Consider the following 72089-nt stretch of genomic DNA (forward strand, 5'->3'; position numbering starts at 1 on the left):
GAATTACTGTCGAAGCTAGCAATAAAACAAGCAGGTCTCATCACTGTTATTTTAGACACTGTTCTGAAGGTCCCAGCCAATACACGAAGAAAAGCAAGCCAAAGGTATGAGTGTGAAATGAAATAAATATATAGTGATTTACAGCTGAAAAGTCCATCCATGAGGAAAACAGAATCCACAAATGATTGCAACTAAGGAGAATGTTTATCAAAATTGATAGACAAAAGATGGGCATCTCATATGTCCTACACACTAGAAATAGTCAGAAAACATAAAGATACATCCATGTGACTCCTAAACCAGCAAAGCTGGAGGTAAACAGATTGAGGGTATTAACACAGATAAGCAAATATGTAAATACTTAGGGGATGCGGTGAGCCATGAATTCGTGGACAATGAGAACCAGAGGACAACATCAGTGAAGCCAAGCAAACACTGGCGTGTGCCATGAGTATGTCAATACTCTGAGAACAGCACCTCAAGCCATCACATTTTCAATATTAGCAAAATCAACTGAGATCACCCCACTCCTTAGGCTTTATTCAGTTTGCTTTGTGACCATTATTTAATAGTCCTTGGAAGTTCAAGCTCAACCAATGATGGTTCCTAGGCTGAACCAGAGCTGTGTCTCCCTTAGTGAGGAATCCCATCTTTCCAGGAGCACAGCCTTCATCTGTGTCCCTCCTTTCCTTGAAAGTCAAGAACAAGGTGCTTATGGTTTTTCTGTGTACTACCAGTCGCAAATCTCTTTGATCTCTTTGAGAGACTATGGTCCTCTGAGCCATATCCGCTTGCCTAGAAAATTATATTCATGAAAACACTGCACATATTTCAGAGGGTTCACTGACCTGAACATCAGACTGAGTCACCCCAGTCTAGGCATCCATGCTCTTCAGTGCATGGCACACCTGGTGCTAAATGCATCAGTGCTCACCACAGTGGATCCAAGTCAATCAGTGCTCACCACAGTGGATCCAAGTCAAGAAGCCCTTCCCATGGGATGCGCGGGCTTGTGTCAGCTTGTTCTTAATCAGTTAGGTGACCTTGGTTAAATTACTCACACAACTGAGGCCTGAGTTTTATCAGCTGCAGTGAGGCTCACAATAGTTGCTCTCTCGCAGGGGAAGTACAAGGATCCAATGAGACCAGAGAAGGAAAGCTGATGGCACAAGGCCTGCCATGTAACCAGTGACCAGTAAGCGTCGGCTATTATTTACTGTTAAGTGCCCTATGCCTGCTTTGTCTTTTGATTTTTACTTTTTTAAGATAAAGACTTTATTAGCCTATCAGAGTTTCTCAACTTCAGCACTGTTGACATCTGAGGCCCCATAGTTTTTGTCGGGCTGGGCTGGGGGTGGGGGTGGGGGTGGGGGTGGGGGTGAGGCTCTCCTGGCATTGTAGAGCACTCTCAGCATCCCTGAGCTCTGCTTCCCAGATGCCAGAAGCAGCCCCATGTTTGTGACAAAAAATACCTCCAGAAACTTGAAAATGTCATTTAGCAGGAAAAATTACCTCTCACTAAGGACCACTGCTCTCTACTGATGGCATGGATGTCTTGATTGTGTGTGTGTGTGTGTGTGTGTGTGTGTGAGAAAGGCAGTGGAAAAAATTATCATAATATTTAAAATGTTACCATTGATGATGAAATCGCACTGAGGCTAAGAAATCTGCACCCCAAGAGAAGAAAGGCCTCAGGATGAGGAAGAGGAAGCAGCGCAGTGGTTGAAGATGGGGAACTGCAAGGCTCAACATTTGTACGGGAGAAAAAGGTGATCACAAGGTCCATGCAAGACACAGAAGGGAGCAGAGGTGTTGGCAGTGGGAGGGATGAACTGGAAAATCTTCCAGGGAAAAAAATGGCATAGCCTAGAGAAGACACAACATGTACAACCCCTGGAAGGAGTCAGCAGCCCCAGGAACCGAGAGGAAATGAGGTACAGATTCCGCGGAGTCCATGAGAGGGCACCACCCTTGAGAGAAAAATTGATGTGACATGAAGGGGTCGAGCCAAGGATAAGAAAGAGATCCAGGAAACCCTTGGAATAAGACCAAGGCTGATGCTGGGCTCAGACCCCAACAATTAACCTTTCAGGAGATGAACACAGCACACCATTCCTACAAAAAATCCACCTGTGTGTGTGGAGCCCACGTCGTGTAGAAAAGTTTACATTCTGAGTAGAAATGTTCATGGGCTCACAGTCTCCCTAGGGGAAAAAAAAGGTGGTGGTGGCAGGAACTTTTCACTTAAGTGCCAAGGGTGGTGACAGGAGTGTACTGAGCACTCCTGAGCCCCACCTGTATGTTGAGCTAAATCATTCACCTGTGTTCTCTCCTTTTGTCTCACAATTATCTGCAGAGGGAAGAATAATTATGACCCCCACTTCACACATGTGGAAACCAAGGGTTTAAGAAGTTAAATGTTAGTCTCAAGGTTGCACAGCTACTAAGTAAGGACTTAAAGCCCAGAGGTGGGTCTCAAGACACTCCCTCGGCCTCTGTGCTGTCTGTTCTTTCTTTTTTTTTTTTTATTTATTTTATTATTTTATTTTTTTTGACAGGCAGAGTGGACAGTGAGAGAGAGAGACAGAGAGAAAGGTCTTCCTTTGCCGTTGGTTCACCCTCCAATGGCCGCCACAGCCGGCGCGCTGCGACCGGCGCACCGCGCTGATCCGATGGCAGGAGCCAGGAGCCAGATGCTTTTCCTGGTCTCCCATGGGGTGCAGGGCCCAAGCACCTGGGCCATCCTCCACTGCACTCCCTGGCCACAGCAGAGGGCTGGCCTGGAAGAGGGGCAACCGGGACAGAATCCGGCGCCCCGACCGGGACTAGAACCCGGTGTGCCGGCGCCGCTAGGCAGAGGATTAGCCTAGTGAGCCGCGGCGCCGGCCTGTCTGTTCTTGCTTGAGGTGTCCACCATAAGGGAGGACTGCGGTGCCAAATCCACCTTGCAACGATGCACTCAGGCAGTGCTAAGCAGATTTAACACTTTGGACTCACAGGGCTCTACTCAACTAGGATTTACTTTTATCACATCATTATGTCACTTTGTACTTGTATGGTGCCTTCAGCATGTTAGCTGTGTCACCAAAGATAAGAGGGAATGAAGAAATATAGGGAAAAATTCCAAGCAGGGGCAAAGCGCTATGGTGTTTGGCATCATCAGCCCACCCTATAGTGATTTAAACCGATCCATGGAAGACTACTTACTGAACAACTACTGCATGCTGCACTCCATAACACACACTCCCATGGAAGTTATTTTCCTTACACTTATTTTTTTTAATCTTCTGAGATCAGCATCATTATCTTCGTTGCTCAAATGCACACAAACTAAAAGTAACTCAGCCATCCAAAACAAAACTCGAGCTGACCCCCAAGTAAAAGGTTTTCTCCATCAGATCAAAACAGTTCAATACAAGAATCCTGTACTCTCACATCGTTTCCTATCGCTAAATCTTTTGCCATGTGTGACCAATTAGCACAGTTGGCTAGAACATGGTGCTAATGAGGCCAAGGTCGGGGACTCAATTCCCTGTGGGCTGAAACTTGATGCTTCCTCCCCAGAATCACAGGCTATGGCCTGGACTACAGCTGGTCCCCTCCCAAGAGCGTGATATTGGTCATAAGCACAGTTGAGAAATCTTGCTAAATCACATTTCTTCCAACCATTCTTGGAGCAACTCTGAACACAGGCCATACTGATGGTGTGACTGCAAGTATAAATAAAAACCAACCATTGTTATTATTTGAATAAATTAATAATTTTTGCTTACATTCTATAAATTTTGGATGCAATCTTTGTGGCTTAACAAAGCTGTGACCTTTAGTTTAAAAATTTATTGAGAGTTGCTAAAATTTCAAGATACTGAATGGCGTATACAGTAATACCTTAGTTACTTAAATTCATCAGGAAATGAGTTATTTTGTATATGTAAATTATGTTCACATAATGGAGGTGTCTCCTCAGCACTAGGATATTCTTATATTAAAAATTTTGATGGAAGTCTTTCTAAATCCAATTCACATTCTCCTGCCTTCTCAAATAGAAGAGATGCAGCATGATTTATCCTAGATATCTACTATTAAAGTTGGAAATAAAGCTATGGATAAGATATTTCAAGTGAGAAAGTCAATGCTAACAACATGCCAGATTTAAGGTCAAAAGAATCATATAATAAAGAGGTAATGATTAAAAACATTTTCTAAAACATGCAATAATCATAAATGTATATGCACCAAATTATATAGCTTTTTGGGACATTTTGGGATATGCCAAGTAATTTCCAACCGAGGGCCTTTGTGGCTACAGTTTCTTCTGCCAAAAGCTCACGTCCTATAAGTTTATATATGATATCTTTTTTTTTCTTTTTTTATTTATTTATTTTTTGACAGGCAGAGTGGACAGTGAGAGAGAGAGACAGAGAGACAGAGAGAAAGGTCTTCCTTTTGCCGTTGGTTCACCCTCCAATGGCAGCCGCGGCCGGCGCACCGTGCTGATCCAATGGCAGGAGCCAGGTGCTTCTCCTGGTCTCCCATGGGGTGCAGGGCCCAAGTACTTGGGCCATCCTCCACTGCACTCCCTGGCCACAGCAAAGAGCTGGCCTGGAAGAGGGGCAACCGGGACAGAATCCGGCACCCTATATATGATATCTTATTGCATCCTCTACCCAAATATCAACCCTTTAGTGAGACCTGAACACTTAATGTAATTTGTCACCTCTAATAGTAAGATTTGGAGTTGTTCACTAGCTCACTAACTCTAGATAAGAGATTTTATTATCATGGGAAGAACTGAAGCTTTGAACCCATCTCCCTAAGGTTTATTAGGTTCCAAGTAGTGTTTACCAACCTCCTAATCTTCTACGCAAATTTGCTCTTTATTACCAGCCAAGATTTTGGGCCCAAAATTCCACAGAGAAATAAGCCCACAGGCTCTCCCTTGCCTTCTCTCCTTAAAGGCCAACCCTGATGTAGACCAGTAAGTTCTTACCACCATAAAGGTGAAAAGTCACAGAGAAATGCATGCAATGAAAAACATTGTTTCTGTATCCATTTCCTCCAACTGCTGCAGCAACTTGCCACAAATGTGATGACTACGTATATTCATTTTCTCACAGTTCTAGGACCAAAAGCCTGGAACAAAAGACCAAATCCTTCCAGAGGCCCTAGGTGATCCTGTGGCTTCTGGTGGCTGCTGGCAATCTTAAGGTTCGTAACCGCATAACTGCAGTCTCGGCCTCTATCTTAGCATTGTGTGTGTGTGTGTGTGTGTGTGTGTGTGTGTAATTCCCTCCATCTCTCTTTTTTAAAAAAAAAAAAAGATTTATTTTATTTACTTGAAAGACAGAGTTACAGAGAGAGGTAGAGACAGAGAGAGAGGTCTTCCATCTGCTGGTTTACTCCCCAGATGGCTGCAATGGTTGGAGCTGCGCTGATCCAAAGCCAGGAGTCAGGAGCCCCTTCCAGGTCTCCCACATAGGTGCAGGGGCCCAAGGACTTGGGCCATCTTCTACTGCTTTCCCAGGCCATAGCAGAGAGCTGGATCAGAAGAGGAGCAGCTGGGACTAGAACCAGCGCCCATATAGGATGCCGGCGCTTCAGGCCAGGGCTTTAACCCGCTGCGGCACAGCGCCGGTCCCCGATTTGTCTCTTAAAAGGATACTTGTGATGGCATTTAGGGCCTACCTGAGTAATCCCAGACCACATCCTTATCTCAACATCCTTAACTTCATCACGTTTTCAAACTCCTCCCCCTCCCTCAAATAAGATAAGGTTTACAGATTCCAAGTGTTAGGATCCAGTATCTTTGGGGCAACCATCCCAGCCTGCTCAGGTTTCCATAAAATACCACAGATTGTGCTGCTTAAGCAATAGATATGCATTTTCTGGAGGCTGGAAAATCAAAGATTAAGGTCCCAGCAAGAGTCAGCCTCTGGGGTGGACTCTCTTCCTACTTTGCTGATGGCCATCTTCTTGCTCTGTCCTCACACAGTAGAAAAAAGAGAACTCTAGGGTCTCTTCTTATCAAGGCATAAACCCTACCCGTCCAGGGCCCACCCTCATGACCTCACTTGACCTTTATCATGTCTCACAGGCCCTAACTCCAAACAGCTACGGGAGAGGGAAGCACCTCAACATACTAACCTTCCAGAAGCACAGTTCAGACCACAGTAGCTGCCGTCCAGCCCTCCACACTTTCTGAGTCCAGAGGCTTTCATGTCGTGTCATTTTCCTTTCACCTTTGCTGTGGTCTTCTAGGTGCTTCAATGGCAAGGGTCTCTTTTTCAAACAGCAGGCATCCTCAAGTCTATCTGTCAATCTACAGATAAAGGCCGTGTGGCATTCTGGGCAAGAGAAACAATGGAGGGGAGTAAACAAAGGACAAAACGAGGATTCTAGAAAAGTATTGAAAGAACAAATAATATTTTTAAAAACATTTTTTTAAACCTCTTGCTCTTCCCAGAAAAAAAAAAAATCCAGCCTCTATGCCACGGCCATACTGCGGCCTGGTCTGATCTAAGAGCCTCCTCTTTGGGACTGACCTTCACAGGAGGAATCCCTTTGATCCAATCCATTAAAATTATGGGGTGCGATGTCTTCATGGTAACGTTCCTGGGAATTATCTCCTGTGACTGCCTACGTTCATCCTACAATTCATTTATTCATTCATTCAGCAGAGTGTATAGCCTACCCACTCTGTGCAAATGCAAAGGATGCAGTGATGAGAGAACTCACACATGGCTCCGCCCCCATAAACCTACCATCTAGTGGGGAAATGGCTTTTCCTTTAAAAAAGTGTCAAATCCAAATATACAATTGCAGCTACAGTTGCTCTGAATGCACCCTCTCTAATGAGATCCTGTGGATATGAACCAAGCAGGAAGCTAAGAAAAGATTCCCATAGAGAGTGACGTTTGTGTACGGATCTGAAGAATGAAGAGGGTACAACAGGTAGAAGTGACAAAGCTAGAACACATGCAAAGACCTTAGAGCAAGAAAACACCAGAGAGAAGGAGGAAGAATGCCAGGGGCAATGCAAGAGGAAGCTAGAGAGAAGAGGGGAAGCCAGATCATCCTATGCTATGTGGATCATTTTAAAGACCTTGGTTTGATTGCTTAATAATTTTTAAGAGTGCCGGGGAGACATGGAAGATTTTGCACAGGGGATCTGGCATGATCAGATTTGTGTTTTGCCAAGATGACTCCTTGGAGAGTGATTTGGAAGGGAGCCAACAGTGCAACTGGTGACCAGCTGGAGATTCTGAGTCTAAGAGGACAACAATGGTGGCTTGGACCCAAGAAGTGGTGGGGGTGAGAGACTGGAAGAATAAGTGAACGTAGGACACATCTAAAAGATCACAGTCCCAGGACACCATGAATTAGGTGCAGGGCGGGAAGAGGCAGGCATGAAGGAAGAGTCCTAGGTGTGTCAGTCATTGAGGGAGAACACTGAATGAACACCAGGTTGGGACATGGGCAGGGGAGCTGTATGTGAGGTTGACCTTGGCCATGCTGAGTGTGAAGACGTCTCCGGGTTTCCCAGAGCTGATGTCAAGGCGATTTAATGAGAGTTTATCACTCCAAGGAGCTCACAGGAAAGGTCTAGTCTAGGGACATAAAGATGTGAGCTGTTCGGGGTTAGGGGTTCGTGAAACTGTAAGTAGAGGAAGATTCTGGAGCTTACACAATTTGGAAACCCTAATTAGAAACAAACATAAGAATATAAAATAAGGTACAGAAGTGTATATTTATTTAGAAGGAATTTTTTTAAATCACAACAAATCATAAATTCTAAAAACTGAAAATACCACTGGCATCACAAGGTCCAGAAAACATAACAGCTCTTATCTTTTTTAAATGTTTTATTTTGGGGAGGCCAGGGCTGTGGCATAGTAGGGTAAGCCTCCACCTGCAGTGCCGATTCGATTCCTGGCTGCTCCTCTTCCAATCCAGCTCTATGCTATGGCCTGGGAAAGCAGTATAGGATGGTCCAAGTGCTTGAACCCCTACACCTCTTTAAAAGGAGATTATTTTTGTTTATTTGAAAGGCAGAGTTACAGAGACAAGAGGAAGAGACAGAGAGAAACATTCACTGGTTCAATCCCCAAATGGCCACAATAGCTAGGACTGTGTCAGGCCAAAGTCAGGAGCCCGAAGCTTCTGCCAGGTCTCCCATGTGGGTGTAGGGGTCCAAGCACTTGGACCATCTTAAGCTGCTTTCCCAGGCACATTAGCAGGGAGTCAGATCAGTAGTGGAGCAGCCAGGACTTGAATCAGTGCCCCTGTTTGTGATGCTAATGCTACAAGGATGTTTAACCTGCTATACTACAACGCTGGCCCCCATAACAGCTCTTATTAATCTTTTCAATTAACTGCCTGAAGTGTTTCTATAATATATGTCTTTTCCATATTTTAGGTTGTCTACAATTTGGTAACCTGATTTTTAAAGTATTTTCCATAAAAAATAGTAATATAATTTAAGCTTTCCTTTTACATGGTTAATTGCTCATTGAAATTGGCTTCATATTTTTATAAATAGGCTCCATGAAACTTGTAACTTCATATTAGATAGATGTATCTGGCTTCACAATGCAACTATAGGTTCATGCCTTACAATTCAGCAATTCTGATAAACTTTGTTTGACATCATTTTTTTAAAAAATGCCCAGTGCCTTTATTTGTATACACTGCACTATCAAGTGCATTTCAGGCAGGAAAGAAATCCTGTCTTGCCTTGGCTTCATGAGAAATTAATCCTCCACTTCAGTTCACACATTTGGTTATTAGAAAACTTCTACACAGACTACCTTGTATTTCCTTCACTGCCCACTCACATTGAACACCTGGAAAACACAAATATCCTCTGAGGACCCCCGGGCTTCACCTTTGTATTATTTTGCTGAGAAAGATGGGAAAGTGGGGCTTAGGAATATTCTGGGAGCCATTCCTCCACCAGTACAATGAGCAGTGTCTTATCTAACACAAAGAGAACTATAGCCACATGTGAATATTCCACTAAACACAAATGAAGTCTCAGGTCTTCCCCAGAATCAAATCCAAAAACTCCCAGTAGCCACCTACATCTGCAAATTGAACAAAAGTGCACGACCGTGTGACTACATTGCTAGGACACATCCCACGGTCTTAGAAGAGCTGGTGCGAGGGAGCCTTGTTAGCTTCCCAGAGAAGTCCTCTCCCATCCTGGGTTTGTCGGAGATGTCTCTAGAGCTTCCTCCCTCAGATGCTAGTGAAACCAGAGGCTGTGGGGCCGGCCTGCACACTGCAGGGTGTTGAGCAGCACCCGTGGCCTCTGCCCACCAAATAATACTCCCATACCCATCCTGGTGCTGATCATCAAATTATCTCCAGACTTTGCCAGATGTCCCCTCAGGGACAATATCACCACCGGCTGAAAACAACTGCTCTAGAAACAGAGTTCAGAGAGGGAAGAATTCATTTATTTAGTCAAGTTTTTTTTTTTTTTTTTTTTTGAATACCTGCTATTTTTAAACACCTGTGTAAGGTCACGTCCCGCAAGGCCACAGGACAGCCGCAAAGGCAGACGTCAATCACAGAATTCAGTAGAGTGCATTTAACATTATGACGAAGCTGGCACTTGGCTTCATACTGTGGAACCCCAAGTTAAACATCCTTCCTACTTCACGAGGCCACTGGGGGTGGGGATCAAAATAGTAAGAATTACACAAGATGGGACTACTCTGAATCTACTTCACCAAAGCACTTCCTTGTGTTGCCTCAGTACAAGCTGAACATGTATGGGGAAGTGCAGGAAATACTGCAATTAGCCATGCAGCCATTACTTACAAGTGTTGGCCAGGAAAGACCGAGAAAGTGTGTTAATCACGAGGAGGAAGAAGAATCCACCTCCTTCTCTTTCGACTCTGGTTCCGATGTTCCTGACCCCACGCCAGCCGCACTTCCACTCGAAGTCTGCAGATGGAAAGACTGACTCACTCCTAGGAGAGGCAGGCAATTTTATTCACAGAAGATTGGCCACAGGGGTCTATCCCAGCTAAATGCAGGGGGAAGAAAAAAGCTTGAATCAGTAACAATTTACCTTGTGAACGGCACGGTGTATGCTCTTAAAAAAAGAAAGAAATACCTAATTTGACACAAATCATTCCTCTAGAACACTTGAGATAACCTGGTATTGTTCTTACCCTATTGCGTTTTCCCCCACAATCAATTATTAAACCTATTGACAGCAAAATGGAAGAACTCGAGCGTTCATTGACGATCAGGGCCTATTTCTCCACGTGTCGTCGCAACTATCAAATGTATTTGTTCACCAAAAGCCTGGGAACAGACAATGAGTCCCTGTGCTGAGCTGTTTGCATTTCTGTGAAGTTAGTAATTGGAGAGGGAATGTTGCTAATTCCCATTTCCCCACTTGGAAGCTACTGCACGGTCCTCTGTCAAATTGAATACCGTGTACGAGCGCGCAGCAGAGAGGAGTTGACCTGCCCTCCGCGCTCCGGTGACTGTGTTCCATCGCAGGGGCCCTGGAAAGCATTCCCTTTCACCTTCTTCTTCATCCTCACTCTGGACGTTGCTGATCTTACCAAATTCTGCCATTCAGAACTACCGGAGAGGCCCTTCCCGAGATGAACAGTCCATGATTACAATTTCCACTTGTGGAGTGCTTGATCATCACACATTCACGTTGATACAGGTGTGGTTTTAGAGCAGTGAGTCCCCCAACATTTATTAGGAAAATAGCAAATGCCAGTATGGAGAACCCACGATTTCAGGTTATTCCGGGGAGGCGGGAGAGGGGATCAAATTTATTTAAATTTTTAAAATTCAGGAAAATAATAATATATGTGTCTTATGGATACAGCAAAAATCAATGAAAGGGTTGTGGATTGGGTGGTACTTCTAACATCCTAGCTAACAGCTTGGACTTTGGTGCCAGAACAGGCCCAGTGGAGCTCTGGCCTCTCATCGACCAGAGCTCTGCCAGCATTGGCCAAATTCCCGGTCTCTAATCCACAGAATCTCATCCGTGAATGAGGTCGACCACGGCAATAGTATTGTGATGAGGGTTAAGGCAGATCACCCATGTACTGTCCAAGGCTCTGCTGATATAAAAGTTTAAGGCAAAAGTTATTCATTCTCTGTGCAATATCCCTGTATACACACACACATCCACATACGCAAGCAAGCACATGTAGACACACTGTCATTTCACTAAACAAAGAGGCCAATTTATAAAATAATTAAATTCACAGTTTTTTTTTATCCATAAGTTGATCAGATATTAATTGGGAAACAATTGTGAGTCAATTCAATCCAAAGCGTCTATATCATTAGCTAGTTAACTGATTCCCTGTCAACTAAGTAAGGTAAATGACTAATTAGTTACTTAGTGTGAGACTTGTTTCTCTGGTCCTTTTGTCCAGGGATTAAAACCTAACCTCACACTACTGACCTTCTGGTCCAGCTCACCCTCTGTGGAGAGCTGCCCTGTGTACTGCAGGGTGGCCCTGAGCTGCAACTACCACAATGAACTGCCGGGAGAGAATCACTACTCTATCCAAGGTACCAAAGGCAGCAGTAAGTTAGGTGATTTTTCCAATTTTGCAAGTGTAAACTCAGGTTGAGAGAAGTCTGTTACACGCAGAGACATGAAGTGAGCACATAGAGACGGAGCCTGAGTTACCTGATAGCCAGCACCAGCATTGCCAGCTGAAGGGCTTTCCTTGGTTCCACCCTATTGACTAAGAGCTCAGCTTCATGGGGCAGGGATAAGAACACAAAACTTAACTCCCCCTTGCTTGAACCTATGCAACTCACTTAACTGTGACGCCTCCCTTCCCTTGTCTGCAAAGTGGAATGACAACAGAACTGGCACCAGGGGTCAGGAGGAGGAGGAGGAGCTGAGGGAATACTGGTGAAGCACCTGACTCCGTGTCTGACACACAGGAAGTACCCATGCATCTTGAAGTCACTCTTGTCCAAAATTAGGTAAAAGTCAAAAGTGCTCTATTCAGTCACCTTTAAATCCCAGCGTCATGAGTGTGATGCCTTCAAGGAGGGCCCTAAGAAGATTTTATACTTCTGATTCAAATTATGCCCACCTGGTTAATCAAAAAATTCTGGCTCCCTCACACATAAATGTGACCATGGATAACTAACAGAGAATGTTCTGGTGGGAAAATTAGGAAGAGCAAGGGTCTGGGATCAGGAGAGAAATGAATCCCATGAAGATTAGAAGTAGTTGCCCCAGGGCACATGACCTAAGGTGCTCCAAGGGTAAATCACAGTCTTGGCAGAGTTGGTTCACGGTCATGTGGGGGGCAAGTAGCTTCTTGGAATAGCATCAATGACCTCTGAAATGACAGCCAAATCTTTAGTTTTGAAAATTATTAATCTTTACATGAAATCCCCTGTCAGTGGCAGAGGGAATACTAGTATTATTTAATTTCATTCAAATTACACTACAAAAAACAATTAAGGTGAATAATTATGAAAGTAAGGTCAACTCAATTTTCTATAATAATGTTTTTTGTTACTAGGCTCATTATTGCTAATTCCCTTCGTAATCTTTGCCATCTAACCTCATTTGTTTCATTTATAAGTGGCGAGAAATGCACATCGTAAAACAGCAATGAAATCAAGACAGCAGCATGTCACTTGGGCGATCTCTGGAGAAAGTAATTATTGTCTCTAGTTAACCTTGGAGAGAGACACTCGCCGGCATATTCCCATCATAGGTGTTACATTTGTCAATGTGAAATTCTCCTTTTTTTTTGAGTTTGTAGTCACACATCCTGGCTGGAGAGGGTGAAGGCTTTGAGTAAACTAGAGATTTGGAAAGTGTTGATCAGAACACTTGTCAACCAAACAGAAAAGCACTCAGGGAAGTTTTGAATGGGAATTTAGTGCAACCCAAACACACACATACACACACACAGAGGCACGCAAAATCATCAAAACCTTCAAAACCATCTTGATTATGCAATTTAGAAAAGAAAAAAAATATTTTTTCGGGTTCATTAACAAGAGACTCAAAATATTTGAGATCCTCAGGACTTAATTTGCCACCATTCCTAAACTTTGAACCTGTACTATTTGAGTCCATGAAGAATCTCAAAAACGTTACTAACAAAGGCATGATCTAATCTCCTAGCTTAGACATAGCAATTCTACTTGTAGAAATTTCACGTAGTGTGGGCAAAGCTTTGTGTGATTGATGTCCTTGCCATATTGGTGTTGAATGACTGAGGCTATCCCATCACTCTTGGGCTCTTGGACCCTTTGATACATCAATTTAACAAATACACAAGGAAAGTATGATTACCAATTATGATAAGTGGAGGAACAGAGAAAAATGGAGGACTGTAGGAGATAGAATCCCACCCATGTTCCCTTGGCCCACCTGTGGTGTCACCTATAGCCACGACAGCCAGTCTTCCCTCATACCAACAGCTTCCTAGCCCCAGCACCTGCATCTCCCTCTCACAGGGCATTCTCTGGAGTATGCCACGTCATGCTCAGTATATGGGAGCAGAGACTGGAAATGTCAAACCATCAGCACCCACCAGAGTGACTGTCTACCTGCAAAGGGTGAGAACAGGTAGAAAACCACCCTAGCTTCCTGGCTCTTCATGGGACCACTCTAAGGAAGGTTTATACAGTCTCCCCAACAACATAAGGCTGGGATGCCCACAGAGGTAAATCTCTCATTAATATCATCTCGTCTGACTCTCTTGTCCTACATTTTTGATTTGTAGGGTTGCCTCCCCAGCAAACTATTCAAGTCTGCCTTTGTGGAACTATGCTAGGATCAGGATTTATGTGAAGAAGTAAAAGTCAACCCGGCTCCTGAAGGAAGAGAGGGAGCCCACCCTGTGAGCAATTGGAGGAAAGCACTTTACAGCATGGCCCAAGGCCCTGGGGTGGGAGGTAGTGGCCATAACACTGGAGAGTACGAAAGATGCCAGTGTGGTGAGAGCCCAATGAAAAGCTGAAGACAGAGCTGAGACCAAGGTAGGGGCCAGAGCAGGTGAGCCAGGTGAACCTCAGTAAGGAGTTGTGTTCTAATGTACCTCTACTTCACAAATGAAGAAACTAAAGATTACAAAGGCTGTAGCACATAGTCACATGGCTAATAAATCAGCAAAGGCTCTACAAATACCATACTTTAAAGAAAATTTTTTCATCTATGTACCAGAGAGAGAGAGAGAGAGAGGCAGAGAGTGAGGGAGAGAGTGCATGATCCTATTTACTGATTCATTCCTCAAATGGCTACAAGGATTGGGGCTGGGCTGGAACCAAGCTGGGAACAAGGAACACAATTCAGGTCTCCCATGTGGGCAACAGAGGTCAATTACTTGAATCATAACCACTGCCTTCTAGGGGCTACATTAGCAGGAAGATGGAGTAAGGAATCGTAGTTGGGACTTGAACCCAAGTACTCATGTGTGGCCATGGAAGCAGCCATCCTAACCACTAGATCAAGTGCTTTTTCCTGTTTTTAGCCACTCTTATGCCAAACCTGATATTAACACAGCTTCAACTCTGTTTCTCTCCTGATTTATACCAGCTGGCTACTGACGTCTCGTCACACTTTCCTGACAATGGTCTCTGCTTACTCCCACCACCAATATGAAAGATCATGAACTTCACTCCCATATCAACTGGAAGAGCAGAGCACCTGCATCCTAACCCATTTCTGGCACATCCTTTTGCAAACACCAAGACATATGGTCTTCATAAATTTTCAGAGACATATTAACGCTCACCTCCATAATGCCTTAATTGTACAGAAACCATTAGACAAGAATGTTAAGGTGACAAAAGGACCCATGCAAATGGTAAAGAAAGAGAGCAAGAAACCTAAATTAAAAGGGGTGAAGGGTCCAAGACAGTCTTTCATGGGGGAAAAGATTCATGGGGATTTGCTGTCTTCACAAGAATGGACTGCCTCATAAATTATCTCAATATGATGCCACTAAGTCAAGAGGAACTTTTTTAAAGTAGGAATTCACAAAAGGTTAAATTAAAACGAAGGCTCAACAATTATTTTTGTCCTTCTGCCTAGCGGGGCTTCTGCTAATGTTTGTGTACAGAAGTGATAACGGCGGGATACTTCAAAGCCTTTTCAGGGAAAATCATATCATTGGTGAGAAAGGATTTGATTTTGTAAAAAAGCTTACATTGTAAGTGATATTGAAAATAAAGAGACAAGATTGCATGAGCTAAGTGCTTTATTTTTGTTAGTGCTGGTGGGGTTCCACTGATCCTCATTGTGCCCATAATTGGAGTTTTAAAAGTGGGAATGGAGAAGTGTGTTTTCCTTCGTGGGAGGGATGGACTTCCTGGCCCACCAGGGGAGGGCCATGCACTGTAAATTTGTGTCTGGGAAACAAGAGACATTTGCTCAAAGGGCTTCTGATTCTCCCAGCAAGGCCACAGCATTTGATCAGGGACCACTCTGTGCATAACATATTGAGTTTTCCCTCATGTCTTTCTTCCTTCACTCCCTTTAGGCAGTTTGGTTAACTTTACAGAGAGGGAGAAGTTTAATAAACTGGAGTAAGATAGCCACCTCTGCCCCAGTAGAGGGTAAGCATCGTAGCTGCAGAGGGTATTCCCTACATATTTCCTGTCCTCAATACTTGGCCCAAGGCCCAGTCCATATCCAAGGTGCTTTTGATGCAAATAACATAAAACCTTACATAATTCAAAATATGGAAAATTATTTTATCATGCAGCTAGGAGTCTAGACTTGGGACTGCTCTTGGAATTGTTAGTCTCCTCTACATCATTCAGGAATCCATGCCTTATTAATATTTCTCTTGCCTGGGCTAGGGCTATGAGGTAGCATACCTTAAGGTCTCCTAATTGTATTTCTTTTTAATGAAAAGAAAAGCTTTCCTGGATTTCACTTCACATTTCCTTGCCTGAATGTTGCTTATGTTCATGCCTTAAATCAATAGAAAAGGGAATGGGACCAAGACAATTGGCTTGGACAATCAAGGCCAACCCCCAAATTTAGAGCTGGAGCAGCCATCTCTAAGACACTCAGCCACTTAGAACAAAGTCAGTGGCTCCAAGAGGAAAAAGAAATGGAAGGTGGGAGTAAAAGTTGGCCATCAATGGCTAAAATAAAAATTTCTGTAAAGGCTTATTGGAGCTTCGACGGGAGGGATGAAGACCAGAGAAAATCCAACAGTGAAACCAAGAAACAGGGAGAATGGAACTCTTGAAAATACAGTTTAGACTCTGGATCCAGGCAAAGTTGGATGTGCTAAGTGCTTAATTCTGAGTTTTTTGGCCAAATAACCAATGCAGGCCTGTTCTCCCTTAGGTAAGTTTGAATTGGGATTCATGTCTAGACTACCCTTCACCCCTACTATGCTGTGAGCTTCCTAAACTCTGAGCCTCTGAAACATTCATCTCATCATTTCTGCACTCCCCAGTGCCCAGTAGACTTTCCCAACCTGTGAGAACTCTTTGTAGCATAAAAACTATCAAGACCTTCACACAATAGTGATTTTGCTTTTAAATACCTGATGAGTGAGAAAATGCAAAACAATAGGTCACATGAAACTAGGGACTCTTTAGTTAAATGAATTTGTATTTTATGATTCATGAAGGGCCCCACCAACTTTTTTAAAGTCATATATATCGTGCCAACACATCACCTAGTTAGCTTAGACAATTTGTGCCACATGTGAATTTGTGGTTTCTGAATACAATAACCACAGAATGGGACCCACACACCACAACCTGGAAAATCCCGAGAAAGTGGATGGTAAATTAATGTTTATTAATCTTACAGAATGAATACACAATGACTGACCCTTGAAACATATTTTTCAATTGTAACAGGCATCATCCAAGGAGGATGTTGAAAACTCAAATTCCACAGATAATTATTTTATTTTTTTAAAATATTTTATTTATTTTATTTGAGAGTTGGAGTTATAGACAGTGAGAGGGAGAGACAGAGAGAAAGGTCTTCCTTCCATTGGTTCACTCCCCAAATGGCCACAATGGCTGGAACTGCGCTGATCCGAAGCCAGGAGCCAGGTGCTTCTTCCGGGTCTCCCACGTGGGTGCAAGGGGCCCAAGGACTTGGGCCATCCTCCACTGCTTTCCCAGGCCATAGCAGAGAGCTGGACTGCAAGAGGGGCAGCCAGGACTAAAACCGGCACCCACATGGGATGCCGGTGCCACAGGTGGGGGATTAACCTACTGCGCCATGGCGCCAGCCCCCACAGATGATTATTTTAAGAAATTTCAAAGCTATACATCTATTGGTGGGAGATAACCTCTTAAATTTTTCATAATTCTCACCAATCTCTGGTGTTGCCAATGGCAAGAAGCACTCATTTCCGTATCTTGCAGTCCTTGTAGGCATTTGGATTTGTGACTCCCTGGTGTGGAAGACATCTGTAGTTTTCCTACTAATTACCCATTTTTCCCTTCTTATCTAACTTATTGAGCACTGTGAGAAGACAGAAATGTCAGTTTCCTAGACTATACTGCAACTAGCCCTGGCCAAATGACATGTTACTTATACTTCTTTCATAGACCCTTCAACTCACTTCCCAGAGCATAACAAATCCACAAGAATGCATTATAGAAAAGAGAAAAAAACGAAGCCACCCACATACTTTCTATTTCATAAAGGTACTAGTATGAGCATGGATAAAAATGACAAACACCAATACCCTAAAAACATAAAAATGAGCCATGCCTCAACCATTTCATCAAAGACGCCAGATACATCTTTTCAAGGCTCCCTTGTGATGCTGGAGGGACTAATAGGAAACTTTGCATATGAAGTAGAGGATGCAGAACTGACAGAACGTCATTCTGCCCCAGTACTTACAGACAGGTTTTAGGAACAATTTGTATAGAGGGAGAGTTCTCCTCATCTCTATCATTGATGGCAACATCAAATCCCAGTGACTTAGAATAGCAAGGAGGGTGGTTGGTCAGGCATAACAGTCTCACAACTATCCCATATCAGGGTGCCTGGGCTTCACTCTCAGCTCCACTCCTAATTCTAGTTTCCTGCTAATGTGCACCCTGGGAGGCAGCAAGTGATGGCTCAAGTATTTGGGCCCCTGACACCAATGTGGAGGAGCTGCATTGAGGTCCTTGCTCCTGGCTTCAGTTTTCCCCAGCCCTATCCATTGTGGGCATTTGGGGAGTGAACCCATAGATAGGACTCCTCTCTCTCCCTCCCCTAACTTCTCCTTCTCTGCCTTTCAGATCAATTAAATAAATAAATATTTTTTAAAAGGCAACCACAGGATATGTTTTCTCTTGGGCCCCTGTGCACTGACTGTGGCACCTGCGCCCATGCTATAGGTCCTCGGAGCAGGAGGAGGTGAGCACACATGTGGATCCCAGGGCTGGGAGGAAGGACAGCAGTACCTAACAGAGCTCTTCTCACACCCCTGGCAGAGGGCAAGCCCAACTGCACAGGAACTTTTCAATGTCTACATTGTAGTATCTGCTAACATCTCATTGGTCAAAATCAAGTCATATGATCAACCCCATAGCCAAAAAAAAAAAGGGTCAGTACATTTAGCCTGTGTCAGAGGAACTGAAGGCCAAGGGCAGGATACCTAGAGAGGCCTAAATACCTCAGACCAGCTATTCAATGAATCACATCCATCACATTTAAACTGAAAGCAAGGACCCTAAGCTGCCTTTTCTTAATGCTTTGCTGCCACAGCCAAGCACACAGTAGGTTCTTTATAAGGGTGTGATCAACATTCTGAATTCCAAAGATGCAATGAACCTTGTAACCCAGTCCATTTCAGAGTCAGGGATTGCTGGTAAAATGCGAGCATGCATGAAATATATCCTCCAGAAAGGTAATGGCACACGTGCTAGACTCTAAATCAGCCATCAATGGGCAACTATCACAGCACCGTCAACGGGTTATCCAAACGATGGCTTTGAAGGATGCCTCTGCCTTGCCAGAATTATGATTTCTTATTCATCGTGTGGATTTTCAAGCAGAACGTTGTACTTAGTATTCAAATTAATGACACCAATGTATTTGCCTGGATTTTTTTTTTTCAAAAAAGAGAGAACCATTTTGCACAATATCTGCAATAGTTACATTTCTATGATAAACTTACTTGGTAAAAGCTTTCTCGATTTTATCATTTAGACAAGTAGAAATCAGTAAATCAAACTTGAAAGCCAGAGTGGTGGGAGGTGGGGAGAAAGGCTTGGAAACCAGGGTGTGAGACAAGCCCCTGGTTCAGTGAGGACAGAGGCAGGAGATGCGAGACAGGAAGACATCAGACCCATATGGAGGGGCACGAGAATGTTTCGGAAGCCTCCAGTCAGCAACCTGTTAGCTTTCAGTTTCCTGGTTGGAGTCATTAAAAACTTGTCTAGGCTGAGAACAATTTGGCGGAGTGAGGAAGAACTTTGAAAACAGTCTAGATTTCAATTCCTCATTTCCCAACTGTGCATCACAGGAAAAACTGGCTCATGTTTTCTGGGCCTTACTTCCATCGCCTGCACAATGGAGTAAAAAGTGAGGGGGCGTGACTAGGATCCTACCTCCTAAGTTTGCTGAGATTTTAAAAAACTACACGTCATTCATTCCAAATGCCCACCCATGGGATCATGCTGGTCTCTGAAAACGTTTTTATGTGTCTACCATAGGAGGGAAAGAATAAACGCTCCGTTATGGGGTGAATTATGTCTGCCAGGAAGACATGTTGAAGTTCTAACCATGGTGTCTATGAATATGATGTGAGGAATATCTACAAATGAGGTCCTTGCAGATGTAATCAAGATAGGATGAGATCATAGCGCAGCTCCTCCTCCAGGCTATTCGTAACAGAAAAATGGAAAGACACCGTAGAGAATGTGCATGCTCCCTGCGCCCAGTTTTCCTTCTTATTGACTTCTTACAATAGTGTGTGCCATGGGTTACAGTGAGTGAACTAATGCTGATATCTTATCATAAACTAAAATCTATACTTTTTTTCCATTTCCTGTGCTTTTTGCCCAACATCTCCCTTGTCTTCCGGGATCCCCAGAAGACATTTAGCTGGAATCCCTAGGATCTTGCTGTCTGTGAGCGTCCCTCAGTCCTTCACTGGTTTTGTTTATGTTGTCAACTCTGAAGTGTGTTGGGTCAGCTGCTTTGTAGACTGCCCTTCTATTGGTTCTCTCTCCCTGCCTTTTCTTTCTTTTTTGTTTTAGTTAAAATTCAAAAGACATAAAGTCGATAATTTCAAAGTGTACAAGTTCGGGGCATTTGGAACATTCACAGTGCTGTGCTCTCATCACTGCTATCTAGTTGCAAACATTCTCATCGCCCAGAAAGGGAACCCATACCCTCTAGGAAGTCACTTCTAGGGCTAGCACTGTAGTGCAGAGGGTTAAAACCCTGGCCTGCAGCGCCAGCATCCCATATGGGCACTGGTTCAAGTCCCAGCTGCTCCACTTCTAATCCAGCTCCCTGCTAATGCCCCTGGGAAAGCAGTAGAAGGTGGCCCAAGTCCTTGGGCCCCTGCACCCATGTGGGAGACCTGGAAGAAGCTCCTGGCTTCTGGCTTCTGATCAGCTCAGCTCTGGCCACTGTGGCCATTTGGGGAGTGAATCAGCAGTTGGAAGACCTCGCTTTCTCTGTTAAAAAAAAAAAAAAAAAAAAATGTCCGGCTCCGCGGCTCACTAGGCTAATCCTCCACCTTGCGGCACCGGCACACCGGGGTTCTAGTCCCGGTCGGGATGCCAGATTCTGTCCTGGTTGCCCCTCTTCCAGGCCAGCTCTCTGCTGCGGCCAGGGAGTGCAGTGGAGGATGGCCCAAGTGCTTGGGCCCTGCACCCCATGGGAGACCAGGAAAGTACCTGGCTCCTGCCATTGGATCAGCGCAGTGTGCTGGCTGCAGTGCACCGACCGCGGCGGCCATTAGAGGGTGAACCAACAGCAAAGGAAGACCTTTCTCTCTGTCTCTCTCTCTCACTGTCCACTCTGCCTGTAAAAAAAAAAAAAAAAAAAAAAAAAAGTCACTCCTCATCCCCCTCTCCAGTTAGCTGTTGGCAACCACTAATCTACTTTCTGTCTCTATGGGTTGTTTTTTTTTTTTTTTTTTTTTTTTACAGGCAGAGTGGACAGTGAGAGAGAGAGACAGAGAGAAAGGTCTTCCTTTGCCGTTGGTTCACCCTCCAATGACCGCCATGGCTGGCGCGCTGTACCGGCACACCACGCTGATCCGAAGGCAGGAGCCAGGTACTTCTCCTGGTCTCCCATGGGGTGCAGGTCCCAAGCACTTGGGCCATCCTCCACTGCCTTCCCTGGCCACAGCAGAGAGCTGGCCTGGAAGAGGGGCAACCGGGACAGAATCCGCCGCCCCAAAATCTGTGGGTTTGCCTATTGTGGACATTTCCTATAAATGGAATCATCCTTTATGTGACTTGTTATGTATGACTTATTTCACTTAACATAATGGTTTCTGAATTTAACCAAATTGTAGCGTGTACCAGAACACCATCCTTTCACAGGTGAATAATACTCCATCATACAGACATCACACAGTGTGCTTATCCGAATAGCTCCAGCTCCTGGCTGCTGTGAGTAGTGCTGCTCAGAACATCTGTTACAAGGCTGTGAGTCTCTACTTTTGTTCTTTCAGGCATCTCCCTCCAGAGCCTTATTCCTCTGACAAAATACTCCCTGTGTGTCCCTGGACAGTGAGAACAGAAAAGTAAATTTACGTAGCATCTTGTTAGATTGATTTTCTCCTGGAAAGACCCTTCACCACAACTCAAACTGTTGCTTTATTAATTTTTTAACATTGATCATCATTTCTGACTTAGTTAAATCCCAATGAAAACTCAACAACCAATTCATCGTTTTGAAAACACCTTTCAGCTGTCTGGTTTTATCTTGGTTTTTGAAGCCTAAATTTCCAAGCAAGTTGAGTTCCTAGTTCAGATAGAGTGGGCATTTAAGAGGCTGTAACTAGAGACATATCCCTTCTCCATTCATTTTCTCTCTCCTGAAGTTGTCATTCTCTCCTACCACGCAACACTGTGGCTTTATGTTTTCATACAAGGCTGGGATCAGCTAGGACATTTCTCTCTCGTTTTTACTGAAGGGTTCTACTTGTAAACTCTTCTCTTTCTTCCCCTCTGACAGACACAATCATATGCAGAAGGAAATACTCCCTCCTGGGCCCCCACATGCATAGCACACACCTAGGGCCAACTGCTCTTTCTTGGGTTTGGTAGAGGTCTTTTTGTACACTAATGTGTGACTCTATGATTCTTCTAGAAATGTGCAAAACAACTTTTTAGTTACCTTTGAATTCACTGCTATGGGTGTTTAGGTGACTGTAAAAGAGAGAAAATTAAAATAATCAGTGAAGGTAGTTTGCTGCCTTGTCAGTGTCATCAGCACTTAATTTACTCATTCCCTGGAGCAACTGACTTAGCTTCACGCTCCCTCCTACTATAAGGCAGATGCAGTTACCTTTAAATCTTCCTGCCGGATGCTGGGGTGGCTTAATTGTAGGAAGATTTTTACCTGTTCATTTAATTAAAGAAAGAAAAGCTTGACTCTTACAACAAATATCTCATATTTACAAATTCTTCTATCATTATCTTAAACCTGACTCCAAATGGTAAGAATGGAAAGCGGAGCAGATGCTAAGGGGGCTCCATCCACAGCCCTAGGCAAGCACTTGTGCCTGTGTATGTGTGCAGGACAGATCCCAAACACAAGCACCTGGGACTCCTTGCAAGAGGGTCTCTTCAGGCTACCAGAGAATGTTTTGATTGGCCCTTCACCTGCGGTGGGCTGGATCTGCATGGACTTAGTACCCTCGGAAGAGTGTTAAGCGATAATTGGATGTGTGGGTAAAGACGCTCTGCACTCTGATCCTCTGTTGGAATAACTCAGTACCAGTCTCCTATGCTGTCTCCATGATTACCCACAATCCTGACTTGCTTAATAATTCATCTTTTGTTTGTTTTTCCTGTCTCTCACCTCCACGTTCCTACCAGCGTTTACTGAGATCACCTTCCACATGAGCTATCCACACTCAGATCACTGATTGTAGTTTACAAAAAAAAAGTCCTCAGTTTGAGCTGGAAGGACATCTTCATATTCTAGCAGAAGGACTGCTCTGCTCAAGAGAAAAATCTTTCATTGTCAGCCGCATGTTAGAACGTCGAGGGTTTTGACGGCGACTGTGACAATTACTATCAACAGCACCACAACTCCCCCAGTGGTATCTAAGTAATACAAAGATTTTTTTTTTTTTTGTACATCCTCCTAAGTCTCCAATTTTCTAGTAGAAAATTCAAGCCTGAGATGAATTAGCCTTGAAATATCTTTGTCTCAGTTACACAGAAACTGGTTGCATTGTAGATTTAATTGTCTAAGAAACATTTACCAAGTGTTGACCGCGTACCACGTATGGTGCTATCTTCTAGAAGTACTCAGAAGAAATCCTTCCCTGACTGCAAAAACAGAAAGAGTTCCAGGATACAGACGGACGTGCCCACGAAGTCACTACAAATGGATTACCTGTGAGTTTGTGAATATATCCAAGAACTGACATGCCTTTGACCCATTTTTCAGCTACAATGAGGAAACTGAACCTATCAAGATATCAACCCTATATTTGACCTTAGATTTCATTTTGTTATAAAAGAACACATGAGGTTCAATTTGATTTTAATGTAAAGACATTATTGGGGACATGTGAATGATATTTGCACATTCAATAGCAGTATACCTATATTAATTTTCTAGTTACATTTGTATTATGTAAGAGAATCTGAGATTTTGTTTTTAGTAAAAACTGAATTATGTTAGGACATGCTTGCAATTTATCTTTAAATGGTTCTGAAAGAAATTATATATGTGATTTATATTTAATGTACACAGATTATCTATCTCTATACACAAGTTGAGTGTGCTTATCTAAAAGTTTAAATTTCAGTTTAATTTTCAGTTTAGATTTGGAACATTTGCACATATGTGATAAGATATCTTAAAGATGAGATCCAAGTCTAAACACAAAATATGTGTCACATATACCTTATAGACATGGCCTGAAGGTAATTTTATATAATATTTTTAGTGTGCCTATGTTTTGAATGTGATCTATCACATGAGGTCAGGTGTGGAATTTTTCACTTGTGGCATATGTCAGTTCAGATTTTCAGATTAGGGATGCTCAATCAGAATATGTCCATTGATCTACCCATATAGGTCTATAACATACAGAGATGAAGGTACAGATATATTAAAAAGAGAATAAGATGAAAAAAGTGTAGTAAATATTGGGGCCAGCGCTGTGGCGCAGCAGGTTAGCACCCTGGACTGAAGCGCTGGCATCCCATATGGGTGCCAATTCAAGACCCGGCTGCTCCACTTCCGATCCAGCTCTCTGCTATGGCCTGGGAAAGCAGTAGAAGATGGCCGAAGTCCTTGGGCCCCTGCACCCACGTGGGAGACCCAGAAGAAGCTCCTGGCTCCTGGCTTTGGATCGGTGCAGCTCTGGCCATTGTGGCCAATTTGGAAGTGAAACGTCAGATGGAAGACCTCTCTCTCTTTCTCTTTCTCTCTGCCTCTCTTCTCTCTGTGTAACTCTGACTTTCAAATAAAAAATAAATCTTTTTTAAAAAAGTAATAAATATTAAACTGGTGGGATATGGGTAAAAGTTACTTGGGAATACATTGTACTTTCTTGCAAGTTTTAAGTCAGAAATTATATCAAAATATTTTTAAAGAGACATTCAACATTCCTTTCCCTTTTTAACTAGTAATGGGTGGTTTTCTTAAAGAAGTCCTTCTGGAGTTTAACTCCTAGCCATGTCAGGCCCTCTCACTAATCAAACAAAAGGAATAGCCTATCTCTTTATCTCGGAGTCTTGAGTCTACTCAATATTTGGTCTCTTTCTCATTTAAAAAATAGAAGGTATTTGAAACATACTCTGCAACTAGAACTTCATCTCTGCCTAGTGTGAGGAATGTGCTTATCTTTGGCACATTTTATTTAGATTTTAATGTGAACAACCTGTCTTTATCCATTCCACGGGAGATGATATGGAGAGCGCTGACTGCTTACAGCCTCTAGGCAGATGGAGAACTGAATGCATCACACAGACTTGGAGTTTAATCTTAGAGATGTACAGCTATTCCTCTGCAAACACGGTATCACTCTCGCCTTTCCACACTTCCATCGGCCATCTCTAGAGCTTTCCCTGAAGGAAACCTTCCATTGTTTCACATACTCAGTGACTCTCGAAAAATGACCAAAGGAATTACTAATTATTTAGTTATTTAGATACTTCTGTTATGAGGGAAAAAAAACATGGTTCCTTCTTCACCTCAGGTGAACCCCATTACTCCACTCCTGCACGTTGTGATTCTGGATTAATCCTGGAGCATGTCCTGGTGACTTACTGTACAAAACAGGACATGCATACTCACTCTGCAGAGAGTTCTTTTCCTTTCCATCTGTGATGGCTTATCATTTCTAAAAATGGCCACATAGTATTTACTGCCCTACCTGCTCTTCCAGAACTTGCTACTGCTCTGTTGAGATGTGGAGTCCACGTCTCTTCCCTCAAACTTGATGGGCCTTCTGGTCGGCCTCACGTAATAGAGTACGGCATAAATAATGCTGTGTGTCTCTTCTGAGGCTAGGTCATCAAAGACAATGCGACCTCCTACCTTGATACAGTTGTCCTGGGAACCCAGCCACCATAACGTAGGGAAGCCTGGTCCTCATGAGGAAGAGTCAAAGTCCTCAACCACACTGGATTCACACCTGCTTGCCAGCACCAATTTGCCAACCATGGGAGAGACCCAGGTTGGACACAGATCCTCCTCCTCTCAGCCAAGTCCCCAACTCACATTACATGGACTAAAGTCAGGCCTCACGCATAGAGCCCTATCCAAATTGCAGACCACTGTACAGAATAAATGTTTATGGCCGGTGCCGCGGCTCACTAGGCTAATCCTCCGCCTTGCGGCGCCGGCACACGGGGTTCTAGTCCCAGTTGGGGCGCCAGATTCTGTCCCGGTTGCCCCTTTTCCAGGCCAGCTCTCTGCTGTGGCCAGGGAGTGCAGTGGAGGATGGCCCAAGTGCTTGGGCCCTGCACCCCATGGGAGACCAGGAGAAGTACCTGGCTCCTGGCTTCGGATCAGAGCGATGTGCCGGCTACAGCGTGCCTGCTGCGGCGGCCATTGGAGGGTGAACCAACGGCAAAAGGAAGACCTTTCTCTCTGTCTCTCTCTCTCACTGTCCACTCTGCCTGTCAAAAAAGAAAGAATAAATGTTTATTATTTTTATTTTCAGCCATTAAGTCTGGGAATGGCTCGTTAGGATAACATCCTTGTTAGAACCAGGATAGCATCCTAGGGTGTGCCAAGAAACCCAGGCTTTACAGAGGTGTTTGTAGTTCTTATTTTCTCAGAGGTTTTAAGATGTGGGCAGTGCCTATGTGGATGCATTCCTCACTATCCATGTGAACAATCAGTAAAACAGAAGGAAATAACGTGTTTCACATACTTTGTTCTTATTGCAACATTTCACATGTACAGTGGGTCTTCAGAAAGTTCATGAAAATGTGTATTATGAAAAAATTATGCATGCCGGCACCACGGCTCATGGCCAGCGCTGTGGCTCACTTGGTTAGTCCTCTGCCTATGGCGCCAGCATTCCATATGGGCGCCAGGTTCTAGACCTCGTTGCTCCTCTTCCAGTCCAGCTCTCTGCTGTGGCTTGGGAGGGCAGTAGATGATGGCCCAAGTGCACCGGCATGGGAGACCAGGAGGAAGCACCTGGCTCCTGGCTTCGGATTGGCGCAGAGCACTGGCCGTAATGGCCACTTTGGGGGTGAACCAACGGAAGGAAGACCTTTCTCTCTGTCTCCCTCTATGTCTATAACTCTACCTGTCAAATAAATAAATAAAATCTTAAAAAAAATATGTATGGATTTTAAGTATTCTTATAGATAAACTTATCTTTTGCTTCATTTTTTCAATGAACTTTTTTAAATACTCATCTTTAGGAACAATGTATAGTCAAGGAGGGATTGAAGAACTGACTTGGCTTCCCAGAACAGCTGAAATCCAGTAACAAGGAAAGCACAGGCAGTTTGTGTCAGCTGACTTCTGTCTGTCTCTCCAGATCCCCGGTACCCTCCGCATGAGGGGCAGTGGGCTCTGATCTGATTTCTAGAAGGACGCTCTCACCAAGAGAACAGGGGAAGGAGAGTGAGTCGGGATATACAGTTCTGTTAAGGAATGGAGGGCAACAGTGATAGGCTGGTAAATGCTTCACAAATACAAGTTTGTCAAAATTTTGCTGATATAAAGGATGTATTGCACACAATTTACAAATAATAAAATATGCAATACTTCTTTATTATAAATTCCATAGAGTTAATTGATTCGCACATAATGCTTTCATTGATTTTTCTCCCCAGCCCTTGTATCCATCGTCAACCTGTGGTTACAACTGATAAATGAGTGTAGTCGGGACATAATTATTGGCTAATGTTTTTGTTTACAGCAAAGAGTAAGTTAAAGTGAAAATACAAAAATGTATGTTGGAATTTCACTTATCCATCCATGATGAGGGCTGTTTTTTTGCTTAATCAAATCAAATAATAACTTTCAAAACCTGGAAGAATATTTCCCCAGTTTCTTATGCTATTGATAATATTCTACATATAAAACACATTTTTAAGTTTAATCCACATTATTAAGGGTTTGTCTGTCATTTTCTTAAGTCTTGCTAACCACCAAAACAATACACAAAGTCTCAACTTGGAGCACTTGCTAATGTCCGTGATGTAAATACTCCTTTAATGGACAGTTTCCTGCTACGGGTCAGTAGCATGACTGAACATGAAGCTGGGAAATGAAGCAATGTAGTGTGTCCCTGTCTAGTAGCACCATACCACAGAACACAGATCCGACAGATGTGGGCAACCTCAGGGCATAGGTAATAGTGAAATCTACAAACAATTAGAGATTTTGAAATTTATTATCTTTGTAAATATAATGTATGGGGCCAGCACTGTGGCGTGGCCAGTGAGGCTGCCGCCTGCAGTGCCGACATCCCATATGGGCGCCAGCTTGCGTCCCAGCTGCTCCACTTCCTATCCAGCTCTCTGCTATGCCCTGGGAAAGCAGTAGAAGACGGCCCAAGTCCTTGGGCCCCTGTGCCCGTGTGGGAGACCCAGAGGAAGCTCCTGGCTCCTGGCTTCAGATTGGCGCAGCTCTGGCTGTTGTGGCCAGTTGGAGAGTGAACCAGCGGATGGAATCTCTCTCTCTCTCTCTCTCTGCCTCTCCTTCTCTCTCTGTGTATCTCTGACTTTCAAATAAATAAATGTCTTTAAAAATATATAATTAAATTGAAAGCTTACATAAAACTATTTATTAATCCTGAAAATATAACAATTATCTCCCATAAACCAGTATTAGCCAGGTACAGTTCCAGCTCCCCTGGGTGGTAGGGAGTGACCTGATATTTATTTGTAATGAGAAGCAGTAATTTTCTTTTTTTTTTTTTAACAGGCAGAGTGGACAATGAGAGAGAGAGAGACAGAGAGAAAGGTCTTCCTTTGCCGTTGGTTCACCCTCCAATGGCCGCTGCGGCCAGGGCGCTGCGGCCAGCGCACCGCGCTGATCCGAAGGCAGAAGCCAGGTGCTTCTCCTGGTCTCCCATGGGGTGCAGGGCCCAAACACTTGGGCCATCCTCCACGGCACTCCCTGGCCACAGCAGAGAGCTGGCCTGGAAGAGGGGCAACTGGGACAGAATCCGGCGCCCTGATTGGGACTAGAACCCAGTGTGCCAGCGCTGCTAGGTGGAGGATTAGCCTATTGAGCCGCGGCGCCGGCGAGAAGCAGTAATTTTCAAATCTGGCTTCACATTAGAATCACCTGAGTGGCTTTTAAAAATCCCAATGTCTGGGCCCCTCCTGTTAAATCAAAATCTCCTGGAAGTAGTGCGTGGGCATCATTATCTCTTTGTGTTCCCCTAGATGACCCAAATGTGCAGCCAAGGTTGAGAACCACTGGATGGAGAGAGGATTACTAGGCTGCTCCCGGAAGGAAGGCATGAGAGTCACATGGCTGAGGGCAGGTTCACGAGGTTGGAGGGATTTTGGAACAGGAAGTCAGAAGGTGGGGCCACGTGGAAGGGCAGGCAGCCCTGACGGAGTCCATGCGCAGCACTTGCCTCAGGAGGGAACCCTGTGCAAAGTGAGCTTGTCCCTCTGCTGGGGACGGGAGCTGTCCCACCCATCGCCTGCTCAGGCAGACGGGGCGGCTCCACCTGCCACCTTGTCTCCTTACGTGTGCACCGTCCTGCAACAGTGACTCACGCATGTGCCCCCAACACTTGCTGAGCCCCCTCAGGCCTGTTCCCAAAGGGCTAATCCTGTCTTGGACACCTCAGGTTACTCACAAGCCACTCAAGAGAGGGAAGGTGGCAGTGAGGAGGTGCTGGAGACTGGATGGCTGTGTCCCCTAAATCCACGTGCTGATGAATCCAAACCCATAAGGCAATGGTACTCAGATGCAGGGTCTTTGCTAAGTGATTGGGCCAGGAGGGCGGGGCTTTCATGAATGGGGTGAATGCGCTTGCAAAAGAGACCCCACAGGGCAACTCCCAGCATGCGAGGACACCTGTCTGGGAACCAGGAAGTGGGCTCTTGTTTTTGGCATCCTGATCTTGGACATGCCAGGCTCCAGAACTCGGAGTGTAAAAGTCATCCAGTCTACAGAGTGCTGGTAGAGCAGCCTGAAGGTACTGAGACAGAAAGAAGGGACCCATTCTCAGTACCTGGTGGGACGGCACAGTGGTGACAGCACCCATACTGCGAGGCCATACTTCAAATACTTCCTATTCTCTCATGCTCAGCAGCCCTGGGAAGTACAGTTGGTACCTGCATGAATGGATGAGGAAACAGGCCCGGCGAGTCTGACCGACACACCCAAAGTCACCCAGGTAGAAAAAGGCAGAGGTGTGTGTTGGAACCAGGCATGAAAACAGAAGCCCGCTTAACCATGGGCAGCCACCTCCTCGCATTGACCACCTTCCTCCTCGCTCCATCCTCTCTCTGCACACGCACAGCACAGCGGACAGGCCTTTCTCCTTCCATCTGTGTTAGTGAAGACTACAGTCTGTGGTTAAGGGAGAGAAAGCATATCTCTGGGGCCATTAACAACCAGCTATTTTCATTTTATTCATTTGTATTTGGAAGGCAGAGAGAGACACACAGGGAAAGATCATCCATCTACTGGTTCGTGCCCTAAATGTTCTCAATAGCAATAGGGTCAGGCCAGGACAATGTCAGAGCCTGAAACTCAATGCAAGTCTCAATGTGGGTGGCAGGGACCCAAATATTTGGGCCACCACTCACTACCTACTGTGGTGTGCTTCATCAAGAAACTGGAACCAAATCAGAGCCATGGGGCCGGCACTGTGGCATGGTGGGTAAAGCTGCCACCTAAAGTGCCGGCATCCCATATGGGCACCAGTTCGAGTCCTGGCTGCTCCACTTCCGATCCAGCTCTCTGTTATGGCCCAGGAAGGCAGTAGAGGATGGCCCAAGTCCTTGGGCCCCTGTCCCTACATGGAAGACCCAGAGGGGGCTCCTGGCTCCCGGCTTCAGATTGGCACAGCTCTGGCTGTTGGAGCCAACTGAGGAGTGAACCAGCAGATGGAAGACCTCTCTTTCCCTCTGCCTCTCCTTCTCTTTGTGTGTAACTCTGACTTTCAGATAAATAAATAAATCTTTAAAAAAATCAGAGCCAAAATGTGAATGCGGGCACTCTGAAATGGGAGCCCACAATCAGTTATTTTAAAATTCTTGTCAGTGAAGGGCACTTCTCACCCCAGTTAAGCTTATGGATTACTTCTTGCTTTGGAAATCAGTATAGTGCTGGTCTGGGGATCAAATGAACCTGGGTTCAAATCCCGACACCGCTACTGCAAGTCACGGCACTGCTCCAAAACCTCACCGATCCTCATCGCTCTTGCTGACTGATCTGTGAAAGAGGATAACAAGAATTTCATCTGATAATTATCAATGTACAGAGAGTCCATTTCAAGTAGCAAGGGTCTTACCTCCAGAAGGTGCTCAGATACTGACTGATATTTATATGGTACTTTGTCTTTTAGATATTCTCCTTGTTTGTGTAATCAAAAGATCCTGGTTTGATGAGAATATATGAGTATATTTTGGGCTTTTGATAAATAGAATGTTCAAGAATGCAGGATAATTGTTTGAAATTGTGTGCCACTTTTAGGAAGTTGTTTGAAAATTTATCTGAAAGTTAAATATAAATTACCATACAACTCAGCAATTTTGCTAAGTATAAATCTAAGTGAATTGAAAACCCAGATAGACAAGGATGGATGTGTGAATATTTATACCAGGATTATTTATAATAGAAAAAAATAGGAACAATATAAAAGCCCATCAATGGTGAATGGATTAGCAAAACATGGTCTATCCACTCCACAGAATACTAGCAGGCAATGAAAAGGAACAAAGGCCAAATCCATAGGATGAGCTGGGTGAATCTCAAAAATACTACATTAAGTGAAAGCAGCTGCATTCTAAAGGCCATATATTATATGATTCCATCTTTATGAAGTGTACAGAAAAGGCAAGTCTATGAAGACAACGTAGATACCAACTGCCACACAGAGTGACGGAAAATGGGTCTGAGGGACCTTTTGGGGAGTGTGGAAATGTTCACAAATTAAATGGTGGTGATGATTGCACATATCCATAAAGTTATTATCATTTAACTGTGCAGGGGCTGTGAAATCTTGGGTTAAGCTACTACTCATGACGCTGACATCTCCTATTGGAGTGAAGGACTTGAACTGCTCCACTTCTGATCAAAGTCCCTGCTACTGTACCTGAGAAGGCACTGGACGATGGCCCAAGTAACCGGGCCCATCCACCAAGGGGGAGACTGCCTTCAGCTTGGCCCAGACCTAGCTGGTGTGGCCATTTAGGGTTTGAAACAGGTGGAAGATACATCTCTCGCCTCCTCCCTCTCTGTCACCCTGCCATTCATGTAAACAACAAATAAATCTTAAAAAACAATAAAAAAAAAACATTGAATTGTGCACTTAAATTGGCAAATTTCATGATGTGCATATTACAACTCAATAAGCTAAGAACAATTAAAAAGAGAAATCAGACATCAGGTTACTCAAAAAGAACTGCCTTTCAAACTGCCTGGTCAAATAGGCCAGGGCCCTGCCACGTCTCTATCCTTATCCTGAGAAGAAACATCTAACACCCGACCTGTCTGAAGATAGAAACCAGGAGAGAGCACAGTGATGGCCTTTGCCGTGTCCTGTGCGACGCGTCTCACAATGAGCACCTGCCACGCTCGTCTTCACAGGGCCCCAGCCAACAGCACTTCGTGCTATTACATCCCACAAGCGCGTAGATGAGAAAGCTGAGGCTCTCAAAGTGACAAAAGATGCCTCCAGTTACGCAGCAAGCCACGGCAAAGCAGGGATTCTGATCCGGCAGGGCCGTCCCTCACACGGCCTCCCTCCCAAGGAAATCTCCTGTACTCGTTTCAGGCTCAATGTAGCCCTTCCCATGTGAAACGAGGACTTGTACATCAACTCACAACAAATCCGTAAACAGGAAAGAAATACAGGCGCACTCACTTAATTGACAGAATTTAATCTATATTATAAAAGTGAACATATATAATCACTCTTACTGATTTAGGAGACAACAAAAAAGCTTCTTGTAGTTTGAATCTTTGTGAGTTATAAAAAAAAATCCATTTACCTATCTTTGACATCCAAATAAAAAGATAAGATTATGATTCTTGAGAATTATATAGATGATAAACACAGAATAGCTAAAAGACAGGGGAAATGCAATAAATAAAATACCACATTGCAAAAAGCCAGAACAATCAGCATGTCTAACAATAGATAAATAAATTATGGCATATCCATAAAATCAAATCTAATGTAGCCTTAAAGAAACATGTTTCACAGAATGCTTAATGACACAGGAAAATGGTTAAAATATAATTTAGTGAGAAAAGCAAGAGACAAAACTCCATAAAGAATACACAGAATTACTCACAAATAACTGTATACACACACACACAGTTTCTCTGTGTGCGTTTGCAGGCACAACTGTGTGTGAATATGATTAGAAGAAAAATGCACCAAAACAATATTAATAATGGTCACCTCTGCCTAGTGGAATAATGTAGGATTTTTATTTTCTTCCTTATGCTTTTCTACATTTGGCAAAGAAACATCACTCATTTTTTAAACTTTTTTATAAACTATATACATGACCATGTTTATGGGAAAGCAGTCATGAGAAAGATGGACTTCATTTTGACATAAACATTCGCTCTGTAAATAACTCTTACCTGGCTGTGATATCGATGGGGAGAACAGAGGTCTCACTCGGGGACTGCATGAAGCCATTGGAGACAGACCCCCGGATGCCCTCCGTCCCCTGGAAGCTCCCTCACCATCAGGCCTGGACAACTCTGTCCAGCCACCACGGGCACCTTTGCTGTGTCCACTCCCTGACAGCTGTGGAAACGATCCCGCTCGGCCCATGATGGATACTCTCTGCCCGCGATGACGGATGGGCAGCATCTGCAAGAGGATGACATGAAATTTGAAAAATGATCCAAGCGCTGGTGGACAGACAGTTTTTTTTTTTTTTTTCAAGAAAAGTTGACATAAGTTTGAAATATAGCACAGAGGCCTGTTCTATCATTTTTCTTCTTCTGAAGAAAACCGAGCTGTCCTTTATCAATATGCTCTTCGGGGAAGAAAACCTATATTCAAGTTAAAAGGAGTTCTTGTCCACACCTTAACAACCGGACGGGCTAAGCCGTGGGAGTGAAAGTGTTCGTGCACTTGCTCTGCTCGCTCTGCAATTATTGAGCGCCTGCTTTGTGGAAGTCATCTGTTAGACACTGGAGATATAAAGATGAATGAGTCATAGGCCCTGCCTACAGGGATCCAAGAACTCAGGACAGAGACAGACAAATCATCAAGACAATTATAATCCAATGCAGCATGGCCACAGATAGAAGTGGGCAGGGGTGCTGGGGGCTCCTGGGAAAAGGGGCTGGGAGTCAGGCTTGTGGAGCAGGTGTCTGGCGCAGCAGTTAAATCCCTGCTCGAGACGCCCGCATCCCACGTCCGAGTGCCTGGTCAGGTCCTGACTGTTGCCCTTCCTGCTAAGGCACCCTGGGAGGCAGCAAGTGATGGATCAAGAACGCAGCTCTCTGCCACCCACATGGGAGACCCAGATGGAGTGTTTGGCTCCTGAATTCAGTCTGGACCAGCTCTGGCTGGCTGTTGCAGGCATTTTGGGAGTGAACAGTGGATGGAAGATCTCTCTCTCTCTCTCATTCAAATAAGATGAAAACAAATAAATAGGTTTGCTTTTTGAAAGACAGGGGCCGGTGCTATGGCACAGTAGGCTAAGCCTCCACCTGTGGCCCAGGAATCCCATATGGGTGCCAGTTCATGTCCTGGCTGCTCCTCGTCTAATCTGGCTCTCAACCTGTGGCCTGGGAAAGCAGTGGAAGATGGCTCAAGTCCTTGGGCCCCTGCACCCATGTGGGAGACCCAGAAGAGGCTCCTGGCTCCTGGCTTTGGATGTGCTCAGCTCCAGCCACTGAGCCATTTGGGGAGTGAACCAACGGACGGGAGACTTTTCTCTCTGTCTATCCCTCTCTCTGTCTGTAGCTCTACTTCTCAAATAAATAAATAAAATCTTTTAAAAAAAGAAAGAAAGAAAAGGAAAGCCAGCCTTGTATGGGGAGGAGAGGGAGGAAGAGCCTCAAAAGTGTTCTCCCTGAGAAAGAAACACTGGAAATGCTCCTTCATGTTCAAATATTTTTCTCATTGTCTGGATGAAATCTTGATTATCTACCCACTGGGGACTTAAAGGCAAATCTGGTCTTACAAGCCATTTTTCTTGCACACAGAACTCTGTGCCACACCTTGCTGTGGGTTGCGATGTGCCCAAAGAACCCAGGTTCCTGGAACAGTGAACTTTCAAAGGTTTCACCCACCTCAGCAAAGTCAGGCTTGACCCCCAGAGGTGAGCAAGTGCCTCTCCTCCTGCCCTCCCTCACATTGACAGAAATACAAGCAGAAGTCCTCGAGAGACTGACTTTCCTGGTAGAGTGGCACAGCTGATTGTAAGCAAACAGAGGGAAGTAAAGGAGACAGGAGTTGTCTCAAATCCAGGACCCAAGGAGCTGCAATGTCATCCAACAGGAGCCCAGGGACATTGTGGCGGCTCTGGGAGCCGTGCGCCCTGAAGCCGCCTGCTGGTGCAGCTGGCATTGCGATGACTCAGCACTCTGGGCCACCTGCTGAATGACTCTGCACTTTCTAGCCCTCTAGCTGCTTCTTCAGCGCCAGGGCACCTGCTTACTGCTTTCTCTCTGCTCCCATTGGCTAATCTGAGTCAGGTTTAAAGTACCTCTAGTTTTTATAGTTTAAAAAAATCTGTCTAGAAAATATCCTAAAGCAATATAACACAATCTTTTCACATTTAAAGTATTTTTGTATTTTAAATACTATATATATGTAATATATAATACTAGTATAGTATTATATATAAATACTATATATATTTTTATATATAATACTATATATTTATATGTATACTACATATATGTACTATATATGTGTGTGTGTGTATATATATATATATATATAAACACAAAACTTTCAAAATGTAACAGCCTACCAGCCTACAGCATAAATCATCCACAGGAGTCCAGTTTTGTTAAGAAAATGCTTCAACCCAAGGTGTGAACAGTGAAAGTGCAGCCAATGAAAGTTAGAGCTAAATTTCATGTCTTAGAAGGAAACAGAGGAAGAATAGCAGAAGAGAGGATATAAAAAGGCTAAGAGATAGGAAGACTGCACAGAGGTCAAAACAGTGATTCTTTTGGCTGAAAGAGTCAGCAAAAGGGACACTAACCCACTGTTGGTGGGAATGCAAACTGGTTAAGCCACTATGGAAGTCAGTCTGGAGATTCCTCAGAAACCTGAATATAACCCTACCATTCAACCCAGCCATCCCACTCCTTGGAATTTACCCAAAGGAAATTAAATTGGCAAACAAAAAAACAGTCTGCACATTAATGTTTATTGCAGCTCAATTCACAATAGCTAAGACCTGGAACCAACCCAAATGCCCATCAACAGTAGACTGGATAAAGAAATTATGGGACATGTACTCTATAGAATACTATACAGCAGTCAAAACAACGAAACCCAGTCATTTGCAACAAGATGGAGGAATTTGGAAAACATCATGCTGAGTGAATTAAGCCAGTCCCAAAGGGACAAATATCATATGTTCTCCCTGATCGGTGACAACTAACTGAGCACCAAAGGGGAAACTTGTTGAAGTGAAATGGACACTATGAGAAACAGTGACTTATTCAGCTCTTGTCCTGACGGTTGATGTACAATGTAATACTTTATCCATTTTAGTATTTTTTTTTTGTTCTAGTACCATTGGTTGAACTCTGTAATTAACACACAATTATTCTTAGGTGTTTAAATTTTAACTGAAAAGTGATCCCTGTTAGGAATTTGGAAAACATTATGCTGAGTGAAATAAGCCAATCCCAAAGGGACAAATACCACTTGTTCTCCTTGATAGGTGACAACTAACTGAGCACCAAAAAGGAAACCTGTTAAAGTGAAATGAACACTATGAGAAATGGTGACTTGATCAGCCCTCACCCTGACTGTTGATGAGCAGCTTAATATGTTATCCCTCTTAGTATTTTTTGTTTGTTTGTTCTACTTCATACTTTTGGTTGAATACTGTAATCAATACACAATTCTTCTTAAGTGCTGAAACTTAACTGAAAAGTGATCACTGTTAAATATAAGAGTGGGAATAAGAGAGGGAAGAGATGTGCAATTCGGGACATGCTCAAGCTGACTTACCAAAAACGGTAGAGTTAGAAACATACCAGGGGATTCGAATTCAATCCCATCGAGGTGGCATGTACCAATGCCATCTCACTAGTCCCAGTGATCAATTTCTGTTCACAATTGATCATAATGATAGGACTAAGAACCAAAGTGATCACATAAACAATAATAGTGTCTGCAAATACTAGCTGATAGAATAAAAAAAGGAGAGAAGGATCCAACATGGGAAGTGAGATACACAGCAGACACATAGAATGGCAAATGTCCTAGCAGCACTCTGGCCTCAGAATCAGCCCTTAAGGCATGCGGATCCGGCTGAAATGCCCATGAGAGTATTTCAGGCATGGAAAGCCAAAACACTCTGGGGGGAAAAAAAACCTAAATGAAAGATCTCTGCAAGTGAGATCCCAGTGGAAAGAATGGGTCATCAAAGAAGGAGGTACCTTTCTCTGAAGGGAGGAGAGAACTTCCACTTTGACTACGACCTTGTCTAAATATGATCAGAGTCAGTGAACTCAAAAGTCTTCCATAGCCTTGGCAACTCATGACAAGAGCCTAGGGTGATTACTGATGCCATAAACAAGAGTGTCAATTTGTTAAGTCAACAACAGGAGTCACTGTGCACTTACTCCTCATGTAGGATCTTTGTCCTTAATGTGCTGTACATTGAGATTTAATGCTATAACTAGTACTCAAACATTATTTTTCACTTTATGTTTCTGTGTGGGAGCAAACTGTTGAAATCTTTACTTAATGTATGCTAAACTGATCTTCTGTATATAAAGAGAATCAAAAATGAATCGATGTGAATGGAAGGGGAGAGGGAGTGGATAAGGGGAGGGTTGCGGGTTGGAGGGATGTTATGGGGTGAAGCCATTGTAATCCATATTCTGTACTTTGGAAATTTATATTCATTAAATAAAAGTTAAAAAAAAACTACAAAAAAAGTATATGATTTCTGACATGGTTTAGCTTTGATAGGTGCCTCCTCTATTCATATAAACCTTCAGAACAGTCTGATATATGCAAAAATGCCTTGTATGACTAAATGATTTAGAGTTAGAAACATACCAGGGGATTCCAGTTCAATCCCATGAAGGTGGCACGTACCAATGCCATCTCACTAGTCCCAGTGATCAATTTCTGTTCACAATTGATCATAATGATAGGACTAAGAACCAAAGGAAGCACATAAACAAGACTAGTGTCTGCAAATACTAGCTGATAGAAGAAAAAAGGGAGAGAACGATCCAACATGGGAAGCAAGATACACAGCAGACTCGTAGAATGGCAGATGTCCTAAACAGCACTCTGGCCTCAGAATCAGCCCTTAAGGCACGCGGATCTGGCTGAAAAGCCCATGAGAGTATTACAGGCGTGGAAAGCCAAGATACTCTGGCAAAAAAAAAAAATCCTAAATGAAAGATCTCCACAAGTGAGATCCCAGTGGAAAGAACAGGTAATCAAAGAAGGAGGTACCTTTCTCTGAAGGGAGGAGAGAACTTCCACTTTGACTACGACCTTGTCTAAATATGATCAGAGTCAGTGAACTCAAAAGTCTTCCATAGCCTTGGCAACTCATGACAAGAGCCTAGGGTAATTACTGATGCCATAAACAAGAGTGTCAATTTGTTAAGTCAACAACAGGAGTCACTGTGCACTTACTCCTCATGTAGGATCTTTGTCCTTAATGTGCTGTACAGTGTGATTTAATGCTATAACTAGTTCTCAAACAGTATTTTTCTTTTTATTTTTTTTTGTTTTTTTTTTCAAACAGTATTTTTCACTTTATGTTTCTGTGTGGGAGCAAACTGTTGAAATCTTTACTTAATGTATGCTAAACTGATCTTCTGTATATAAAGAGAATCAAAAATGAATCGATGTGAATGGAAGGGGAGAGGGAGAGGGAAAGGGGAGGGTTGCGGGTGGGAGGGAAGTTATTGGGGGGGAAGCCATTGTAATCCATAAGCTGTACTTTGGAAATTTATATTCATTAAATAAAAGTTAAAAAAATATTTATAGAAATTTAAGGAAGGCATTGAGTTCTATTCCTGTCAATATGGTACAAAACAGAGTTAGTGTATATGATACATAAAGATAATTTTTTTTTTCAAAGAAAGAGTACAGTTCAGCAGAAAAGTGAACTTGGAACCATTGTATAAGGGATGCAGAGAAATCCTGGGGAGAGCATCAGGTTTTTCTACCAGGCTGGGGCCCGAGTTTACCAATCCTACATGGATGTCAGGGGGCAGGGACAGCCTGTCCCCAGCTCACTCCTGGGGTTGGCAGGGATAGAAATATAAATGCAAAATGATTGACTGTGATGAACTCTAGATGGGAGAACCATGAATGCTTTTCATTTCCTCCATATGGTTTATCTTTACAGTCTATTTTTTCCCAGTAAGCATATGTTGATATTTTAATAAGACTTCTTGGTAAACAAAAATATAAAGATTTTTAGAAATTCACATTGTCCCAATGCTAAAATTTCTCAATACAGGGTTTTTACAGCCAGCATCAGTTTTCCTCTCTCTAAGGCTGGTCATTGTTCTTGGTAAATATTTTCAATATCATGACGGATAATATTGAAGTATCTCCAAAATCTGGACCCCAAGCTTCCTTCTTGGGTTTATAGCCTACCCTTCTTCCCAGCGCCTCCCATAACCTGAGAACGGTGAGTAGTGAGAGGTCTGCAGCCCTGGGATGCCTGAAAGCCCCATTCTCTCACCTCTGGTCCAAGCCTGTGCCACTCCTTTGTGTGGCAAGCCTTCCTGTTGACAAATCCCTCATCACCCACCACTGCTTCCTGCCATTCCACTGCCCTAACCCGATGGTGCTCCTCCATGTTAAGCAGAATTACTTAATCTTTCAACCATCAAACATGCACTGAATATCAATGATTTGCAGTAGATCATGGACTCCTTGCATTTGCCAGATCATACTAATTCTTGACCATAAGGAACCAGTAATCCTTCTGAGGCCCCAAACATTCGCCTCAAAACTCTATTATAGGGTGGGCACTTGGTCCTACACTTAAGATTCTGCTTGAGACCCCCACATCCCATATCAGAGTGCCTGGTTCCAGTCACAGCTCTGCTCCTGATTCAAATTTCCAGCTAATGGGCACCCTGAGAGACAGCAAGTGACAGCTCAAGCAGTTAGGCCCCTGCATCCACCAGGGAGATCCAGACTGAGCTCCCGTCTCCTGACTCCAGCCTCCCCAGCCCCTTCAGTTACAGGCATTTGGGGACTGAACCAATGGGTAGAAGCTCGCTCGCTCACTCTCTCTCCTCTCTCTCTGTCATCAGCCTTTCAAATAAACTTTTTTTTTTTCAATGTAAAACTCTAATACAGTGATGCTCAACCAGATGGTAATTCTACCCCCAGAGGACAGTGGCAGCATCAGGAAAGAGTTTTGGCTTTCAGCACTTGGGGACACTGCTGGAATCTAGTGGGCAGAAGCTAAGGATGTGGCTGAACACCCTACAGCGCGACAGTTCCCACAACAGTCATCCCACTCAAGTGTCAGTAGTGCTAGTGGGCAAGGCACATTCGTGTGTCCCTCTGCAGCACCGGGGATAATCTCCTGCAGGGCTTTTTCATCCCTGCATGTCCCCAAATGCAGACAGCACAGGAGCACGGGAGCATATCATTAAACATTATGCGAGATCCCTGCTGTCCTCACCAGAAGATGCCACAGGGAGCTGCCCACAAAGCAGCAGCTCCGTCTCAGATTCCAAAGGCCAGGATCCAAGCATCTGCCCTGCATCTTTTTGATTAGAATTCACCTTGAAAGTGCTGTTAGTTACTCTGACCATAACATCTTTTTTGTTTGTTTTTTGACAGGCAGAGTTAGACAGCGAGAGAGAGAGAGAGAGAGAGAGAGAGAGAGAGAGAGAGAGAGAGAAAGGTCTTCCTCCCATTGTGTCACCCCTCAAATGACCACTATGGCCGGCACTGCACCGATCCAAAGCCAGGAGCAAGGTGTCTCCTCCTGGTCTCTCATGCGGGTGCAGGGCCTAAGCACTTGGGCCATCCTCCACTGCCTTCCTGGGCCACAGCAGAGAGCTGGACTGGAAGAGGGGCAACCGGGACAGAATCCGGCGCCCCAACCAGGACTAGAACCCGGGGTGCCGGCACTGCAAGCGGAGGATTACCAAGTGAGCCGCGGCGCCGGCCAACCATAACATCTTGATGCAAACCATTTCTCCTATGATTAACAGTCACATGCCTACTGTAAGGATCAACACCATCTCTCTGAGGTCCCCTCCCACCACAAAGTGAATTCCACCAACCCTACATCAACGACAAGTGCAAATGTTCCAAACCAGACCATCTAAATTTGATTGTAACCATTATGTAACAAATTCAGTTGTTATTACAAATGAAATTATTTTGAAAGAGCAGAAGGCTATTGAAAAAGAAAATCTTTTAAAATACTAATAACATAGTAGAAAAAAGATGAAGAGAGAAAAGCAAATGGAACAGTAAAGGCAGGAGCAGGCTTCAGGGTCAGCACAGACTCCTGCCGTGATCTCAGTGTTATCTGACCTTCGGGTTATAAGGGCGACTCTGAGTGGTCTTTGGACACGTTCGTCCAAACTATTGGGCGGATCTCACTGGAGCACTGGTGCTTCCTGGAGGACAACACACAGACACAAACTCACACAAGGGCTTTGAATGTCCCCAGGATGTGATAAATGCTGAGAGGGTGCTCACGATTGCAGTTGCTCTTAGTACCACCTAAGAACACCAAAGGATTTGTCCTTGACATTTTATCACAGGTACAAACTGGGGATTTTCATCTTGAGATGGCTAGGAAAACTTTAAACACCCTCTGGATGGTTCTCAGTGAACACAGATAAGACTATGTTTACAATGGTGGGAGGGACATTTTATTTGTCACAGTGACTTGGGAGCATCAATTAGCAGGTCATTCTGGGAACCTCGGGATGCCAAACATCTTGCCAGGCAGGGGACACAACGAAGAACCGGCTCTCTCCACGTGCTAGTGGTGTTCCCAATCATGGGACACCCTGAGCCAAACATCCCTCGAAACCCGTCTGAAATCCTCCATATGCTCTTGAGTTGCCAGCCTTCTCAACGGCGTCACATCCCATGCTGGCTGTTGGGTATCCCAGGCTCCTCTGTGGGTGGCGCCAGAGTTAGCAAGCGGTGCCAGGGCGAAAAGAAATGTGCAAAGAGAGGAAGGGGATGGAAACTGAGTACAGTTAAAAATAGCTTCCCATTTTTATAGGACCCTGCTCTGATTGTTCCCTTGTAGTACAGCACATTCTGTAAACGAGGATCGCGAAGGCTGGCCCTAGTCTGGAGGCACTCCTATTTTCCCAGTCCATTTTCAGCTTGGTAGAGTACCATTTAGAAATGAAAGCAACAGGATTTATGTCTCATCACATTTTGTAAAGACAAAAAATAGTTCCCAGCATGAAGAGGCAAAGGCATGCCAAATTTCAGTCTCAAATGAAATTTTCTTCCTTGCAAAAACTCACTGAAAATGGCCGTTTATATTGGAAACTACAATTTACACTTCACTATGGATGTGACAGAGGAAACCTAGAGAGATTCTTTGGAGAAGACAGTACATGAAGGGGCAAACAAAGAAATACACAGATTCTATTTTTCCTCCTGGTTCCTATTTTTATTTTCTTTTTCCTGTTAATCTTTTAATCAAGATGCTCAAATATTTCTGTTAATAATTGAATGGACAGTAGGAACCGCTGTGCTAATCTGTCTGATGATCCATTCCTCCTTTCTTAGGCTACCTCCATCCTCTCAGGACACAGCTGTCTTAACTGATGAGCCAAGGTTCTGTGAGTTGCCATAATACAGTCAACCACTATGTATTCCATGAACATACGTGTCGTGCCAGCAATGTGACTGCTCATGCTATAGCATATGCAATAGAAGTGTGTTGTACATATCTGTCCTTCCAGCCTTCCCAATTCCACTTAGAAGCTGCAAGTACCCATTCGACAAGCATCTACGATGACAACACTCTGGGCCCTGTGCCAGGTGCCAGGAGTATGGCTGTGGACCTCAGAGGCTCGTTCCTGTCCCCATGGAGCTGACAATCCAGATGGAAAAACAGTTTATCCATAAGTAAACAAATCACCACACAAAACGAGATCCAGGAGGAAAGATTACAGTGGTTGGGGAACAAAGACAGAGTGGAGGATCAACTAGCCCGAGGAGGTCACAGTGAAGCGCAGGGACAGGTCCAGCACCAGGGAGTGGGAAGACAGTGCAGGGAGAAAAGCTGTGGTGTGAAGACTCTAAATTAGAAAGGAATTCACCCAGTTCAGGGGCAGACCAATGAGGGAGGGCAAAGTCAGAGACAGGACACAAGGAACCAGTGCAGTGACTCCTAGAGACTAACATACCCCCAAGTCCAGGGCCTAAGCTGTGCCACACAGGATTAAGCCCCTGTCTGGGATGTCAGCATCGCATATGGAGGCTGGTTTGAGTTCCAGCTGCTCCACTTCCGATCCAGCTTCCTGATAACGTGCCTGGGAAAGCAGCAGAAGATGGCCTGCATCCTTGGACCCCTGCACCCATGAGAGAGACTGGGATGGAGTTCCAGACTCTTGCTTTGTCCTGGCCCAGCCCCAGCTATTGCAGCCATTTGGGGAGTGAACCAGCAGATGATCTCTCTCTCTTCGTCTCTGTCGGTGTCTGTCTCCCTCCCTCCCTCCCTGCTTCCTTCCCTCCATCTGTAGCTCTGCCTTTCAAATAAATACATAAATCTTTAAGAAAACACACACATAATCCCACCCTAGACTGATTGCTTCAATCGCTGCATAACTGGGGTCTGGGAGTGTTTGCAGGAACTGATCTGTAGCAACGCAGGGAAGTGTGACAGCGGCCTGCAGGACCCACCTACTAGAGGGTAAAACATAAAAGCGTCGGGAACAGGAGGGGCGTGCCTCTGAGGTGGCAAAGGCGGGGCTCACTTGTTGGGAACAGGAGGAGTCAAAGGAGCTCGGAAGCTTCCGGCCGAGGAAGTGCTGGCCAGACTGGGACACGGAAGGGCCACGTACTGTCCACGTTGTGCAGCTACGGTAGAATCCGCGAGACTGAGTACTTTATGAACAATGGAAGCTCATTTGGTTCATAGTTCTGGAGATGTGTGGCACCGGCTTCTTGCCCAGGTCTCTGCAGCATCACCCCAGGGTGGAAGGTGGGAGGGAGGAGGACAGAAAGCAGGAGAGCAAGGGAACATGAGGAGACTGAACTCGCCTTCCTATGAGCTCAGTCTCTCAATCACTAACCCACTCCTGCGAAAGCAACATGATCCAGTCACCTCTCATCAGATCCTCCTCCCGACACCGCTGCACTGGAAACCCAGCTTCCAACACGTGAATGTTGGGGGACAAACCGTCATGTACAAGGTCAGGGCCAGCTGAGCGAACAGGGAGGAAACAGCTTCGCAAATAACTTGGAGAGTCGAGAATGTGGGAGGTCAGAAAACGCAGGAGCCACATCAGAGTGTGTCGCAGAAGCTTGTGAGCCAGCACAAAGAGTACCAGGGTCTGGAGGTGACAAGAATTTACACGCCGTGAAAACCGTCTACCAAATGCTAACTCCCACCTGTCAATCAGCTCATCTCCTTATTTGCACCCAGGTGAGTCACACAGGGGCCAAGGGCTCAGGCTCCCGAGTCAGAGTCTGGAGCACTCATCGGCTGTGCTGAAGGGTTCCATGCCTCAGTTTCTTCATCTGTACAATGGGGGCGATCATAATTTTTTCCAGAAAGGAAGTCATGAATATTCTAAGTCATAATGTATGAAATGAGCTTAACCCAGTAATTGGCACACAGAAAGAGTTTAGCAAACCTCAGTGACTTTTTTTATTATTATTATTTTCCTTTAACACATGCTGCACCTTTCAAATGGTCAAATTTGTTTTCCTACGGTTGGTACCTGTCAGGGCTTATTCTGAAGAACCTTGAGTATCAGGGACTCACTAATGTTTTATGATATTTTACCTCACTTTATGGTAGTCATTTATGACAAGACCAGGATGACATAAACTGCCATAAAGCAAAGCAGTGCAATCACACAAATGACCATAAATCAAGGGGCGCCACCGAAAAGGGTCATAAAGGGAAGGAAATTGAGGGAAACAGACGAGAGGCAGAGAGCGAAGTTAGGAGCTGGCAGCACAAACTTTGGGAGAGTAGAATTTCAATGGAGGACAAACTCAAAAAAATAGGATGGATGTCTTCAGGGGTTGTTTAAATTTCACATACACATTTCCAGACAAATATGGTGCATTTTCCTGGTTTCAAAGAGAAATATGTTATTTCATGTCCTCCTCTGCTATGCATTTTTTATTGGAAATGCTATTTCTAATGCTATCGGTATATTTGGGAGCCATATTGAGCTTCAGAGAGGTTTAGAATGCATAAGACTAGAAAATATGTTTTGCAGTTCAGGAACCCCTAATGTCCCTGGGTTCTTTTGCAGTCTGACTGGCTTAAAGGGAGTTCTTGTTAAGGACTTTTTCTTTTCTCTCCTTTCCTTTAATATTTCTTTTATAGTCTTTTTTTCAGGAGCTTATTATAGTGAATAAAGGCTCATAGGGAGAATAAAGATTCAATATACTGGGGATAAATCACTCAAGGACTCGCAGGTGAGTGGGGTGATGAGAGGGAAAAATAAATAACAATGTTTTCAGGACCCTTGCTTGGGTTTTCTGAAATCACAAAATCAAACCAGGACAACTGATTGGGAGCTGTTTCTGATGGTAGCTTTTCTTAAGATTATTCAAGTAATGAAGAGTAAAAGGATGACAAAAAGACACAAACATAAAATTTTATCCTTAATTTTTCTTAAATGCTTGTGGCTAAATATCACACCCACAAGTGGTATATTTTAAAGTGCACGCCATAGATACCGTTTCAATGATTTTAAGGTCAAAGCTCAGCTAAAGCAATGTTTGTGTTTACATGCCCAAAGGTGAACAATCCTTTCATAACAAACATTCTCCTTCTAATCATGTATGTTTTATTCAAGTTAGAATTTATGTATTTGGCGTTTTCACAAAGTAGCTACAGATGGCCCTCGACTTATAATGGGATACATCCAATAAACACACCACAGATTGAAACGGTCCTGAGTTGAAAATGCGTTTAATCCACCTACCAAACATCACACTTAGCCTAGCTCACCTTCAATACACTCAGAACATTTATATCAGCCTACAGTTGGGTGGTATAACACGAAGTCTACTTGATAAGGAATTGATTGAATACTGGACTGCAAGCAAAAAAACAGAATGGTTGTGTGGGTACCCACTCCCACTGTCACAGTTGAAAAATCACAAAATTAATCATCATAAACTGGGGAGCAACATCACCCTGGTCTTCCAGAAAGTGATCTGGGCTGCATCCCAGTGGAAACGTAACAATGCCGAGCTTCCTCCAGGAAACACCCTTCTGCCGGTGCACAGACTGGCAGCACGAAGCAATGAATTGTTGCTGAGAAGTCCAGGCTACATGGCAGCTGCAGCAGTCACACCCTCCACAGGGAGGTCCCAGAAACCTGGGCATTCCACCATCAGATCTGACCGCTGTACTCCCAGACGCCCCTTCACAGGAAGTCCAGGGTTTCCTTTTGTTCTGTTTTCAGCAGCATCAGCACTGCATCTCACAGTCTTGATTCTAATTCCCTCATGGAACTTCCCAGGTATCAGAGGCCTGAGGTTCTGTTTCTTGGTTTTTTGGATTGTTTGCTACAGCTTTCATTTGATTTTTGTATTTGTCTTGGGCACTTAATTACCAAATTTGATCTTTTTCCTATTTGACTGAAAATAGAACATTTTGGCCCACTCCTGGTGGTAGGTCAACATCTGAGCAACTATGCAAACTTGAATTGTAATTTTAAAGAAAAAACAGAACTATCTTAAGTGTCCATTAAAATTAATTGAATTATGTGGTTTATCTATTTAATAGAAATCCATGCTGAAATTTAAAAGGTTATGAGAGAGTGACATTTATTGATTATGTAGAAAAATATAGACTTGTATACACATCTCAAAAATCTGGAAGGATGTAGGCTGAACTGTACTACTGGCTATCTCTGGTAGATAGAAATTTCTGAGGAATTTTTTTTTTTTTTTTACAGACAGAGTAGACAGTGAGAGAGAGAGAGACAGAGAGAAAGGTCTTCCTTTGCCGTTGGTTCACCCTCCAATGGCCGCCACAGCCAGTGCGCTGCAGCCGGCGCACCGTGCTGATCCGAGGGCAGGAGCCAGGTGCTTCTCCTGGTCTCCCATGGGGTGCAGGGCCCAAGCACTTGGGCCATCCTCCACTGCACTCCCGGGCCACAGCAGAGAGCTGGCCTGGAAGAGAGGCAACTGGGACAGAATCCAGCGCCCTGACTGGGACTAGAACCCGGTGTGCCGGTGCCGCAAGGCGGAGGATTAGCTTATTGAGCCTACAGCGCCAGCCCGGGTATTACAGTTTTTTTTTTTTTTTTTTTTTTTTTGACAGGCAGAGTGGACAGTGAGAGAGAGAGAGACAGAGAGAAAGGTCTTCCTTTTGCCGCTGGTTCACCCTCCAATGGCCGCCGCTGCAGCCGGCGCACCGCGCTGATCCTGGCAGGAGCCAGGAGCCAGGTGCTTTTCCTGGTCTCCCATGGGGTGCAGGGCCCAAGCACCTGGGCCATCCTCCACTGCACTCCCTGGCCATAGCAGAGAGCTGGCCTGGAAGAGGGGCAACCGGGACAGAATCCGGCGCCCCAACCGGGACTAGAACCCGGTGTGCCGGCGCCGCAAGGTGGAGGATTAGCCTATTGAGCCACGGCGCCGGCTCCGGGTATTACAGTTTTAAAAGATACTTTTAAGAAACATGTTGAATAAGGTTCCATTTTTGTTTCCCATGTAAATGTGGTGATATGCCATTAATGGAATATGAGGAGCCTCATTTTCGTCTTCATGACTTTTTTCTATTTTTCAAATTCCCTCCATTGAACATATATTACTTTTGTAATATTGGGAATTTAATGTGCTTTAGAAATATCCTAATATGCAGTAAAATAAAATAAGGGTGGGGAGAGGCAGGCATAGAGGGAAGGAGGGAAGATGGAGGGAGGGAGGGAGGGAGAGAGGGAGGGAAGGAGGGAAGATGGAGGGAGGGAGGGAGGGAGGGAGGGAGGGAAGCAAGGAGGGAAAATAGAGGGAGAGAGGGAAGATGGAGGGAGGGAAACTCCTCTACTCATGTTTCATCCTTCCTGGAACCCACAGGGCCAGCGACACAGACTGTGTGCTTTGCACAACACATAGAACAATCTAACAACTGTGACAACAAAGGAAAAGAGTAAACTGAGTCTGTAATGCTTCCCCGGTTGCAGATGAACAGTCACCCGGCTTGCAGACACATTTAAGGGCACCTCCCGACTCCCTTCCCTGCACACATTTTCCTGCCCTAAGAGTCTGGTACAAGTACAGAGAAAAAGACCACAGACAGGTCTGCGGTGTGGCCATCGCACATTGCACCAAAAAGGGATGGTTAGCCCAGGCGGTGACATCCGTGGACCAAACGTGACCCGTCTGAGTCCCCCTCAAGAATGTCCTCTATGGACTGAGCTCAAGGACTACGGATTGCGTCAAGTCAAGACTATGGTGGCTGTTTCCTGCCAAGTATCCCCTTGATAGAAGGGGATCTCAGACAGAAGAAAACTCTAGAGAAAAAGAGAAGACCAAGAGCAGAGTGCACTCAGAGAAGGTAAAACAGTGGTTCCAACTTAATGGAATAGCTTCTAGTTGCAAATACCCTGAGGTATTGCAGTTTCCAATGATGGCTTCCTTAACTTTCCAGCAAAATACTTTTCACTTGCACAGGTTTTTGAGAGTTTCTATTCATAGCTGCTCCTACTAAAGCCCCATGGAAGCCTGCCAGTCTGGGACATCATTGTGTTGTTGGTTCCTAGAACAGTTCCTGGGATATTGCCAATACTCAGTACAGAGCTATTGATGCATTGACGAACCAAAGGATTTGATTGAAATAGTCTGATGCTCCAGAGTGGGTCAGAGCCTTGGGCAAAGAGAGACAGAGTGGATCATGTTTAAAAATCTGCAAGATCACAGGGCAAGAATGGCTGAGATCCTTCCTACTAGGTATCCAATTTAAATGGACTTTACAATCCTCATGACTGATGCTGGCACTGTGGTGTAGTGGGTAAAGCTGTCACCTGCCATATTGGCATCTGATGTGGATACCGGTTTGAGTCCCGGCTGCTCTACTTCCAATCCAGCTCCCTGCTAATGCGCCTGGGAAATCAAAGGAAGATGGTCCATGCACTTGGAATCCTGCACCTACATGGGAGACCCAGAAGAAGCTCCTGGCTCCTGGCTTTGGATTGACCCAGTTCCTGCCATTCCTGCCATTTAGGAAGTGAACCAGTGAATGGAAAATCTTTTACTCTTTGTCTCTCCCCATCTCTATTTCTCATATCTTTGCCTTTAAAATAAATAAATATTTAAAAAATACATAAAATAAAATCTTCATGATCAATGTCATTTATACATAATAATATCCTTAAATAAGCATCTGGGTAAGTGGAGATGAAAGAATGATTTTGTTCTGTCCAGCATAGAGAGTTAAGGACGTCCAGCATTGAACATGATACACAAATGTGTAAGCATTCCAGAAAGCCATGTATATGCAGCAAAACTTAGAGCTACTCTTTGTGTTATGAAGTAGATGCCACTACCCAAGAAGCAGAAGCACAGATGACTTCTTAAAGGAGCAGAAAAATAGAATGTGCTCAAACAGTAGAGCAATTTAACCTACTCCAACAGAAAAAAACATTGTCTTTTAAAAAAGTAAAAGTAAAAATCTGACTTATCTTTCTTCCTATTTCTCAGTAAGTATGTTTGAGATGATCCAATTTTATGTTGAACTACCATAATTGAGAGGAAACAAAGATACGAGTCTGGGGCAGAACGAGATGGATTGGCTTAACAGGCAAAAAAAGACAGAAATAAAGGATCAATAGCAGCATGCGATATTACAGAGGCTGTTTTACATCTGCTTTGCATAATGCCCTTTCAGTCTTTTCTTCACCATCCATGTTTTTTTTCTTTTTTCTGGACTTTCAAAATAAATTCTAGAGAAGGAAGGACGTGTGAGAAGAACAGAAAGAAACTCCACACTCTGCTCTGTCTTGGCTAAGCTAACAAGAATCATTTCCAACGGTAAAAGGACACCCATTCTGATGATGTGTCCTGGGCTACGTTGCTTGAGAAAATAAATTAACAGAGGGACGGCAAAGAGAAAGAACGTTGATACCTGAATTTCTGATGCAGCTATTGCATTTTCATTATCACACTGTCTTTTTGGATTGCTTTTGATTTATAATGTAATTGGAAAGCTACAGAAATGTTCATGGCAGCCACACAGCTTTAAGGATGACAAAGTTGATTCCTAATTATTGTCTTTAAATTTGGTTAATTATTGAAGCATTACTGTTAGGGGTTCATTTCAGATGGGACCACCATCAGGGGAGGCTGGGGTGAAATGTATTGTCTAGTTAGAAAGGCAACTTTTTTTTTTTTTTTTTGTATTTTCCCCTTGCTTAACCTCTTAAAGGAAGGGACAGATTATAAATTAAAATTTTCTCTATACAGGGTTCAACAGCAAACCTTAAGGTGAGTCACTCCATTTTGTTCGGTATTTAGATAAAATTGTTGCCCATGTATATACTTTCTTTCCAATGTGTGCTGCTCATTATTTCAAAAGAAACAACTGAAAGTCTTACAATGATTATTAGAGAGGCTGCTGATGAGAATGCTGAACCATTTGGAGTCGGCTTTTCTTTGGTGATGCATAATTATCCAGATTTATTTACACACTTTTTTTTTTGCTTTTTAATGATTCACATTTTTATTTTTGTTCTCTCCCTGTGGAGGGTGCGATTTCTCCATTTTTAGTGTGAATTATTATTTGGAGTGCTACTTTATTCCCGGGAATACTAGAATTAAAGAAAATTTTACAAAACTAAGTAAATAAAGAGCCCACGTCACCACAGTGATGTTGGTGAGATATGGATAAAGCACACTAAAAGAGCCAAGCATGGAGATATTATTCAACGAACACGTTTCCCACTTGTATGGCAATCCTGGGGCATATTATGTTGTAAAACATCTTATTCCCCTTCTAACTTCTTAAATTGCTCCAGATGCTCTTTAACCATAAAGAAACATAATGATAATTTTTTTAAAGTTGCATCATCTGTTTCTGTATCCGACTTCCCCACAATGTGCCAGTTAGTTTAAGAAGTTTGAATCAGAAACAGGTTTATGTATATGGTTCATTTGCACATAAATAGGAATGAAAGACCAGAGCAGAGCCTCAGAGCAGTAGAGACTTACTAACCAGCCTCTTGTTAGCACAGAATGTGACATCATTTCTCCATCCACAAAATGGCAGAGATACTACTACCCACTCAATGAGTCTGCAAAGATTAAATTAGCTCACACGCACCAGATACTTGCAATCCAATAGTGGGCACACAGTAAGCATCTAATGAATGTAAACTATTCTTTTCCGAAGTTTGCTGCTCATCCTTGGATGGAGGATGGTTTGGGCTGATTCACAAAGAAATGTTTATTGGCTATTGGCACTTTAGGATGACCATGGCTATGAACAGCAGAATTTATTTAGGAAAAATAATTTTCAACCAGTAAAAACTAGAAAATAAAAACTGCCTTAAAACAGAGGTTGGCAAACTAGAGCCTATGTCAGATCTGGCCCCTGGCCCCTGGCTTGGTTTTGCATGGTCTGCCATTCAAGGATGTTTTTACAATTTGATGAGAGTGAGAACTACAAAGAAAAGAACCCTATCTGTCTCACTGGTAGATCTGTAGCATTTAAAAATATGCTATTATAATTATATTTCAAATTTCATTAATAAAAAAATTGGAAGTTCATTTTTCCCCTTGTTGCACTCACATAAGTATGCAAATAATGCTCTTGGTTTTGCCTTTTGGCCTGCAAAGCCTGAAACAATGAGTCTCTGGTCTTTCCTGGTATCACACAGAGAGAGGTATGGAAGTAGAGCAGAGTGGATCTATGACTCCATGTGTCCATTCTGCCATCCTACAGTGTGAGCATCACCAGCAAGCTGCCTCTCGTCATGGTGGAAAGGTGAATTTCTGCAGCTCTGGGGATGCAGAAACACCTTCTTCTGGTGTCTCCTTAAGAATAAGAGACGCTTTCCTGCTAAATGCCAAACACATCTCTCCTGCTTCTCATTGGCCAGAGCTGGGTCATGTGGCCTCCCCAGAATCAATCACTGGAGAGGGGACCACAATTTTTATAATGGCTTAGACTTACTAGGTTCTAGTTGTTGAGCTGGGAGTGGAATCAGCTTTCGTTGAAGCAGGTGATGGCATGCAGGCAGCCATCACCCATTTGAGGTTCTGTTAGAAAAAACAGAAGTGGAAAAATAGACATTGAATAGACAATCGATAGCATGTTCATTTCCTTATATGTAGATAAAATTTAACATGTTGAACCTATGCTTCATAGTATTAATTAAGATAAGGCAAAATGCTTAAGTCTATTTAAATAAATATATTAATTAAATAAGAACTAATACACTATTAAATTGCAAGATGACTAAAATGTGGGCGATTATGCATATGGGCCATTGCTGACACGGTGCTTTTTGCTCAGGAACTCCTATTCATTCCTGAAGCTCCAGTCAAATGTTTTCTCACTGGTGTCTTCTCTGATCCGTTCCTCTTATGCTTTGGTGGGGTTTTCTCCCGAGCTCTTTGTCTTCCACCTGTTTGAACAAGGACCAGGTTCTGATATTTATATATCCACTCCTGACTGAGAACATCTCACTCATCACCCAGCCATTCTTCGAACACTTTCTGAGCCCCACTTACATGACTCACAGAGAATACTGTTATGCTCGTGTCTAGCCTTAGCAGCTAAGGCATCACACATAAGAGGTGCTGCGGCAAGTTTGTGATACAACTGAAGGAAGAATGCATCAACCAAATAATTTCTTAAATTTGCAAAAGCGATCCATGCAAATGAAGCAAAGAGAAAAACTTCATTCTGAACACCTGGCACTTTAGAATTCCTTATTTAATCTGAAACAAAACCAGTCAGACATACAAAAATCTCTGCTTTTAGAAGTAGGCTCATTCAAAAATGCCCCTGGAGTAGGACTGGACTCGTCAGACCTTTTGTCTCCTCTCCCAACCATCAGCTCTTTATTCTTTTAGCCGACTTTAAGAATCATTTGGTTTCTTTCTTTCTTGTAAAGTAATCCAAGGAAAACTAAAGACAGACTCCTCTGACTATTAAAAAATAATAATTTTACTCCTAATTCATTTGATTAAAATTTTAGAAATCTAAGCTTGATCACTTTGCTAACCTGGGACACTTCAAGGACATCCTATTTCTCTCAGGATAGAAACAGAAACTGCCCTCCACAGACTTTGTAATTGGACCCAACGCTTTCTTTCCAATCACAGGGCTCTCACCCTCCTTACTCTGCTGTAGCCAACTTGGATTGCTTGGTGTCTATCAAACATAAAGTTCCCCCTCCCTCAGGACCTTAGCACATGCTTCCCTTTGCTCCAAATGCCCTCCCACTCTTCTTCATCCCACAGGTCCTGATAAAATGGTACTTCCCCAGAGAAGCCTTTCCAGTCTCCTCAGGTTAAGATTAGACCCAGTATCCCATATTCTCATGTATTCCCCAGGACAAGGCAGAATCCCAAAGTCATTTTCTTTGAACCATATATATTCCTTTCTGCATTCATTCAATGAACATTTACTGAGCAACAGCTCTGTGGCAGGAGTCCTGTAGCCAGTGGGGATAGAGCCATGGACTAGACAGCCACATTCCCAGACTCATGTAGTTTACGGTCTAGTGGGGTGACTGGAAATGACCACAGAAGCCAATGAATGCATCTAAAAATGTTGGATAACATCACAAGCAACATAGAAAGCATCCGCATTTTCTTCAAAAAATTTTTGGTGGTGGTGGTAGTGGTGGCTTTCTCCAAAGACTGACTTTCTGTGCTGTGAGAAATTACAGCCCCCATAAATTTAGCAAGTATCTGAGCTTAGCTCACCTCAGAATGACTCTTTACATCAGACACCAAGAGAAAGTCTGTTTACATGGGGATCTCTTTCCTGAGTGGAAAACAGACAACAAATAATATATTTCAGGGTTAATTTAACTTTTCAAATTACAGATTCATCTAACGCAGCATCCAGTGCCTGGCGATAACTCACAGTGCTGCCAGATTTTAAGTACTGTAGCGCTGGGCTGGTGTTAAACTCCTTACACTCACTTCGTAAAAGATGGCTACCCTGGGGTTTATATCAAGCCTACATAATCATATATTGAAGCTTGGCTTATTTATTTCCATGTATCTGAAGCACCATTAATCATTTTTCTAAGATGGCCGATGTGTTACATAATTAATAAAACACAGGCGCACAGGACGAAAGCCCAGAGAGAGAGAGATTTGGGCAGACACCGAGAAAGAGTGTCACTTCTTGGTACCAGCAGTAATCCCAGTTTTCAGAAGATCACGTCTTAACTGGAGGAACACGAAGCAATAATTTTTCTTTCTTTTTCCTCTCAGCCATCTCCTTCTTTTCTCAGACACTGGTCGATGCTAATGTTTTACAGAGAAAGCAAGTGTGTGTGGAAGGAAGGGTGAGAAGCAGTGAATACAAGCATTAATTCAGTTTCTCACCATTTTGCTGCTGCTGCTTGCTGTCCCCAAGGAGAAAAGCTCATCTGTGGTTCCGACCCAGGTCTTAAACCTTTCTGAAGGAGCTCTACCAATGAAACTAATGGGTCATTAACTGCAAACATCTGAAATCATTAGACTCTGATTGAGCACAGAAGCATCAAACCTTCCAAAGCTGTAACTGCTTAACCCAGCAAATGGGCTCATTGCAAAGGAATGTCGATGTTTATAGTAGATGTAACCCAAACTCGGGCGTTCATTGACACATCGCTCATTTGTATACAGCCACCCTGGCATCTGTCTGTTGGAAAGAGCATGATTTATCCAGCGCTATATCCGGCAACTGACAGGCCAGAGATTAGAGCTACAGGCAGATGAAAGTGGAGGCTGTGCGTATTCCTAAAACAAATATTTAGCATCTGACAAACTCTGCTTAATATTAATTCATGATAGAAAGCAGTCAATTTAAGCTCAGTTCATGCCAAAATCTATTTGGGTTTTGTAAATCATTTTTCAGGATTACAGGAGACAGAGAAAACGGAGACTTCCCTAAAATTATCAAAGTGCAGATCTGTACAGGGTTTTCTGAAAACATCTAGCCCAGCGTTCTAAACAGGCAGCCCTCAAACCTGAGAGTTCTTGGAACAGCACAGTGTTTCAAAAGAACCACTGCTAATTACTTGGCATATCAAGATTTCTCATTTTTCTTGTAAATATAGCAAAAGAAAGGTTCTTTGAAAAGTGTGTGGGAAATAAAAAGTTTCTTTGGGTGCAAAACAGGTCTTAAACCCATAATACACCTCTTCCATGAATTTTTCCAAGACACTTCAAACTAGGTTGATTCCAGCAAGGCTAACCGAGGAGATAGCCCTACAGGAGAGACATGCGCTCACCATTTGGCCACAGCCCCCACGTCTCCCTGGCATTCACACCTGCCCACTTCCACCTGCCCACTGCTCATCTGATAGATGAGGAACCTGATGTCGAGGCAGAAAGGGTTAGCCAAGGACACGTATTCAGACTTGGGACGAGAATGCAAATCTCCCGGTTCTGCTCTATTCGTGTATTTAGCATCACGCGATGCTAATCCACATGGATATGCAGATGGTTTTAGGAGGAAAATTTGAATGCTGTGTTTAGGGAACTGTCAAAGGGTATAGAGCACGCTCGGGTCACAGGAATCATTGCCAATCACTCTTCATTATAGCCCATGTGTCTTTTTACTTCCCTAAGATCTAAGAATCAGTTTACAAACCTACAAAAATTCATTAAGACCTTCCCCTCTGATGTGGGTGGGCAGTGACTTTCTACTTTAGGATACTGACATCCTTACCCACTCCGAGGCTGATTCTGCAATAAGAACAGTTACCACCTAATGGACACCTGCTATGTTCCAAATTGTGTCTTTATGCTTTTCTCCTTAACACTCAGTCATCCGCAAAGATCAGGGTTTTTGTTTGGTTGGTTTTTATTTGAAAGGCAGAGATATTTTTCATCTGCTGGTTTGCTCTCCAAATGCCCACGATACCTGGTGCTGGGCTAGGGCACCTCCAGGAGCCCAGAACTCAATCTCTAAGACACAAGTGGCAGGGACCCAAGTATTGAGCCATTACCTGCTGTCTCCCAGGGTGTGCATCAGCAGGACACCAGAATCAAGAGTGGAGCCAGGACTCAAACTGAGGCACTTAAATGAGATGCATGGATCCCAAGCAGCAGCTTAACCACCGTGCTAAACACCTACCCCTAAAGATAAGGTTTTTGTTCTCATTTTACAGAGACTGTAAGCCTCAGAAAACAAAGCCACTAGACCAGGGTGACACAGCAGGTGAGTGGCAGGATTCAGGTTTGAACTGGCATATGTGGGTTCAAGCTCCTGGTCAAGCCAATGGATCCCTTGCTGGCTGGCTGCTACCAAGTTGAGCATGTGCCCTCTGGACATAGGTAAAAATGATGTCCATGTACCACCCATGGCTCCAAGTAAGGAGGCAAAGACACATGAGAGGTACATGGTTCAGAATTGGTTAAGTTTTCTGATCACCTGGGTTCAAACACTGAGTTCTGTGCCTTTATTTCATGTGTGTGCAAGTGTATTTCCCAGCATGCAATAACAACATTTAGGCCCCTGTCATTTAGGTGGGTTTGTTTGCTTGCTCTCTTCATGAAATGCTGATGTTAATTTTTGGTTAAGTTTAATCTTACAAAGTATAAAGCAATTTGATAGAATAAGTAACCTTTCATTAAAGTTCAATACAGTACTTAAGGAAAATGGGACTGTGTGCATTAATTGATAGTTGACAGCTATTATTTCCATGAAAACCTTTTATAGTAAAATTTCTATCTGATGGATTGGAATTCATAAAATTTGCATTTCACTGAGCTGGAGTCAACTGGAAGTACTGGGATATAATTCGTCTTCAAATAACATTCCATCTTTACATTTTCCCCTGAAACATTTTTTAGTGGATGGAATCCAGAGTATAGCACAAATGTTATTTAATAACTTTGATTTAGCAGTGCATCAACACAAGTGTTTGCCCTATATTTGATTTTGATCAAACATGACTATTTATGAATATGTTTATTCATGGAAGCTTAATTAGTACAGTTGGGTTTGGGGAAAATTACTTAATAAAAGAATTTTTTATTTATTTTTACATTTTCAACTCACAATACATTATATAAAAATATCACTGGGAATGTTTCTTCCACTCAGTTTGGTAGAAAGGAACATTTCAGATTTGCCATATTTGACTGAAATGACAGAAATATGAATGGAATCTGCCCCCACCCTACCTCTTTACAAACATTCTTTTGCAAAGATGCTTGAGTGACCACCAAGATTCCATCTGGCATCTTTATCCAAGATTTTAATATGAGTCGAATTAACATAAAAAGCTGTTTTTCTCCCATCACTTCTGATGAAAATATGACCATAATATTAAATCAGATGTTTTAAGATTTATTTTATGTATTTGAAAGGCAGAGTTACAGAGAGGGTGAGATGGAGAGAGATCTTCCATCTAGTGATTCACTTCCCAAATTCTGACAACAAGTAAATGAAAGAACATGACCATGTTCTAATAAAGTTTTATTTATAAAGGGTGCTACCCCACAGGATATAGTTTGCCAATATCTGATCTAGGCTAATGTTTTGGGTAGAACCAGATATTCTGCTGAGGAGTTAATAAACACTCACATCTGGCAAGGCTTGGAATGCACAGAAAAGTTCTCCTTTCTATTGCTTCCTCCCATTGAAATCACACCTTAAAGATTTCAAATCTTTTCATGTAAATATATGTTAATAGATATACATCTGTAAGAGAAAATGTGCTATGTAGTCAAATAGGTTCTGGGTGCTGGATCAACAAATTTAAGCGGATTCATTTATTGAGGAACTTTTTGGAGCTTTCAATATGCTAATATGTCTTGAAAATAGAGCAAGGTAGTTCATAAACATTTCCTAAATGAATTTGACTACAAAATCCTCCTGTGTTTTCTACCAAACATGTTGCTGAAAATGCTATTTTAAAATAAGGATGCCACAGGCAGGGACAATACCAGTCGTTGGTGAGCACGTAGAACACTTGGGGCCTTCCTCTGTGACTGGTATAAATGTGCAGTGATGCAGCCACTTTGGGAAACAGATCAGCAGTTTCTTAAAATGTTAAAAATATACAAACTCATCATATAATCCAATAATTCCACACTAAGTAGAAATGAAAATATATGGCTATATCATTTATAATAGCCCAAAATGAAAACAATCCAAGTATGTAGCAACTGGTGAGAGGATAATCCAGGTAGAATAGAGCCCACTTAATAGAATACCACTCAGTAAGAAAAAGGAGTGAACCGTTTGTTGCTATACGTATCTATTTCGAAAAAACAAATCTTGGCCCAAAGGATTCAAATTAAAATATACTTTGGCAAAAAGAAGAAATACTATTGAAAATAAGCACTAACAGAAATTATTGCTGCTTTCAAAAAAAAAAAAAAAGTGACACAGCTCATGGTGAGGAGGGTCCCAACCCTCTGTGACCTCCGTAGGGATCTCTGAGCATGAAAATTGAAGTGTTTTGGATCACAGGACAGAATCAAGAGTAGAATCTAAAAACCAAGCAACACTTTCACTCCAGGTACAGTAAAGGAATCCGATGGCAACTCTGGAAGGGAAAGGAGGTGGCATAAAGGGAAAGGCAACAGAGGGGATCCTGAGCGACCGCAGGGTGTCCAAAGGGTATCTGCAGCAGGAAGTTCCACCTGGCAGGAAGGCATCTCAGAACACCCGGACTCAGTCTTGGAATGTTCTCGCTCCCAGATATTTGGGCCTCCGCTGTGCTCCATGGTCTGTTCTAGGCACCAAGGACACAGCAGCCAACAAAGCAACAGACTACCAGATCGGAGGCAGCTTTCTGCAATAACTCTGCTACAGGGGAGGGCAATGACCTAGCAGTCAAGACAGCCGTGTCCCACATCAGAGGGCCTAGGTTTGAGTCCCAGCTCCTGGTTCCAGCTTCCTACTGGGACACATGCTTGCAGGCAGCAGACATGGCTCAAGCAGTTGAATTTCCACCACTCACCTAGGCATCTGGCTTGATTTCCCAGCTTCTGGCTGCAGCCCAGCCCCAGCTGCGGTGAACATTTGGGGAAGTACCTTCTCAGATGGATGGCTGGATGGATAGATGAGTAGTCTTTTTAAAAACTGCTTCAAAGAAGAACATTGTTTTAATAGTGCATGGGTGGGAGGAGGACAATAGCTGTTGTCCTATGTGAGTTCAAACAAAATTAACAATGTTAGATGAGAGTCTCAGGAAGCAAAAGTAATGGCTAACAGCAGGCAAGGTCAGGCAAGCAGGACCCAAGGCTGACTCAGAAACCTTAGAACATATAACAAAGTCTTAGTGATCTCTCCCAGTGGGAGGTACTCTTCAAGGTTATTCACCAACGGTGCCATTTTCCCCCTTTCGAGGAAATGGTGAAATTACACATCCCTCCCTGCCCCCTTCAACTTCAACATGTCCTTCAGATGTGTTTTAACCAATGGAAAAGGAGGAGAAGAAGCTATATGACTTCCATGTTAGTACCTTGAGAAGAAAACCACTCAACAGCACATTCTTCTGTTGCTCTGCCGTCGCAACCGGCAGCAGTCAGGTGCTGACGCCTCCGTTGTGCAGCTTCTCCCAGTGAGGAGATCGAAAGAAGACCCCACCCCCACCGTCCCCACACTGGCTTGGAAGGGAGATGAACCAGGAGCATGGAATCAACCTTTATTGTTGAGAAGCCACAAAATCCAAGGGTAGTTTCACGCTGAGCACCGCCTGGTTTATTCTCCCCGACACAAGGAGTCCGTCTATGTTGATGGACTTAGGCAGCCCTAAGACCCAGGGATGGCTCAAATCACTAAAAAGCATTTTAAATAGCAAAGTCTTCTGAAGGAATTAGAGAGACATGTGCATTCAGGTGCCAGACTGGGACAGATGAGGACACAAAGGCAGCAAATTCAGCCCGAAGAATTCCAGAAAGTAAGGCAAGCACCATGACAGGCAGACGTGTCTTTCTTGGACAGTATACCTTCACTAAGTGGCGATACTTTGCAACCCGTTTGGACTGAATTCAAGCCAGATTTGTCCTCTGGGGATTTGTTTGAAGGAGGAGTAAGAGAACTAACAGTATCTTCCACCGCAAAACCACAGAAATGCTGTAAAACTGGACAGTCCTCTCAGTGACCCTGTCCAGAAGGAAATGTATAGCTTAAAATAGGGAGGGAGTGAAGGCATTTTCTACGTCAAGATGAGAAACACAGACCAAGCATGCTATCTTCAGTTGACCTGTGTCAGGGTTACCCAAATTCCAGTCATTTCACAATTTTCCCATGGTCACCTGCTCTCTCTTCTCTAGTTACCTGTTATTTTCTCTAAACTGATTCCAATTTATAGACTTAATTCAATTTATTTTCCCCAAATTTAAAAACTGATTTCAGTAGCATGCATTGGAAGCCAGTATCATTAGACATCAGTAGAAATAAACTGGGAAAACCAGTAATGGTCAATGCATGTGAAAACAAAACAAGATGGTTCCATTTGATCTGGATATTATAACCTGAGAAAGTTTATAAGCCTGAGGCATGCTTATTGTTGAAAGCAGGATTATAAAATGATAGCACTGACCTAAGTTTCCTCAACCAGAACTAAAAGAGAATTATAAAGAAAATAATTTTCACGCTAAGCAATCTACTGCACTACCTGAAATCATCTCAAGTGCCTTCTGTGCTATGTGTTTAGATACGGGAAATATGAGGGGACTGCTCATGGACAATGAAATTTAAAAATTTTGAAATCCACACCTACTTGTTTGATAACACACACTTTCCACTTATCTGTTCATTCAACTTTCTTTTTTCTTACAGGCAGAGTGGACAGTGAGAGAGAGAGAGAAAGGTCTTCCTTTTTCCATTGGTTCACCTCCCAATGGCCGCTGCGGCCAGTGCGCTGTGGCGGGCGCACCATGCTGATCTGAAGCCAGGAGCCAGGTGCTTCTCCTGGTCTCCTGGTCCCAAGCACTTGGGCCATCCTCCACTGCACTCCTGGGCCACAGCAGAGAGCTGGACTGGAAGAGGAGCAATCGAGACAGAATCTGATACTCCAACCAGGACTAGAACCCGGGGTGCCGGCGTCGCAGGCAGAGGATTAGCCTATTGAGCCGTGGCGCTGGTCCCATTCAATTTTCTATGCACTTCAAGTAGCAGCTCATATCTCTGACAACAGGAACCATACCGGACCAAACAACGCAGACTGTGCTCTCTGATGTCCACTGCCAATGTTCTTGAAGGGGCCACACTTCCTACTGCTGGGAGGCAGGTCCAGGCCAGCAACTGAGTGCAGTGGGCACAGAGGAAGGCCTATTTCTTGGAGACTTGGGACACCTCTGATGAGCAACTTTGGCAAATGAGTTCATTTGCCAACATCCCCAGAGATGCCCGGCAGTCCCAGAGACTCCCCTCCAGCCTCTCTTTTCCCTTTTCCCCTTCACAGGATGGGAACTGCACTCCACTCTGACGCTTCCCTCACATCACCCCGGGTCCCTCTCCATGGTCCTTTGTGAGCATGTCCCCCTGGTGAGTCTCCTGTCTCCAAGGCTGCCTCCATGTCTGCCTCCCAGAGAACACAGACGCACATCAATATTAGCTAATGCATCCTTCGGAGACAAAACCAACAGGCAGGAAAAAGTGCCACTGAATTGTTTTGTCCAAATATCAGCTATCTCAAATAAGCATTAGATGGAGTGAATCTTGGTCTCCTCTTCCCAAAAGCTTCCACACTACAGATAGTCTATATTGTCAATTAAAGTAAAAGCCACAGGAACTGTGTCCTGGGATTAAGGAAGGCAAAGCAGACATTTCTGTGGTAGAATGTTAAGAGCTACACTATTTCCTTCCTCCACACATGAGGCAAATGTCTGTCGTTTAAAGCCCAGCCCAAGCGTTACCTGCTCTGAGAAATCATCCCTGATCTGACCAGCTGGCACTGTCCTGTCTGCTTCTGTGTCCCCACAGTATCTCCTCAGCACACCCCTTCCAGAAAGCACTTCCCATGTGGCACCGTAATGTGAATGCAGTCACACCTTATGAGAGTCGGGTTGAAAAGTCAGAGCCTAGAACAAAGATTATTTGTAGGAAAATGATCTTTCAAACTCACTTTAAAAAGCCCGGTGCTGCAGATGGACCTACTGGGCCTCCATGAGTCAGCCCATCACAGCTAGTTTTCCTCCAGTGTTGGAAGAAGCACTGTGCCTTCAGTGAGGCACATCAGAAAGCAGTTGGCTTACATTTAGAAACCACATTGCATGAAAAACAGAACCATGTTGGATCTTTGAATGTGAGAATCACACTGAACACACGAATATGTTTTACAAAAGGTACGGACGGCATGAGGATGCTCCAGCTTCTAGGCCCCACTTCGTGCCCCAGCTGGGGTCTGCATTTACTGCGTAGCATGGCGGCCCTGGCCAGGTAAATGCATCTTTCTCTCTATCAAGTTTTTTTTTTGTTTTTGTTTTTGTTTTTTTTTTTTTTTTTGACAGGCAGAGTGGACAGTGAGAGAGAGAGACAGAGAGGAAGGTCTTCCTTTGCCGTTGGTTCACCGCGCTGATCCGATGGCAGGAGCCAGGAGCCAGGTGCTTTTCCTGGTCTCCCATGGGGTGCAGGGCCCAAGCACCTGGGCCATCCTTCACTGCACTCCCGGGCCACAGCAGAGAGCTGGCCTGGAAGAGGGGCAACCGGGACAGAATCCGGCGCCCCAACCGGGACTAGAACCCGGTGTGCCGGCGCCGCTAGGCGGAGGATTAGCCTAGTGAGCCGCGGCGCCGGCCTCTCTATCAAGTTTTTAAAAACCTTGTGTATAGTTGAAGTCACAAAGTTAAACTCGGCATTCACTCTAACGTCCCTCTCTCTCTAAGTAGAGTCCACTTAACTAGAAGTTTCTGGCATTTCATAATGCTGTCTGGACACACACAGCTGGTATCTGAACTATGGGGAAGAACGGATGACGCAACAAATGGACATCAAACCAACTCATTCCTGGAAAGTGTCTTAGGTTGGATTCCTCCAGCAGAAACCAAAACCTGGATGTAAAGGGAAAGTGATCCCAGAAAGCATGATGAGCAGAGTGGGGAAGTGAGGTGGTGAACAGAGAGGGGCAGCCCTGCCCTAACAGGTACAAGAAGGAGAAGGCAGCTGCTTTTGGCCTCCGTGCTACGGAACCCTTCTGGGAGGCAGAAAAGAGCACACAGAAAAGCCTCCTTCACCCGGGTGGGCCTCTGGCCTTGCCATGAAGATGCCAGGCAAAATGCTTGCACCCCTTATCCCATATCTCGCATCCCACATCCACATGGGAGCACCTGGGTTCAATTCCTAGCTCTGACTGCTGAATCTTGCTCCCTGCTAATGTAAACCCTGCAAAGCAGCAGATGATGGCTCAAGTAATTGGATCCTGTCACCCCCATGGGAGGCTTGGGTTGAGTTCCCAGCCCCAGCCATTGCAGATATTTGGGGAGTGAACCACCACATGGGAGCTCTGTGTGCCTGTCTGCTACCTCTCGCATAAATTAAAGGAAAACAAAGGTTCCCATAGAAGGGGCTATGATGCTGACATAATTCCCCACCAACTTCAGCCACAAGCAAAGGCCCAACGTTCCCATGGCAAGAGAAATCCCTCCATGAAGACCCACAGCCCTGCAGTAAGACACTGCGGGCGTTTAGAAGGGCAATGCTGAGGCAATGTGTGTGGAACACAGACTTCATTGCCCCAGAGGGAATGGAAATTCTTGTTGCTTTTATTTCAGTCGCTTCCCATTTTCTTTCCCTTAAAAATAACTTAACTCTCACTTGATCTCACAATGAGAGACTCTGAACACCTTGAGATTCAGGCCGTTTTCTCTTTGCCAAATATTCTCACGATTTCAATTTAACAAGGACTCTGAATTATGACTCCTGTGTCTCCCTCATGAACATTCTCTTTGTAATCTCCATGTGAACGAATGCATTAGTTCTAAAGCAATTTTTCGACTAAATCTATTCATAACATTCTAACTTCATTCATGCTTCAGATATATACACATGTATATACTAAATATATAAATCCATATTGTTTCCAGAAACTAGTTGTACAGTATTCTTGACTGTTAGCCTTACTTATATTTAAATGTTTATACTAAGTGGCATTTTGCATTAGTTAAAACTAACCAACAGAGTGAATTTGGGGCTGGTGCTGTGGCATAGTGGGTAAAGTCGCCGCCTGAAGTGTTGCATTCCATATGAGAGCCGGTTAAAGTCCTGGCTGCTCTACTTCCGATCCAGCTCTCTGCTATGGTCTGGGAACGCAGTAGAAGATGGCCCAAGTCCTTGGGGCCCTGCACCCACGTGGGGGACCCAGATAAAGCTCCTGGCTTCTGGCTTTGGATTGTTGTGGCCAACTGGGGAGTGAGCCAGGCAGATGGAAGACCTCTCTCTCTGCCTCTCCTTCTCCCTCTGTATAACTCTGACTTTCAAATAAATAAATAAATCTTTAAAAAAAAGATTTTATATTCTTGGAAAGAGTTTTTCTCATTACCCATGAAGTTTTCATGAGGAAATCTTTGTTAAGTTACAGGTAAAAATTAAACATCACAAGATCATGAGTCACACTGTCTGGGTTTTCACATACATGCCAACACTTGACTGCTATAAATAGAGGGCTGGAGAGGCTGTAAGGCACGTTATGTAATTCACTGCCCTGGATTTGGTCAACCTGCTCAGCAATTCTGAAAAACAAAATGGAGATTCTTTTTTCACAGCCTGTGGAGTATGAATTTAGAGCACTTATGTTCTTGTTTTATTTGGGGGCATCAGTATTTCTAGCCCACTCATTGGCCCAAGCTCCAAATAAACGTTTTGCCTGCAAGTTATGATGTAGGTTGTACCCTGGAACACTCATGAAGATCCTAGTCTACCACAGCACCCAGTGTGTCGCAATGCTCCGAAGAGTGCGCTTCCTTCACACAGAGGCTGTGTGGGGGTCTCCGATCTCCTCATTCTTGCTGCAGGGAAAGTCATGGCGAGCTCCCTCTCTCTGATCTGTGCCCCAGTCGGCAGCAACACCCAGGACTCAGCCCTCTGTCTCGGCCCTGGAGCTTCAGAGCCTGGGCAGTCCCTCAGCACTGCTGCGTGGACTGCTCCTTAAAGAAACATTGATTTTTAAGACTTCCAGAAGCTCCTGTTACCTGAGGGAATCAGTGGAGCTGTGTGGGATCGGAAGACCCGTTTCTATTGAGACCATTTCACAGAAATGGGAGGGACTTGACCCAAAACTCTGATGTCAAGACGCCTGGCACCACACATGTACCAAGAGGATGTGAACAGGCTTACTGCTGCCACAGTGAGGCTTCCTGGGGGGAGCAGGGCTGGCTTCCAAAAAGATCCAAGACTCCTCAAGGGGGCAGGGAGAGGGGACTGTCTCGGGATTTTTATGGTGGTTAAAGGATGGGCCCACACGAAGGTTCCCAGGAGTGGTTTAAACTTTCCCTAAAGTAGGGATTCCCTGGTCTTTCTTATCAGTTTGCCCAAACGTGGAGCAGACAAGGAAGAAAGACAGATGAGGCCTGAAAGCTGTCAACAGTCAAACATCAAAAGACGGCATCATATCATGTTACAGCTTCAGAGTTGCAGTACAATTCCCAGATATGGGCACAGTGATAATAGACAACAAAACAGGGTTACCTGGGTTGTTGCTACACACCAGACATACGCACCGTTTGCAAACAATTCATTGAATGCTCACAACAACCCTGAAAGTTAGCATCTGTGTCTGAGTCCTCAAGGGAGGACTTGGAGGATGTGAAAGTTACTTATCTGGGAAGTCAAGGCAGGAGCACAGTAAAGGATCGGGGAAGTGGCTGGGTGGGAAGCAAGCCAACAGAGGGTGCTGCAGTGAGCTGGTTACCTGTGGTGTCTGGAACTCACCCCAGCCGGGGAGCCTGAGACTGTGTGGAACACAGAACTGTGCTCTGGGTGCGTCACATCCAGCACCCGCAGCCCTCCCATGCCCTTGTAACTCTTAGAGCTACAGAAAGCCTTCAAGCAGAGACAATGGAGTACAAGGCCATAAGCAGGCACAGTGACTGCTCTCTGAACAGCAGGGCACTTCCAACGTGAGCTGGGGGACACAGGCAAGACGGCTGCTGCCTCCCCACACCCAGGAACCATGCGATCTCCATGTCAGAGAAGGGAAAGCTCTGGGGCTTCAGTGATGTTTTCTAAGATTATGCCTACAATAACAAAAGAGCTGGGACCAAAATCCCAAGCCACCTGATTCCGGGGCTATTCTCTTAAGTTAGCACACAGATAGAAGAGGGCTTTGCCACTATCAGAGAATGGAACTAGAATAAACAGAGGCTGGGCGGCACAGTGACCAGGCTTTGGGCTCTGAAGTCAAACTGTATCATTTCAAGTTTGAACACTACCACTTACCAGCTTGGTAACTGTGGGCAGGTCTATTAGCCTCTCCGTGCCTCAGTTTCACCACGTCAGCAAGGGGGATGTGCATGGCACCTACAGCACCTGGGAGTATTGAAAGCCATGTTGGAGTTTACAGACGCCTTACCGCTGGCTTTCTAAGCCACTACATAAGCGTCCAGTAAATGCAGTCAACCCCCCCCACCAAGTTTGCTGAGCATCAGTTCAGGAGGTGTCTCATAATCTGGTTTTCATTCCAAACCAATCATTCTAGAAAATAATGAGTCTGACCTGGTTTACTTCTTGGAAGCCAGTTTATATGGTTACATAGTTTTTAAATTATAAATGGGCTCTCCTCCCTTCTTCCCGTCACTTTGTCTGTTTTCTACACTCTACATCCCAAATAAATTATTTATTTCCAAATCCTACAAGTTCTCCTTTGGGCGGCAGACTGAAACTACTGTGAATATAAAATATAAAGATGCACTTTGACAGTGTGTAGCTACATGTACCAAATTCAATTAAGAATATGGAAATGGGGCCAGCGCCGTGGCTCACTTGGTTAATCCTCCGCCTGCGGCACTGGCATCCTATATGGGCGCCGGGTTCTAGTCCCAGTTGCTCCTCTTCCAGTCCAGCTCTCTGCTGTGGCCTGGGAGGGCAGTGGAGGATGGCCCAAGTGCTTGGGTCCCTGCACCCATGTGGGAGACCAGAAAGAAGCACCTGGCTCCTGGCTTCAGATCTGAGTAGCTCTGGCCATAGCGGCCATTTAGGGAGTGAACCAACGGAAGGAAGACCTTTCTCTCTGTCTCTCTCTCTCTCTCTCACTGCCTATAGCTCTACCTGTCAAATAAAAATAAAATATCTCCCTTTCCAAATATCTGTCATCCACAGTTCCCCTCCCAACTTTTCACCAACTCATAGTGGCAATCACCAGATTGACAGATTAGAATTTGGAAATAGACAGAAACTAGGGGAAATAGGATATGGATAAGATAAATAAAATGTTAAAAAAAAAAGAATATGGAAATGACTCCAGTCATCTTCAACCTTGGTTTATTGCTTTGCCTTGGTTCCAGTTCCTCTACACCTGGGCCTTACAATGTTTGGCTTTGAAAGTGCTGAACACGATAATAGCACCAACATCCCAGCACAGTTCTCCAGACTATGACCAGGCAATGGACTGGGCTGGAGGAAGGCAAATTTATTATTATTACTATTATTATTATTATTATCAAATTAAACCTAGGTTCCTGTTACTCAGTGTCTGGGCACCCCTGACATGTTTAATGACTCACAATCCAAACAGAAGCCTGCATGGGAGTGATGTGCTGGGGGAGGGTCCAGCCTCTTATCTCTGGGACATTCTCCATCCCTGTCCCTTCACTTTCTTTCTCTATGCTCAGAAATAATAGGTTGATACTCACTGAGATCTAAGCTCAGGCCTGACATCTTTCTGAGCACTTTATATGAATATATATATATATATATATATTCAAGTACTGAACCATTATAACCACTGTAGGAAGTTGGCTATTATTACTGTCCACCAGTTTGGGATGCCGGAGTTGTGGCATAGCAGGTTAAGCTGTCGCCTGCAGTACCAGCATCCCATATGGGCACAGGTTGCGGTCCTGGCTGCTCCACTTCCCATCCAGCTCCCTGCCAATGTGCCTGGGAAATCAGTGCAGGATGGCCCATGCACTTGTACCACTGCACCTAGGGGCAGCTCCTGGCTCCTGGCTTCAGCTTGACCCAGACCCAGCCGATGCAGCCATTTGAGGAGTGAACCAACAGAAGGATGACCTCACTCGCTCCATCTGTGTCTTCTCTCTCTCTCTCTGTAACTCTGCCTTTCAAATAAATAAAATAAATCTTTAAAAAAATTTTAAAAACCAGTTTGGTTGGCCATTTGTGTCAAGGGTTACCTTTGTATTGCAAACCAGAACTTCAAAGTTGGGCTTTGGGCAGACAAATTGGCGATGTTTCCTAAATGCTCCCCCTTTCACTCACAAAAACTCAGTGCAACCCTGATTTAGAGTCACTTACCCAAAACCACTCCCAAAAAAGGCTCCTGAAATGTTTCCACCAGCCTTGGGGCAACATCTCTGGGAGGCAGAATATGCACAAGAAGCAAGCACCTTGGTGAGCCAGCCACAAGGCTCCACAAATTGCTTATCAGGTGTTTTTGTAAATCAAGAAAATCTTCAGAGATTTCAGCTTAAAAATAAAATACATCTTCTCTCGTTGGTAAGCTATTTCCACCTTCTTTTAACACCAAGTAACACCCTCACCTTCTAGCTTCTAATTTTTTTTAACAGATTCTGCAATAAGCCAGTCTAAGACAGTGTTATCATACTGCCCTGGATAAGATCCTAGGAGCTGAGTCTGCGTTTGTACTGCATCTTGAAGAACAGAGGTATGCCCCTGAGGAAGGCTCTGGATGCTATGGTTAATTAACTAATTTACTCAATCAACTTTAACAGTGGTTTTAACTTTAATGAGACCATTACATTTTAATATGGAAATAACAGCCTTGGTTCTGTAACAATCCCCACAGTCCACAGACCCACCTCCCCCTTCCGCCCGCTTTGCACGAGCATTGCTGTTGATTTGTGAACCTGAATGCCTGAGTCTAGTATCCAGTCCGGGCCTTATGATGGGTACACCCCAGGTGAAACACTCTTCTGCATCCTGGTGGCCCCTGCTGGATGGACAGCACCTAACTAGGGGTGGGGAACATCTGGCCCACGGGCTGTATAAGGCCCACAAAATCCCATGGGTCTGGCTCTGCCAAAGCCACAGCAAGCGGGACTGGAAATTCAATAAATCTACAGCCGGTTCATTTCTAAGTTGATAATTTTGCATGGCCCACACTTGATGTTTTAAATATCCAAATGGCCCTTGGTGGACAAAAGATCCCCCACCCCTGCCAGAAATCATACACAGAGCTTGTGGCTCATGCTAGGAGCCAAAGTCTTAATATGGGCAGAGTCTTTTTCGAGACAAAAGAGGGATGGGCACTTTCAATACTGAGAGGTGGTGTGAGGAAGGGAGGAAGGGAGACCATACCGGATAATCCAGACAGAAACAGAGTGGAATGACCACATAGGCGACAGGAGCTTCAACTGTCCCAGGGAGACCCACCCTTCGGCTACCATCCCCAACTTCCATCGCATTTAATGGAGCTCCTCTCAAGGCCAGCAAGTCATCAATAGAATGGGCTTCCAAGCCCTTACTGAGAACTTTCATTACCCCAGATAGAGTATTTCGGAGATTAACTCCGCAAAGTTTTACAAGACGGTGACGGTAATGAATCATGAATGCTGTGAGAGTAGACCCCACAGGCTGGAACCAAGCACAGCTGTCTTATATTTGCTCCGTGTGCATTTTGCTACCCGTAATTTTGTCATCAATTTTCATCTTTTGTTTAAACATATTTGTCTTTTGGACAAGATAGGTCATATTTCATGGGTTTGATGAATTTTCTCCTTGGTCCGGTTTTACAGAATTTGCACTTAATTAATTGCCCAACCTTTAATTCGACAGACTGTTTTTAATGGCTATGTCGTTTCAAAAGCGTAGACACAGTGGAATTTCGAAAAAGTAATTGTTTTTGTGCCACTTCCAAAGAAAGTCGCAATTATTAAAATGTGTAAATAATTTGTCGAATGTGCAATGGGCAATAATTAGGAAGAGATCAAATAAACCATTAACGGATATTTTTAATTTGGAGTTCCGCAGGAATATTTAAGTAATGCAGCAAAATATGTCATTTTGCTCCTCAGGACCATAGGAGGTGAAAATGCACCTTTCAATTGCACAGACTGGGTCATAATGGAGGTGACGCTCACAAAAGGTTTTCTAGCTCTTAGTCGAGCTGTAAACCAGGACCCCTCGTCCAGGCTGACAAGCACAGGATCTGAAAATCTGCCTATCAAAAGTATCATTCAAGCCCCAAGTCTCTGTGAGCCTGGTAAAAGGCAGGCAGGAGAGGCGGGGACAGAGGTCAGCTGTTGTCAATTCTTTCTAAATGCGATGGCGCTGGCAGTTTGCAAGGAGCTGTCATGTTTCCCTGGCAACTTTGTGTGTGTGCAGATGCGTTTAGTACATTTTTCCCCTTGTTATTTTCAGATCGTCTTTTGGTGCCGTGGGCTCTTTTGAATGTATTCTCTGGGTGACACAGACCTTTTTATGAAAAGGATTAAGAGGCTGGCATTTTGGGGAAAGGAGGTTAGCCAAGTTTGGGGTGGTAAAAATCGGAGTTCAGGTTTTAGTCAGGTTGCAGGTAAAAAGCAGGAGGGAGAGGAACTGGGTTGGAGAAAATCTATCAGACCGAAAGATCACTGGCAGCATCCAGTTCCTGGAAACGAGAGCCCGAGACCCGGCAGTGACATTCCTGAGAAGGCTCTCGGCCTTCTCTTTGCAAGAAATGTGGAGCCAAACTTGGGAGCAAGGCCACTCCGCCCTGCGCATCCTCCCTTTTATTGCGTCATTGTGTGAGAGCTCAGAGTTCACGTTTATTTTGGTCCAGCTCTTTGTTGAATTTGGGTCACCTCCTTCTTATTTTTGGTGGCAGGGAAAGGTCTTTTGGTAAAAACTCTTAGCAAGCTCTGCTCTTTGTCCATTCCTCCACATTCACGGAACACTGACCAATGACCAGGAGTGGCTAACCTTTGGTGTACAGGGCACAAGAGGAACGACTTCCAGCTTTGTAGACCACACAGACTAGTCTCAACCACTCAAGTCTACTCCATGTCGGACTAAAGCAGCCACAGACAACACAGGAATGGTGGTCGTGGTATGTTCCAACAAAGCATTCCCTGTGGAGGCTGAAATTTGAATTTCTTGCGCCACAATGTTGGATTGTTTTCTGGCATCTGAAAACCGAAGCAGCATCCTTAGTTCACAGGCCACACAGAAACAGGCAGAGGGCTACACGGGCCATGGACTGTGGTCTGCCAGTCTTGGCAGATGCCGTGGAGGGGACATAGCTGGCAGACAAGTGGGAGAACACGTAAACAAGATGACATCGGGTTGCAACACGTGACATACAGGAAATAACCTAAAATACTGGATTGGTGGCAGCTTCAGTCAGAGCCCTCAGGAAGGCTCTCTGGGTGACAAAGGGACCATTGTTCCCCTCGGCATCTCAGAGTGTGCTGCTAATTCTGTACGTCAGATGCTCTTAGGCCTAATTACGAATTCCGGAAAACAGAGTAACGGATGCACCAAAGGCCGCTGTCAAAACTGTAGAAGATAAGCACACGCCAGTAAGAACAATCACACCTATGAGCACTAATGGAGCTGCAGCTGCTGTGTGGAACAGCTAAGCCCCAGCACTTGGAGACAGGAGGTAAATA

General features: G+C 44.1%; 1 long non-coding RNA gene across 2 annotated transcripts; it reads right to left on the reverse strand.

The window, feature by feature from the left end:
* Nucleotides 1-1481: 1481 nt before the first annotated feature.
* LOC127487354 (uncharacterized) lies at nt 1482-57626 on the reverse strand. 2 transcript variants are annotated; one of them, XR_007914141.2, is made up of 6 exons: nt 54111-57626; nt 52348-52433; nt 33425-33659; nt 30886-31039; nt 9826-10033; nt 1482-6344 (listed from the first exon to the last, which is right to left on the reverse strand). It is a non-coding gene; the product is annotated as an uncharacterized lncRNA (long non-coding RNA). The 2 variants fall into 2 exon arrangements; XR_011379827.1 differs by lacking the exon at nt 30886-31039.
* Nucleotides 57627-72089: the final 14463 nt, after the last annotated feature.

The sequence above is a fragment of the Oryctolagus cuniculus genome, chromosome 11, assembly GCF_964237555.1.
Source record: "Oryctolagus cuniculus chromosome 11, mOryCun1.1, whole genome shotgun sequence".
NCBI lineage: Eukaryota > Metazoa > Chordata > Mammalia > Lagomorpha > Leporidae > Oryctolagus > Oryctolagus cuniculus.